This window comes from Xyrauchen texanus, chromosome 43 (assembly GCF_025860055.1).
Source record: "Xyrauchen texanus isolate HMW12.3.18 chromosome 43, RBS_HiC_50CHRs, whole genome shotgun sequence".
NCBI lineage: Eukaryota > Metazoa > Chordata > Actinopteri > Cypriniformes > Catostomidae > Xyrauchen > Xyrauchen texanus.
In genome coordinates this window covers 5,390,866-5,462,954 of record NC_068318.1, presented here as the reverse complement: position 1 = coordinate 5,462,954, position 72,089 = coordinate 5,390,866, and the positions used below count along the sequence as shown (strand labels likewise).

General features: G+C 44.8%; 1 protein-coding gene across 5 annotated transcripts; it reads right to left on the bottom strand.

Moving 5' to 3' along the window:
* Positions 1-17,783: 17,783 nt before the first annotated feature.
* Positions 17,784-57,371, bottom strand: LOC127636141 (NACHT, LRR and PYD domains-containing protein 3-like). 5 transcript variants are annotated; one of them, XM_052116559.1, is made up of 8 exons: positions 57,130-57,371; positions 46,992-47,683; positions 41,585-43,453; positions 32,549-32,722; positions 23,005-23,175; positions 20,771-20,932; positions 20,308-20,330; positions 17,784-19,423 (listed from the first exon to the last, which is right to left on the bottom strand). In XM_052116559.1, exons 2-8 carry the CDS (start codon positions 47,666-47,668, stop codon positions 18,891-18,893), a joined length of 3,609 nt encoding a protein of 1,202 aa, XP_051972519.1. In that variant the 5' UTR covers positions 47,669-47,683; positions 57,130-57,371; the 3' UTR covers positions 17,784-18,890. The 5 variants fall into 5 exon arrangements, with proteins under 5 accessions (XP_051972519.1, XP_051972517.1, XP_051972518.1 ...); XM_052116557.1 differs by having other exon boundaries at positions 57,134-57,371; XM_052116558.1 differs by lacking the exon at positions 57,130-57,371 and adding an exon at positions 56,649-57,111.
* Between the last annotated feature and the right edge of the window lie 14,718 nt (positions 57,372-72,089).

The following is a 72,089-nucleotide window of genomic DNA, read 5'->3' as shown; positions in this document are numbered from 1 at the left end:
TGTACAGGTGAAAATCCTAACACGGGTGGAGAAGTGAAAATTCACGTAAAATTCCTCCAGGTGTTAGATTAAGTTATTTATTGAAGTGTTTGACGGAACCCGGACTGTGCAGAAAACGGGGAATTGTTGAACTATGTGCATGTTTGAGATAATGAATAATGTGCATGACTAACTATGTTGTTGGTGCATGTGTGCTTGCGGTACTAATTGCGCTGTTTTTGTGTTTATTCAAATGCATGATTACAGTGTTGATGATGTATTGTGTGCAGAGGCAGAATAATACAGAGAATCAGGTGCAATAAGGAAATGCTAAATGAGAGCAAAAGTGGAAAATGAATTGAAACAGTGAATTGAATAAAACAATTGTTGAAAAAGTTCCTTGCTCTCGCTCACTGGTCAGCTGAACGGACAGCTCTGTGAGTGAGGGGAAGGGGAGATTCAGAAGAGAAAAAATAGAATAATTGGGAAAAAGATAAAGAAAAGGCAAAATGTTTTCAATTGCAGTGAACAAGACTAGAGAAAAATGCAGAGACAAGCGAGTTTTGTAAAGTCTGGAGATCAAAGCAGATCTGAAGAGTGGGAGAGAGAATTGGAGAATACACTGATAGAGTCAAAAGGGGATCAGTGATCATTTTTGGAAAGAATCAGATTATATAGATTATACAGGGCAGAGGAGGAAGTTAACTAAGAAAAGAAAAAGGAACTGGTGAAGGGTCTGATTAAAGTAGTAAACTTAGCGGAGACCTTACAAGAATGGCCGTTTGTTGACTGGAAAGAAATTGCAGCAGGTAACATTTCTCTCTCATACAGTACGCTAGAGACTGAGTGCTGTGAAGAGCTGTAGGGGAGGGGCTGAGCAGAGACTGTGTGCTGTGAAGAGCTGTAGGGGAGGGGCTGAGCAGAGACTGAGTGCTGTGAAGAGCTGTAGGGGAGGGGCTGAGCAGAGACTGAGTGCTGTGAAGAGCTGTAGGGGAGGGGCTGAGCAGAGACTGAGTGCTGTGAAGAGCTGTAGGGGAGGGGCTGAGCAGAGACTGAGTGCTGTGAAGAGCTGTAGGGGAGGGGCTGAGCAGAGACTGAGTGCTGTGAAGAGCTGTAGGGAGGGGCTGAGCAGAGACTGAGTGCTGTGAAGAGCTGTAGGGGAGGGGCTGAGCAGAGACTGAGTGCTGTGAAGAGCTGTAGGGGAGGGGCTGAGCAGAGACTGAGTGCTGTGAAGAGCTGTAGGGGAGGGGCTGAGCAGAGACTGAGTGCTGTGAAGAGCTGTAGGGGAGGGGCTGAGCAGAGACGGAGTGCTGTGAAGAGCTGTAGGGGAGGGGCTGAGCAGAGACGGAGTGCTGTGAAGAGCTGTAGGGGAGGGGCTGAGCAGAGACTGTGTGCTGTGAAGAGCTGTAGGGGAGGGGCTGAGCAGAGACTGAGTGCTGTGAAGAGCTGTAGGGGAGGGGCTGAGCAGAGACTGTGTGCTGTGAAGAGCTGTAGGGGAGGGGCTGAGCAGAGACTGTGTGCTGTGAAGAGCTGTAGGGGAGGGGCTGAGCAGAGACTGAGTGCTGTGAAGAGCTGTAGGGGAGGGGCTGAGCAGAGACTGAGTGCTGTGAAGAGCTGTAGGGGAGGGGCTGAGCAGAGACTGAGTGCTGTGAAGAGCTGTAGGGGAGGGGCTGAGCAGAGACTGAGTGCTGTGAAGAGCTGTAGGGGAGGGGCTGAGCAGAGACTGAGTGCTGTGAAGAGCTGTAGGGGAGGGGCTGCTAGAGCAAGAATAGGGAGCTGTAAAGGGAGGGCTTTGAGCAGGCACAGAGAAACAGAACAATACTTTTTTTTCCATGTCTCAGTTTTCCTCCTGAAGCAGAAATCATAATGTGGAAATAAACTGTTACTGAATTTGAGAGGAGACTAACTGAGAGGAGAAAAGAAATTGAATTCAAAAGATTAATAATAGAAACACAGGGAATTAGTGATCATTTCTGGAGTTATGAACAAATTAAATACAGTCCAAAATGTTAAGGTGATTTTTAATAGGGAGAGTAAAGGAGAATTAGCACCAATGTAGAAATTGTCTCGAACAGAGACCCAAAATGGAGGTGACAGCTGTGGGTGGAAGTATATGGGTTTTAATATAAGAAGTAGTAACAGATATAGCAATAAACCACTGTAAATAATGAGTGTTTTTTATGGAAATAAAGGAGAGAGAGGGATAAAAAGAGGAGAGCAAAAGGAGGGGCAGAAGTAATAGGTTTGTTTTAGTATAATATTTTTTGAGAGCTCTGTGTTTATAAAGGCCTTGTGTTTGTAAAAAGTGTGAAAGTTTCTGTGTTTGTGAGAGAATCTGTGTTTGAAATTATGGGAAGTATGACTGAAGTGTGATTGCGTATGGAAGTGTTGTATGAGCCCTATAAATATCCATCCAGATAGAGAGGTTGATCCTTTGCTGCATAAGTAATGAGGAGTATGTATGAAATTTACATAAAAGAAAATATATTTAGACCATTTTCATCAATATAAGAGGCAGAAGAGATCTGATGATTAAAAACAAAGAGGGCACTTAATAAATATTCTGCTTGTAGAATTAAAACCAATGATAAAAATATATTTGTATGTCTGTGTAAATGTGTGTGTGTGTGTGTTTGTGTATGTATGTGTATGTGTATGTGTGTGTGTGTGTGTGTATATATATATATATATATATGTGTGTGTTTGTGTGTATATGTGTGTATGGATAAATATAATAAAGTATAAACAAACAAATAGCTGTAAAACAAAAATGTGCATGAAATCAAAAAGTTAACCCTTAGCGGACTGGACAATGTTTATTCTTGGGCTGTTCTTTTCATGCCATGAATGAAGCCTGATGTAAGATTAACTAAACTGAGAGGGAGCAGCTGTTGAATGGACATGTGTCAGATCATAACTCCTTTTATATCAAAGTGATGAGTAAGAATATTAAGATTATAAAAAAGTGATCACTTTAAAGCGATTGAATTACATTTGGGAAATCACATTATCTGGACAAACAATAAAGCTTTGAGTCGAGTGTATTGCCTTAAACTAAAGTTAAATAGTCAAAGTCAAAGTCTGTTGAGGGCATTGAGGATGATTTTGAGGGGAAACAGGCCTCTCTTGATGTCTTCAGACTGACAGAAAGGGGCCCCGACTTTAGAAAAAGATAGATTGCAGATAAATAGATATTTTATTTATTTATTGTTTGGTATACACAGAATAGGTCTTGGTTGATCATGGGTACACTGAGAAGCTGCATTTGAGACTAAAATGAAAGGAAAATAAATTTAAGAATGATTTGGATCATTTAAACATTGGTCTTTGGGGCGGGTGAAGCCCATGGAGAAAGGTTAATATTAAATTGAACATCATAACTTCCTCAAATATGAATGTTAATAACTTCATATTCATGTGTCTATTCTGTGTTTCTTTTGTCATCATTATGTGTGTGTTGTTTCACTAACTCATTCTGGAACTAGTTTCTCACCATTGCAGATGGCTGAGAAAGATGATTTTATAGAAGTTACTAATGCTGCAGGAGGAAATCCGGAGACAAAGAAGACTGAAAATTATGTGACTGATCTGATATATCCTCCTGCGCTCATTACTGCTGGTAATCATTATTGATTTGCCATTTATAATGTGGATTAAAATTTCTCTGGAAAAGTTGATTTCAGTCTTATACGATCACTTTATGACTTTCCAGAATGCCATCAATGGGGTTCAATGCCTGTGTCTAAATTAATGCCATCAATGGGGTTCAATACCCGTGTCTAAATTAATGCCATCAATGGGGTTCAATGCCCATGTCTAAATTAATGCCATCAATGGGGTTCAATGCCCGTGTCTAAATTAATGCCATCAATGGGGTTCAATGCCCGTGTCTAAATTAATGCCATCAATGGGGTTCAATATCCGTGTCTAAATTAATGCCATCAATGGGGTTCAATGCCCGTGTCTAAATTAATGCCATCAATGGGGTTCAATGCCCATGTCTAAATTAATGCCATCAATGGGGTTCAATACCCGTGTCTAAATTAATGCCATCAATGGGGTTCAATGCCCGTGTCTAAATTAATGCCATCAATGGGGTTTAATGCCTGTGTCTAAATTAATGCCATCAATGGGGTTCAATGCCCGTGTCTAAATTAATGCCATCAATGGGGTTCAATGCCCGTGTCTAAATTAATGCCATCAATGGGGTTCAATGCCCATGTCTAAATTAATGCCATCAATGGGGTTCAATGCCCGTGTCTAAATTAATGCCATCAATGGGGTTCAATGCCCGTGTCTAAATTAATGCCATCAATGGGGTTCAATACCCGTGTCTAAATTAATGCCATCAATGGGGTTCAATGCCCGTGTCTAAATTAATGCCATCAATGGGGTTCAATGCCCATGTCTAAATTAATGCCATCAATGGGGTTCAATGCCCGTGTCTAAATTAATGCCATCAATGGGGTTCAATGCCCGTGTCTAAATTAATGCCATCAATGGGGTTCAATGCCCGTGTCTAAATTAATGCCATCAATGGGGTTCAATGCCCGTGTCTAAATTAATGCCATCAATGGGGTTCAATGCCCGTGTCTAAATTAATGCCATCAATGGGGTTCAATGCCCGTGTCTAAATTAATGCCATCAATGGGGTTCAATGCCCGTGTCTAAATTAATGCCATCAATGGGGTTCAATGCCCGTGTCTAAATTAATGCCATCAATGGGGTTCAATGCCCGTGTCTAAATTAATGCCATCAATGGGGTTCAATGCCCGTGTCTAAATTAATGCCATCAATGGGGTTCAATGCCCGTGTCTAAATTAATGCCATCAATGGGGTTCAATGCCCGTGTCTAAATTAATGCCATCAATGGGGTTCAATGCCCGTGTCTAAATTAATGCCATCAATGGGGTTCAATGCCCGTGTCTAAATTAATGCCATCAATGGGGTTCAATGCCCGTGTCTAAATTAATGCCATCAATGGGGTTCAATGCCCGTGTCTAAATTAATGCCATCAATGGGGTTCAATGCCCGTGTCTAAATTAATGCCATCAATGGGGTTCAATGCCCGTGTCTAAATTAATGCCATCAATGGGGTTCAATGCCCGCTGTCTAAATTAATGCCATCAATGGGGTTCAATGCCCGTGTCTAAATTAATGCCATCAATGGGGTTCAATGCCCGTGTCTAAATTAATGCCATCAATGGGGTTCAATGCCCGTGTCTAAATTAATGCCATCAATGGGGTTCAATGCCCGTGTCTAAATTAATGCCATCAATGGGGTTCAATGCCCGTGTCTAAATTAATGCCATCAATGGGGTTCAATGCCCGTGTCTAAATTAATGCCATCAATGGGGTTCAATGCCCGTGTCTAAATTAATGCCATCAATGGGGTTCAATACCCGTGTCTAAATTAATACCATCAATGGGGTTTAATGCCCGTGTCTAAATTGTTCTGAGGGTCTAAATTTAAATCCGGCAGCTAACCACTGATTTATTGATTTGAAGAGTAAATATTACAAACATATGGTAAAGTTATAGAGTTACCTATTGGATTGGTTACTCCCCCAAATTTTCCAGAGAGTACCCTCATAATAAAGAAATAAAAAAGGAGCTTAGTGTGTGCTACAAAGTGCTGATTGAGTGTATATTTCTATTACTACTATTTCCATTTGCCATAGTTAATACATGAAAGTATCATTTTAGAGGTATAATAGTGATAACTGTTAAAAGATGATGAAACATTTGCATAAAAAAAAAAATTAAGAGTCATGAGAAATTAAAAGTACGTAGTGTATCTTACTGAGCAATTATTTCAAAACACAAGAAAAGAGATATGTTTTTAGATAATGTTTGTCTTTAAGACTTTATTCTGTTTAAACTTTTACTTTTCTGTTAGTTTAAAAACTTGATTTATATTATTTTATTAGATAGAATGGAAGTTCCTTCACCTGAGAAAGTGTAAGAAATGGAGAAAGTAGTAATAATAAATGATTACTTAATAATAAAAAAGGGATTATAATATATTAATAATAAGATAGGTGTTGTAAATGTAAAGCTCTGCATGAACAGAAGGCTAAACATAAGTTGTATTGATTATATAGAGAATGTCGAAAAAGACATTGTGTTCTGTTTTATTAAAGATTAGAAGGATCTGTTGTTTGAATGGACAGAAGAAAGTAAGTTGAGAGTAGTTTTTTGTTTTTAAATGGTGTGAGATGAGAAAGTTTGAAAGCAGTTAATATAATCAGTTATTATAAATATCACTATTTTTACTGTTGAAGAATAAATTAAATATATTATTGTGAGATTCTAAAATGAAAGAAGAAATAGCTGTAATGACATTAGAAACAGTGTGAGGGAGAGGAATGACCCCCTCACTCTCAGTCTAAAATTGATAAGTGTCTGCTTGAAACAGAAACACAAGAGCAGATTTTGAAGAAATATCAATAAGCTGTTTTATTTTATCTTATTTTGATTTGATTTGATTTTTATATGTAAATGATGTGCCTTGACAATAATGTTAGAGTGATATGAAGGAGATGTTTGAACAGCTAAGATAAGAGCCTATACTAAAGAAAAGAGATTAAGTTGAAAATTCATCTGAAAGAATAAATGTAGGTTCAAAACTATCTAGAGACCATTTTTGAATTAAGGTAATGTTTTTAAATTAAGCTTCCTAGAAGTTTGACAGGGATTTGATCTGATGCTAGTTCCCACCATGATCGTCTAGGTTACGAATGTAACCTCTGTTCCCCGATGGAGGGAACGAGACGTTGTGTCGGAGAAGCGACACTAGGGGTCTCTCTTGAGCACCGAATATACCTCTGAAAAAAGGCCAATGAGAAGTTGGCAGTTAGTATGGGTACAAAGGCGAGGCAAATACTAGAGTTCATTCAGGATTTTTCTGAGGAGCCGGAAATGGTCCGGCCACTACAGCGGCTCGGCTCAGCGACGTGGCCAGGAAGGACACAACATCTCGTTCCCTCCATCGGGGAACGGAGGTTACATTCGTAACCTAGACGTTCCCCTTCTGTTGCTCTCTCCACGTTGTGTCGGAGAAGCGACACTAGGGGTCCAATTTAAATTACGCCATGCGCTAAGCCGTGTACGTGGTCTGACACAGGAGCGGGCAGGTGTTTTTTATGTGCCAGACGACCAGCTGTATCAGACTACACGTACCCTTCCCCAATGCCCCACAAAAGTCGTCGGAATCCTTTTGGTTACCCTGACAGGGGAACAAGGCGACGCTTGCCAACCTGGGAACGGGCCAAGCCTGGCTGGGCCTCTTTTCTCTCTATGTTTCTCGCATAGAGCAATAGAAAGCCGGGGCCCTTACACGCACTGAGGGAAGGGGGTCTTACCCAATTTCCTATTCTTTCAGGGGGAAAAGACCCTGCAGAGACCACCCCTACACAGCTGGGGAGGTAAGGTGGTGAATACATCACGTGTTTTTAGGCGACACGTGGAAGTGGCGCGGTGGTAGATCCAGCCTCAGCGAGGGGGGAGTTGCTACACACGGCGACCGGTGGGCAGCCGAAACTTACCCAAGGAAAACGCGGGTCCGCTCGTAAGGGGACCGTATTGCGGAAAATACACACAGGGGAAGTCCGCGTATGAGTCCTCACCCTGTGGAGCACCTATTCCAGTACAGGGTAGATCTGAGTACCCGCAGTGGATTGGGTTGGCAAGTTCCTCCGCCGAACTGGGGACTCATGAGGGCTAGGGAGGAATCAACCAGGGATTCGAGTTGAGTGGAATCTCCTGGGAAAAAAGACGCACAGTTTTACCTCAAGCGAGGGAAAGGGCGCTATAAGCAAGCGATTCACCCGGCCAGCCCATCAGCGTGTTACCGAGTTCTACTGGCTCGGACCTGAGAAAACACGGGATGGAACTGACTCAACCCTGAGATTGTAGTATCTCGTAAAGGTGTTGGGTGTCGCCCAACCCGCTGCTCTACAAATGTCTGCCAGGGAGGTACCCCTGACCAGTGCCCACGAGGACACAACACTCCTTGTCGAGTGAGCTCGGACCTGCAGGGGGGGGGGCACGGCCTGAGTGTGATAAGCCAATGAAATGGCATCTACTACCCAGTGGGAAAGCCTCTGTTTGGAGACAGCGTTTCCTTTCCGCTGTCCCCCAAAGCATACAAAGAGCTGCTCAGAGTGTCTAAAACTCTGCGTGCGGTCCAGATAGTTACGCAAAGCACGTACCGGACACAGCAACGACAGGGATGGGTCTGCCTCCTCCCGGGGCAGCGCTTGCAGGTTCACTACCTGGTCTACCTTGGGCACGTAGCCCGGTCGTGGTCTTAGGATCACATGAGTGTCTGCCGGACCGTACTCCAGGCAAGTGTCGCTGACAGAGAACGCTTGCAGGTCCCCGACCCTCTTGATGGAGGCGAGCGCGATCAGCAGGGCAGTCTTAAGAGAGAGGGCCCTGAGTCCAACTGACTTCTAGCGGCTCAAAGGGAGGTCTCTGGAGGCCCGTGAGGACTACCGAGAGGTCCCAGGAGGGGAACAGGCTTGGCCGGGAGGGATTTAACCTCCGGGCGCCTCTTAGGAACCTGATGATGAAGTCGTGCCTACCAAGGGACTTGCCGTCTACTGAGTCGTGGTGGGCCGCGATAGCAGCAACATGCACCTTCAAGGTGGATGGGGACAGCCTCCCCTCCAACCTCTCCTGCAGGAATAGGAGCACTGACCTAACTGCACACCTCTGTGGGTCTTCAGCCCGGGAAGAACTAGGGTTGTGCCAATGGACGATATCATCGTCCATCGTGATGGCTGACCAACATCACGATGTCGAGCCACCATCGTGATGCCACACCCCCTTTTGCGAGTCTTGCTAGTGTGACTCACTAATCCTAGTCTCTTCTATAGTTAACCTAAAAACTTTGCAGGGATTGCTCTGTAAATTAAATTGAGAATATAACTAATGCATATATGCTATTTTAAATACTGTAGTATATGCCAGAGACGTGTCGTGTTAGTCTGTGAAAATAGTGTCAGGCAGGCTACACAAATATTGATCTGGACATTGTTAGCTTCTTGTCTTTTTTTTACATGTCTTACACTGTACATTTAGATTAAAATATTTTATGTTGTAGGCTACAAGAAAATAGCCTTTATTAATTAATTATTAGTAGTTGTAGCGTCTCAGAAAATCTTGCTCATTGTCACATAGCTCTTGTATACACTGAAGCGGCAGTTTAAGATAAACCCAGACCAGCGAACGTCAAATAACTTTTGTCTGGTTAATACTTTTAAAGAAAAATTTCCTTGGCCATAAATCCATAATGTCAAATCAAATGAAAGAAACAAGGTGAATATGAATAACACACATTTATTAAAACAGAAGAACAACAAATAAAGAACAAGAAAACGGAACAACACTCAGACCGAAACTCGGCATTAACATTTCACTTATAATTAGCAGCACAATTAACTTCAGCACAGGCTACAAAATAAATTATGTTATGGAAATATTGTAAAGTGGTCATATGAACTACACAAATGAACGTTTAAAAAATAATATGCAAAATATTATTTATAGCTCCACAACGGATGGCAAAAAATGCGTAAAGAAGTCTAATATCTTTCACCATAGACCATGTTTAAATTTCGATGTTTCTGGCCAGAAATACCAACGTATTCACTTTATCTGGTTTTAATAAGCGGATTGGAGTAACTACACTACCCGCTGTGCTGAAGACCTGCTCTGATGGAGTACTGGCAGCACATATGCACAGATATTTCCGTGCTAATCTTGCCATGAACGGAAACCTTTTGTCGTTCGTTTTCCACCAAGTCAGCGGGTCCTCTTCCCCATCAATGGCCATTTCCTGCAGGTACATGGTCATTTCTGCCTCGACCTTTTGCTCATCAGTGAGCGTGGCTGTGGCTGCTCTCTTCGCAAGAAGGCTGCCCAAAGACGACTTTTTTCCTTAGAGCTAATATATTAAAAAGCCCGGATGAGTACTAATTAGTTGGGCTAGTAAAATAACGAAATTATAGTTTTTCAGTAAAAAAAAAATATCTATGTAAAGAGATATATTAAAATAAAAAGTTCTTCTTAAGTGGAAGAAATTATAAAAAAATAAAATAAAAAAAAACTCTTCTTAAGTGGAAGAAATATTTTTCCCCCTTACGTGCAACCTATTGGAAAGTGCGGATGAGTCAGTTGGGATAGTAAAATAACAAAATTATAGTTTTTAAGTGGAAAATAGTATTTATGTAAAGAGATATATTAAAATAAATAGTGCACAACTCTTCTTAAATGAAAGCTAAAAAAAAAAAATGCTTCACGTGTCGTGCAACCTACTGATAAAGCGCCGACGATGGGTTGGGTTAGTAAAATAATGAAATTATAATTTTTCATATAATTTTTGAAAATTATATGAAATTATATACTCCCCAACGACGATATCATCGTCCATCGCGATGTTTTACTGTCAACATCGTCAACTGCCAATTTAGGGGACATCGCCCAACCCTAGGAACAACTCCAATTTGCAAACAAGCGCCACTTCAGGGCGTAGAGCTGCCTGGTGGAAGGGGCTCTGGCTTGGTTGATCGTGTCTACGACAGTAGGTGGTAGGCCAGCTAGATCTTCCGCATCCCGTCCAGGGACAAGACGTGGAGTTTCCAGAGGTCTGGATGCGGATGCCAGAGTGTGCCCTACCCCTGAGTAAGAAGGTCCTTCTTCCTAGTAAGGGCTGTAGAGACCCTTCTCCATTTCGGTTGGGGGGACAGGCCCTATCACGTCTTTGCGCAGGGATTTGGCATGTTTGCCATCTACTGCGGAAACAGATGCCCGGGAAGGGGAGGGGGGGCGGGCCCTGGCAAACTGAATTGCGTAACCGAGTCAAATGGTCCGGTACAGCCAGCATGACGGTTTGGGCAGTGAAAGCCATGCCTCCAAACTCCGTGCTGGGGGTACCAAGGGGACGAGTATTTTGGACGTACCCGGTGGGGGCTTCGCAGCGGGGCGAAGCAGGTAGTGTGGCGTCGGGAGGCAAGGGTGTGTCCCGAGGCTTTGGTGCTGAGAACAAACTCAAAGCACTTACCTTGCTCCGCGCCTGGCAGGGGGCGGGTACGTGACTGGAGGAGGTCCAGTTGCAGACGTCCTCTAGACTCGTTAGAACCGGCCGGCCGGGGGACAGTCGTGGGGCTGAAGGCGGGCTGTGGCCACATCCAGCATGCCGGGACTGTTGAGGCCTGGTGGCAGAGTGCCGTGAGAACGGCATTTGCGGGCCAGGTGACCCAGAGACAAAAAAGGAAATAGCTCTATTATTGAGAATGTGAGTACCGCAGCCCCCGTTAGTGGGTGCGGCCAAATGAAATGAATTCAACAAAAGATTCTCCTCCTGGCCCCCACCTGGGGACGGAGTGGTCTTACCAGCTCCGGAGCTAATGTCTCGGTCTCTGGGTCGGTCACCTCTGGAGCGCCTGGGAGCCTTCCGGGTCCTCGAGGGGGTCCGTGAGATGAGGGGGCGTCAATCTTCTGCGGGGAGCTCGATGCCGGGGCTGAGAGCTGGGCCCATGCTTGTTGAGGCGGAGCACCGCTTTTCTTTCTTTCTTGAAAGCTGCAGGTGGACGCCCTCGGCGAGCAGACAGGGCATGGCCCCTGGCGGCAGGTTTGCGGCAGGGCAGAATGTGTGAAATAGCCTCCATATGTTTCTTCACCAATGAGGACTGCTGAGTGGAGTCGTCATGTGGTGTCGCCGAATGGATGGAGCTGCGAGACAGGAGCGTTTGAGAAAGCGTGCTTTGTCTACGTCCTCTACTGCGACCAGGTCCAGTCCATGTGTTGCGTTTCCGGACCACGAGGGTGGCCATCGCCTGTTCGAGTGCAGTTCCTGCGGCACGTCAAGAACAGGACTACCCAAGTGCAAATTTTGGAGTGCCTTGGCCCGGTGGACTTGCAGGAGGGGGCCATGGTGTGCAGGGGGGGAGTGGTCTGGGACCGCTCTACCGCCGAGGGTAGTGAGAGCGGAGGAGCGAGAAAGCTTGGCTTGCTCAGCTCGTCATTCACGTCCGGGAAGAAAGGAACCGAGAGGGGGTCCGTGGCTGTGAGCGGCGCACATGCCCATGGAACCAATCAAATAGCCGTGAAGGGGACGGGATTTTCCGGTCCAACCCCCGCTCGCGGTACCCGGGGAAGCATATCGGACCTCTGTGCATCAGGCTCAGACTGGGCGCGCGGACCCGAAGGTGGCGGCGCAGACGAGCCATCAACATCAGAAGCCGCTGTAACGCTCTCCGATGCAGCGGTGATTATCGTCATCCAATTCCAGGAGCTCAAGGGACCAGAACGCCGGCCGCAAAGCAGGCCGCAGTCATCCCGAGCTCAGATGGGAGCAAGCAAGCGTGCCGGGGACACGGGTGGTTCGCAGGGATTTACCCGGCGAACACAGCCCGTCATTTACCCCAAAAAGAGGCGAGGCGCGTGGGGCGGCTGAAGTGGCTTTCTCTCATGACAAAAGAAAGCCTACGACCGCAATGCTGCCTCAGCTATGTTCTCGCACTGAGAACATAACCCATTGGAGAGAATTCGCTCATCCCGAGCTCGGACGGAAGCCAGCAAGCGCTGCCGGGTGGTTCGCAGGGATTTACCCGGCGAACACAGCCCGTCATTGTCCCCAAATCGCCTCCATCGCCCGCGGCGCCTGCCTCAATCCCGTGGGAAGGAGGCGAGGCGCGGGGGGCGGCTGAAGTGGCTTTCTCTCATGACAAAAGAAAGCCTACGACCGCAATGCTGTTATGGCTATGTTCTCGCCCTGAAAACATAGACCATTCATAAAAACGCTGCCTGCAATGTGCAAATGTGCAACCCAGGTACGCCAGGCAGCTTTTATGACCGGCGGAGGTGGGGAGAAATCCAGAAACTACACAGAGGCGGAAACACGTCTTTAAAAAGACGCGTCCTGAAAAGGACGTCCAACGCCGCTGTGTATTGCTCTTTTAGAGAAAATCACTCTTTTAAACAACTCTCTTAGAGTTTGGGTTTCTGCACTGTCGAAGTGCCCAGGGGCAATTGCACTGCCGTGCAAGAAAGAGAAATCGCCGCTGTATTGCGCCATCAATCCAACAGCACGCAGAGCATCTGAGGAATACTGGAACTGGTGTGATCTCACGCGAACAGCATGCACAACCATCGGCTCCGAAGAAAATTTCTGAATGAACTCTAGTATTTGCCTCGCCTTTGTACCCGTATGTCCGGGTACAGTTTTGAGAACTGTTGCAGACAAAGGAGTGCTTGACTTTTTATAGAAGTATTAAACAAACATGGGAATGTTTGTATGATAATGAATTTAGACTGGAAGATGATATATTACTTTTACTTATGATTTAATTGAACTCATGTACATTTTAAAAGTAATGAAGAATGGAAAAGATACATGGTGGTGACTAAAGATTAAGATTGCTTGTCTTGTTTGTTTGTAACAATATAAATTGAAGTAATTAAGAAATATGGTGCAGGGTTGGCTACAATTGGTATAATAATTGAAACAACAATTCTTGAGAGGAGAATAATATTATATTGTGTGTTACCATTGATTAAATAAAAAAACCAGATGAAGTACTGATCAATGTAAATGGCCCAATGCAACAGAAAGACCAAACTGGGAGGAAACTGATTCCTCCAATGATATGTTATATATTTGATAATTCTTTTATTGATTTAATACTCTGAATTACTCTTATGTAGTCTGAAACTATGAAAAACAGCTTAGCTTGCAGGGAAAATTAATTAATGTGATACAGACATTGAGAGATTTTGGGAAACAGGAGGAAATGAAATGTATGTGATAAGTGAATGAGTAGGGAGTTTTAAGATAAGGAACACCTGGAGGAGGCAGAGGACCCATGTGTTATTTAGTGCTAGAAATGAGATGCAACAAATGTGTGTGAGTGTGCACACATTTACTAGCTTACAAGAAAGTGTGTAGCAAATGACTGTAATAAGGGAAATCATTTAATATATTAATCAAATGAATGCAGAAAGTAGTGATTGTTAGTTAATATAAAACATGTAACCATATGAGGTGATTACAGTGTTCTTTATGCATATAAAATGAAATAGTCATGCTGTTGCCATCATTGAAGCAAGTTAGGACAGGATGACCCGCTGAAGGAGAGAAGGTGAAAAACAATTGTGGCCTACAATACCAATGAATAAGAAAGACATATTAATATGTCAATAATTACTGACATACTTGGGACAAGTGTTGCCCCCAATACAGGGCCTACCAGAGAAACGTCCCAAGAAGAACCAGGATCCCCAGATGAACAATTCTAAGAAAGCATACTGCAGAGTGGGTTCCCTACAATCAGCCTTGGGGATCTTGTTTGGCCTTTCCAATGAAGCTGAACTAAAATGAAATACTCCAGAAAGTGTATTCAGAAAGTACAGAGCACTTGATGGACTGTATTGAAGTAACTATGAATATGGACTTCCCAACGATGAATACGAGGCAAGATTCAGACAAAGAAGAGCAGTAAGCACAAAACCAAGAACCCGAGGAAGAAGACGATCAGCAGGAACCGGCTACAGAATCTGAAGAAAGAGAAGAGGAAGTAGAAGAAGGACAAACGCACGTAGGGGAAGAGCACACTGTGGCAGAAAGAGGGATTGAAGTAAGTGCCACAGTAGAGCAGGAATGTATAGAAAGTGAGACGGAAGTACATGTCACAGAGGAACAGGACCAGGAAGGTGAAGAAGGAGAAAGACAAGAAGAAAGTGATCATCCTGCTGAAACAGATACAGAAGCAACTGAAGGAAATGAAACAAGCCAACAAGCGCAGTTATTCGAGGAAGAGTTGTGGCACATGGAGGAAAGATGGAAGCTCAAGGAGGTATTAGTGTGGATGATGCTGTTACTAACATATTTGGGACAGGTATTGCCTCCCATACAGGGCCTACTGGAGAGGAGATCCAGGAAGGCCCAGACTCCCCAGGCGAAGGACCGTCGCAACGACCATGGTATGACAATTGACATCTCAGACCTTCAATATTATTTCCCCGAATGAGCAGAGACTAGATAATATAGCACGAGAAATCAGAAAGAAGCGAACGCCTGGATCACTAAACAAAGGTGAACACGAAAAGAAAAGAATCTGGATAAGCAATTTGGCCAAGCAGAATAAACCGAATAATCCGCTTAAAAGATACCTGACAAAATAATCACCCAAAGACTGAAAAAGCCAATAAATTTAGAAAATGATATGGAACCCATAGAGTCAGCAGGAACAGAGGAATTATTAGAACACGCAAATCAAAATGACTGGTATAAATGGGCCAGATATACAGCTAAACAAGCAAAAATGACTAACTGTGTAATGTGCTCACCCACTCCATTGAAAAAATTGGTAGTAGTCCCGAATCAGTATGATTATAAGCATTGTGATGAGTATTATGCCAAAAATTGTGGTAAAACAGGGAGAACATTGTTCTGCCCAGCAGAATGTTTGGCATTCTTGGGTCATCCGGAATATGATAAATATTATAAGATGATAGGGTGGAGAGATGAATGCAGAAAATTAGACGTCCGTGTGGATAATGAGAAAAAAGAAAGCCCATTATCATATAAAATAAATCGACAACTGGAGTATGAATGCTTTAACAACACTAGAGGAAAAATGAATGTAGGACAATTTAAGGGCAATTGCGCAGTAATATGGCATTTAGATGATGAAATGTTTTTTAATAATAATGTGATTAGGTTTAGTGGACCGCAATATGTAACAGCGACATTAGTACAAAATTTTCCTGCGAACATAACTCCAGGATGTCTAGGTGTAGTTGTCGGTCATTGCCTTACAGGATGTGAAAATCAGACTCTAGTATCGCCTGCGATAAAAATCCATGAGGAACAAACGGAAACTATAGCGGACTATTTTTGGTTATGTGGGAAAGGTCAATTGAAACCTGCACTACCTAAAGGCTGGAAAGGACTGTGCGCTAGAGTAAGGCTAATACAAGAAGTAACTATGGTAGAATGGGACCCTTCTGAAATCCAAACTGCACCAAAACATTTAGTACACTACAAAGCAAGGGTGAAAAGAGCGTACACCCCAGATCCTGATGTCTACCTGGATGCAATTGGCCAACCAAGAGGAATACCTCAAAGGTTTAAAGCTAGAGATGAGATTAAATCAGGCTTTGAGTCAGTGTTCATATGGGTAACAGCCAACAAAAATTTAGAATGGATTAATTACATTTACTATAACCAACAGAGATGTATAAACTATACTGACGAGGCACTGGAGGCATTAGGAGACCAATTAGCAGCCACTAGTAAAATGGCATGGCAAAATCGTCAAGCACTGAATTGGTTATTAGCAGATAAAGGAGGAGTATGTGTTATATTAGGAGCAGATTGCTGTACATACATACCAAATAATACATCCCCAGAAGGAGCTTTTACCCAGGCAATGAAGAAACTGCATGACCTCAGAAAGGAAGTTAAATCTAATGCAGGTAGAGATCAGCTTGTTGGGACATGGTTTGATGATCTTTTTGGTTCATGGAAGATGGGGCTATAGGTATAACAATAGTTATAGGACTGACCCTATTTGCATTATTGTTTTGTTGTATTATACCCATTCTGAGATCAATAATGACTAGAACAGTGGCCAAATAAATGGTAACTGTTTCAATGCTACCACCGGGAACAGGGCTAGAAACTAGGTACTGTACCATTGGGCCAGGATTGGATGAACTTGATGAGATTTACTGAGAAGCAATCCAGAAATAACACTGAGGGGAATTTTATTTTTGAACACTTTTCTCATGTTTTTGATAGTAAGGGAGATAGCATGAGTATTGTACTTTCATTTTACCTAACAGAATAGATAGCATCTAAAGAAAGGAGTTAGAGGGTGTTTTGTTTGTTATTTTTGACATATTCCCCTATTACTCTCAATGTAACCAATTACTTATAATGATTAATGAAGTATATCTTTATTACAATGTACCTAATCAAGTAAAAGTAGTATTGCTGATGATTATGTTTAAGCATAATATAACTATGAAGTAATTGCCAAGAGAAGACATGTGAGGAAGATATTTGAAGTAAGGAGCGATGAGCACCTCAGTGCTTGGCTGCAAGAGCAAATAGACTCAACTGGTTGTTTAAAAACCCGCTGTCTGCTCCAACACATCACCAGATAGCGCTCCAGACTACCGGAATTGTCTGTGAGTTCCTCTGGCAACAAAGGATGAATATTACTATGTTACTTTTTCTAGTGTTTTGTTAAACATATATATGTATACCTTCTACTTAATGGATAATCAATTGTACTCTACATCACGCAAGGCTTCACATTTGCATGCACATGCTTATTACAAATTAGTTGATTTTTGATGCGCTGAAAATGTAGGATAAAGATAAAAGTATTTGATGGAGACATGGCTGTTTACGCAGATGTTTCTAGGAGTTGATGTACACTGTCCATGAACTGTAACATGAGGTCAAGATATGAGAGGCTACCAAAGATGTATGTTTCTTTTCAATAGAGAGGCGAGGACATATGTTTCTTTTTAATAGATGGGCGAAGGCAGTGACCTTGTTAGTCAGAGATATTGGGTAACAAGATAACAAAAAAAAAAGGGATATAACTGAGAACTTAGGATAATTAGTCAGAACGGACAGCTGACCGGTCTCGTGTTTGTTGGTGTTCAATAAACTACAACTTTGGCATCTGGAACTCAAGAATCCGAGAGTTTTCTTACAACTTAGAGAGATTCATCGTGATTTTCCACGACAAATATTCCTAAAACGTTTATAGAATTTCCACATAAATAGTGTAAGCAGGTATCTGCTACTGTGTGTAAGAATTAACCTGCAATGACCAGGAACATTTGCTATTTCACCATTGTTAAATTCAATCAGAGTGCTTTGCATTCATTGTCTAAGTTTGTATTTGATAAGTTCATAGGCACAGGAAGAGGGGTGCTTCCTAGTGAGCAAACCTGGAAAACAATATCAACAAGATTAACAGTTTGATTTCGAAATAAATAAATGCAATAACTGCATTTATGTGGGGGTGACTGAACACCTTTAAATGAATCAAATTAACATTAATTGATAAATATCCATGCACAAGATCACTGACAACTTGTATTTTGAGAATCTCATTAAGACATTTATTAGCAATACCTATGAGCACAAGGCCACACTTGGGGGTTTCAAGTAACAGGTAGGACATTTCTTAACAGCTTAACATTTTAGCACATGGGTTCGCTTTAATAGCTATTTTGTATGAACAATTATATTGTATTTTATGTTTTTTCCTCATTCACACTGACAAAACAACAGTTTTGAACCAGGTAAAATGTAACTACATTGACTGGCTTATTGAATTACTTAATTGCTGGTGAAAATGTTCCATTGTGTTTGTATGTGTGTGTGTGTGTGTGTGTGTGTGTGTGTGTGTGTGTCCATTGACAGAAATGCTGGGAGTTGTGCTTATATGATGAGTATGTTGTCCATATAAAAATTAAAGCACCCCTTGCTAAAAATTTGTTCCCGCCCCATGGATAAGTTTATACCTGGTTTAAATTTTAGCGGGAGTCTGGCACAAGTCTCTAGAGACGGTGCTCGCATAAGAGCACTTGAGAAGCGGTTATGGATCTTCACATGCTGTCACGCTATGGGTAACATCCACAAAGTGCACTTTCTTAAATTTTTTCAAAGTGCGTTCATATGATACAAGATGGTCACATTCGGTATTAATATAGTAATGCTAATCCATTCTAAATTCTGTAATTGATGCATCAAAATGTATTTAGCAGATTGTTGCTATGCGGTGCATCCATGCATATTTGCACCCCTACTGTGTATGTTGTGTGTGATAAATAAGGGAGTGTGTTTCTTTTTGTCAGTTCTGTGTCTATTATTTACTCTAACACAGAGACACTGAGGAGTTATAATCAACTGCAAATCCAGCATAGAGGGGTTGAGTGAATGTGGTGATGAATGTGTGTAAGTGTGTGAGTGTGTGTGTGTCAGAGACGCTGTAGAAGGACAGAGTGCCGGCCGGACAGTCCACATACACTCCTACTCTGTTAGAGAGAGGTGAAGGAGGACGGATGTCAGTGATGTTATCATTGTGCCAGACAGTGAATTTGCCATCAGAGCAGTTCAGACTCCAGGAGTTTTCATTCAGTCCAAACAAACAGTCACGACTCTCTCCTTTCCTGCTGATGTCTTTATACGACACTGATATATCAGCACCATCTCCACTCCATTGAGTCTCCCAGTAACAGCGTCCAGTCAGACTCTCTCTACACAGAACCTGAGAATAACACACATCAAATCTCTCTGGATGATCCGGATATGATTGATGCTCTTCCACATGTGTCACCTTCCTGTTCCCCTCAGACAGAATGAGTTTAGTGTTTACTGTGTTTGGATCAAGTGTGAGATCACAGACATCTGAACACAAGAAGAGAAAAAACACTAATAACACAACAATCACTAAACCAGTGTGTGTGTGTATGTGTGTGTGTGTGTGTGTGTATGTGTGTGTGTGTGTGTGTGTGTGTGTGTGTGTGTGTGTGTGTGAATGTATGAGTTTGTGAGTGAGTGTGTGTGTGTGTGTGTGTGTGTGTGTGTGTGTGTGTGTGTGTGTTTGAATCCAGTGTGAGATCACAGACATCTGAACACAAGAAGAGAAAAAACACTTATAACACAACAATCACTAAACCAGTGTGTGTGTGTGTGTGTGTGTGTGTGTGTGTGTGTGTGTGTGTGTGTGTGTGTGTGAGCGTGTATTTATCACTTTGTGGGGACCAAATGTCCCCATAAGGATAGTAAAACCTGAAATTTTTGACCTTGTGGGGACATTTTGTCGGTCCCCATGAGGAAAACAGCTTATAAATCATACTAAATTATGTTTTTTGAAAATGTAAAAATGCAGAAGGTTTTCTGTGAGGGTTAGGTTTAGGGGTAGGGTTAGGTTTAGGGGATAGAATATAAAGTTTGTACAGTATAAAAACCATTATGTCTATGGAAAGTCCCCATAAAACATGGAAACACAACATGTGTGTGTGTGTGTGTGTGTGTGTGTGTGTGTGTGTGTGTGTGTGTGTGTGTGTGTGTTTGAATCCAGTGTGAGATCACAGACATCTGAACACAAGAAGAGAAAAAACACTTATAACACAACAATCACTAAACCTGTGTGTGTGTGTGTGTGTGTGTGTGTGTGTGTGTGTGTTTGAATCCAGTGTGAGATCACAGACATCTGAACACAAGAAGAGAAAAAACACTTATAACACAACAATCACTAAACCAGTGTGTGTGTGTGTGTGTAGACTTACAGTTTTGTAGTCCACCTGTAATCCTGTAAACAGAAACACATACACATTTATGTAGACACACACACACACACACACACACACACACACACACACACACACACACACGTCAGTATTATTGCTCAACATATTTGCCCATAGGCAAGAAAAATGACAAATGCAACTTCTTTCATATCTCAGTTGTTTCTTGTAAACAGAAATGAGTAGAATGAGACCAAACTGTGTCTTCTGCTCAAGTATCCTGCTTCTCAGAAATTGTTCCTCAGATAAAGACTAGTAATCTCACATGTCTCTTGTAGAGTTTCAGAAGAGATCTCATGTCATACACTCTGCTCAGATTTTACATATAGTAGCATTTTAGATGTAGTGTTTATTCAAAACTGATATGAGGGGATAATATTTGTGTAGTAAAACAATGAAATACATTTTCATTATTCTTATGGAAATCTTTTATGTTGTTCAATACCTCAGGTTACAGTTTGTAGTCTTCAATGCATCAGAGAGCATCTTCACTCCTGAATCCTGCAGGTCATTGTTACTCAGGTCCAGCTCTCTCAAGGTGTTTGATGATTGTAGAACTGAAGACAAACTTTCACAGCACCGACCAGTGAGATTACAGATGGACAATCTAAAAAGAACAATAAACAATCAGTACATTTACATGCACTTTAAAAGTTTGATTTCAGTCAGACTATAACAATAATTCATATTTTTTAAATGTCAAGTATACAATTCAGTCTGCCTGAAATCGTACCAGTGTGATTTCAGCAAAGTCCAACTAACAGATATAATGTGACTATAGTTTGACTGTGTTCACCATGTATTCAGACAGTACTCTACCACCATATTCTTAGTACTGCTGCAGTCTCCACAGGGATTAATCATTAGCAGCTCATAACATAGAATTTCACTAGAGATCTGAAAGCATTAAAACTCGCATCGTCACAATTCAGTTGTTAATGCATGTTAAGCTTAAAAATAGAAAAATAAAAAGAACCAGAAGAACAAAAACAAAAACACCACCACATGCTATCTTTCTGCAACATGACGGGGATGCCTGCATATCAGTGGCATGTTTGCTTACATTTATTCATTCACATTTCTTCAGAGAGCATTATCATTAATGTTTATTTTCATACATAAAAAACAGATGTTATCAGCGAGCATCATCAGCATATTCAAACAATTGTAACTTCCAAAAATCGTGATGACATTTAATCTGATGAATGTCTACCCCATATTTTCTTGTTTGTATTTTTAAACAAGATTATCCCAAAAAGGGAATACATATGGATGCATTTAAATGTGGGGAGAGAGGAAGCGATATGAAGATTCACCTGATATGAATTGCTGGTAATTACTGTTTCTGTGTTTGGAGTGAGAGACGGGGAGATAAAAAAAAGCCCAGTGCACAGAAACCATGCCCTCGCCTTAAGGGGATCTGCCAATAACCCTTTGTTAAATCCAGTGTCGAATAAAAGTGAGCCGTGCCCAGCCGCAACAGCAGTTAGTCAAAACGAGGCATTAGATATGCATAAACTTTTGAAGTCAACCATGTTGACTTTCCTGTAATCCACACAGAACCGGACCGAGCCATCGCTTGTCCTAAGTGACCTGCCATCGACTATAATGAGCCACCTGGAACAACATTTCCTGAAGGCTCTTTAGTACAGTACTAACAACTGGGTTGAATCTTCCTTTGTCTGAGCATCCTGTGTTACTCGATACAACCGATCATTTAAAATGTAAGAATACGGATATGTGAGTGCACTTAGATTAGATTAAACTTTATTGTCATTGTACAGAGAACAAGTACAAAGACAACGAAATGCAGTTGCAATGCATGGCTGAAGGCGTTGACCATCTACTACTATCACTTGATCATAAGCGCGTTTAAGGGTTTAGTCTTGCGTCTGCTCCAGAGGGAAATCGCCAGCGTGAATTCCCCTAAGAGCCTCTTCTGGACTGCCGCTGACCAGCTGCAGGGTGGCTTTTTTCAAAAGGGGGTATTCCAGGAGGTTGGTGACTGGATGTTGTTGGGCCATTAGCTGGGCCTCCCCGTTCAGCATCGGTAGGAAGAGGACTGCCTATTTCGCCCACGGCCATTTCAGAGCTTAGGCCGTTTGTTCGAAGAGCTCCAGAAATTGTTGAGGGCCTAGTGGATGCTGGAAAGGGATCGGAAGACTTCCTCCAGCGGCGATGACGACTCCATAGCAGTGTATCCTTCCTCCTTATCCTGGGTTTTGGCACCAGTGTGATAAAGTTCTTAAGATGGGGTGCACAATTAAATTAAACTCAAACAGGTAATTTATTTTAACACAAGTTTTGCTTTTCAGCACACAAAGTTTTTGCTTTTCAGCACTGCACTCTTCACTAGTCTCTGGGTAGGTGTTTCTCTCTGTGCACCGGGCAATTGTTATCTCCCTCGTCTCTCACTGCAAACACAGATACAGTAATTACCAGCAATTCTTCTCAGGTGAACCTCCTTACCTCTCACCAGACACTGATTTTCACTTCTGTTTTAAACAATTATCTTATTATGTTGGTTGGGTCTCTCTTATTCTCTCTCTCTCTCTTATTTTCTCTCTCTCTCTCTCTCTTAATCTCTCTCTCTCTCTCTAAAGACTCATTCTCATACTTTTACAGAATTCACAGACTTTTTGTAGGGTCATCAAGTTCAATTCCTTAATTAACTCAAACCTCAGTATCTCCAGTGTACCATGAGGACTCTTCAATGCATCAGAGAGCAGCTTCACTCCTGAATCCTGCAGGTCATTGTTACTCAGGTCCAGCTCTCTCAAGGTGTTTGATGATTGAAGAACTGAAGCCAAACCTTCACAGCACTGACCAGTGAGTCGACAGCAGGCCAATCTGAACAGAACATATAAAAATGATCAGAAAGTATGACACAACATTGACATTCTCAAGAAAAGGACGTCCCTCCAAAATTGATGAGAAGACAAAGAGAAAACTGGTCATGGAGACTTTCAGGAGGCCTACAGCAACATTAAAGGAGCTTCAGCTCTTTCTGGCAAGTACTGGTTGCTCCCTACATGTGACAACTATCTGCCATATTCTCATCTGTCTGGGCTATGGGGCAGGGTGGCAAGACCAAGCCTTTTCTGACAAAAAAAAAAAACTAAACAAAAAACACCAAAGCCCAGCAGAAACCTTTATCCAGTCTCCCAAAACCATGTGGACAATTTTTACGTTATGCCCAACATTGTAAAAGGTATGTTGGGCACAAAAACAACACAGCACATCAGCAAAAGAACACCATACCCATGGTGAAGCACGGTGGAGGCAGCATCATGCTTTGGGGCTTCTTTTCTTAAGCTGGAAATGGTGCTTTAGTGAATGTGGAGGGAATCATGAATAGCTCCAAGTACTAGTCAATTTTGGCACAGAACCTTCTGGCATCTGCTAGAAAGCTGAAAATGAAGAGATCTTTCACCTTTCAGCATGACAATGATCCAAAGCACATATCCAAATCAACAAAAAAATGGCTTCAGCTAAAAAAGAGTAATGTTTTGGAATGACCCTGCCCTGAATCTTATTGAAAATCTGTGGGGGACCTGTAGAGGGCTGTACACAGGAGATGCCCTCACAATTTGACAGATCTGGAATGTTTTTGCAAAGAAGATTGGGAAAATATTCCCAAGTCAAGATGTGCCAGGCTTATAGACTGTTATCCAAACAGACTGAGTGCTGTAATAAAATCAAAGCGTGCTTCAACTAAGTATTAGTTTAGGGATGTAAACTTGTGCAGTTAGGTTATTCTAAGTTTTTTCTTTTTTTTCTCTATCACAATCTCACTATGATTTTCAGTGGCATTGCATGGGTTGTAATTTTTACATTATAGGTGCAAAAAGTCTGTTATGATTTATCTTTGTTTAATCACAAAAACCTGCTGTTTTAACAGCGGTGTGTATACTTTTTATATCCACTGCAGTTGGTGCTTTAATGCATCCCTTTTGCAAAATCCTGGATCCCAACAAATACCAAAGGCTGATGTCTATGTCTATATGGAGACCAACTGGTCCTCAGAATCCTCTGTGGGTGTGGCTTGGGAGGTACTTAAGGCAGTTCTTAGAGGCTGGATTATACAGTATGCATCATTCATCAAAAAATCCAAAGCATGAGAACTTGAGAAGTTGGAAGGGAACATTAAAAGTGCCGAGGCAGTGCTGAAGTGCCGAATGTCATCTGATGAGAATTGACCTGATTGAAATACAGATATAAAACTATTTTGTATCAGAAGTTGGAGTTGGAGCTATTTAGGGCAAGACAGTAATTTTTTGAGTCGGGCAACAAACCAGGGAAGATTTTGGCTAGATATATAAAGCAGAGAGAGTCTTGTTCTATCATTCTCTCAGTGAAATCTGCTGGTGGTGAAATACTTACCTCAGCTATTAATATTAATAATTATTTCAAAGAATTCTATCTTGATCTCTATAGTTCCACATCTTTGTCTACTGATGAAGACATTAGAAACTTTGTGGAACCATTAAAACTTCCTAAACTGACGATTGAGGAAAACAGTTCTCTTCATTCTGAGATAACCTTAAAAAAGCTTGGCAGATCTTAGGTCTTATGATACAGAACTGGCTCCAATTTAATTAGAAGTTTATACAGAATCATTAAAGAATGGAAAGCTTCCGCCAACCATGACATGAGACCGGATAAGCCTGATTTTTAAAAAGGACAAAGATCCAAGTGTAAGAATTACTGTCCAATTTCCCTGATCCAGCTAGAAGTCAAAATATTGTCAAAAATTCTGGATAACCGACCAAATAAAGTTATGACATCTGTTATACATATAGAACAGGTGGTGTTTATTTGGGGCCGCAGCTCTCATGATAACATTAGGTGTTTCAACAATATTATGTGGTCAGTGGCGAAAGATCATGTCACTTGACACAGAAAAGGCGTTTGATATAGTAGTATGGTCTTATCTTTTTAAGGTTTTGGAAATATATGGGTTCAGTAATACTTTTATTGGATGGATTAAGTTACTATATAGACACCCGGTAGCGGCAGTACAGACAAATGGATTAATTTCAGACAATTTTAATCTGGGTAGGCTCCCAGCAGGGCTGCCCTCTTTCCCCATTATTGTTCTGTCTTGCCCTGGAACTATTAGCAGCCACGATAAGAAAGGAGGATGATTTTCCAGAGGTGGTGGAGGGAGGTGTGGCACATAAGCTTTTGCTTTACACAGATTATATTTGTGTTACTTCTCTGACCCCATTAGATCTATGCCTTGCCTCCATATAATTATTCATTCCTTTTCTAAGTTTTCAGGATACAGTCAATTGGTCAAACAAATCAGAAGTTTTGGGTCTGACAGCGTACTGCCCAGTAACAGCTTTCCAGCTGGGTGCCTTCCAGTGGCCCATACAGGGCATTAAATATTTGGGCATTTTATTCCCATCAATTTTTTCTGATCTAGTTTAATTAATTTTTATCCCTTGGGCTTCATTCCATTTATCTATGATTGGGAAGATTAATGTTATTAAAATTTATTGTAATTCCAAAATGTTACAATCTCTCCCTGTAGATGTCCCCCTCTCTTATTTCAAGCAATTTGAAAGCTTAGCGAAGTCCTTCATTTGGAATGGTAAGCATCCTAGTTTACATTTTAACAAGTTACATAGGGCCAATTGACAAATGTGGGCTTGGCCTACTCAAGATTTTGTTTTATTATTATGCATTCGGTCTCAGACATTTGGCTCATTGGTCGCTTCCACCTGAGAGAGCCCCTCAATGTTTTTGTAATGAACAGGAAGTAAATCCTTTCTATGAAACTAATCAGAGAAGTAAAGTTATCTTTTGCACTCGGCATGGACAAAAGTGTCTGGAGTGTTTAATGCAGACATTTATTTAAATGTTGCCACAAGCATATGGCTGAACCCTAAATTATGTATTAATAAGTCCCTTTTCTGCTGGTCAGAGTGGATTGTGAGGGGGGTTACTGCACTTATGACCTATATAAGAGTGGAGTAATGAGATCTTTTGAAAATTTGGTTAAACATTTTGGGATTCCCAGATCTCAGTTCTATAGGTATAACTGCACCACCTGCTCTGTATTGTTTTTGTGAGTGGCAGATACTCAGGGAGAGGTGATTACTGCTTTTGGAAAAGGTCATGAGGCATCAGTGTATTACTCCCTACGAATTCAGGGGCTGGGGGACGGAGCTTCAACTTCTCTCAAGAGATTATGGGAGAAAGATTTAAACTTGGTATTGGAGGATGGCGTGTGGGCTAGGATTCTTAAAAATGTCAAGTCTGCATCTAGAGATGGAAGGCTGTGCCTCATGCAATTCAAGATTGTACATAGATTTTATTGGACCCCCTCTAGATTGTGTAGGCTTGGTCTTAAAGACACACCCACCTGCTGGTGATGTCAATTACAAGATGGAGACGCAACCCATGTTTTTTGGGGGTTTGTTAAGATTCAAGAAATTTTATGTGTGACAGTTTGGGCACTCAAAGTTTACTTTGACCCAGACTCCATATTTTGGGTGATGGGGTGATCAAAAATTTGGGGGATACACACATAAAATCTGTGTTCTGACCAGTATCATGATTGGCAGGTTGAGTGGAGATAGGGACGGTAGCAACTTTCGAGGAGTTGGCAAGTAGAAGACTGGGGTTTTGGGACTTGTCTGATAGGAAATGGGACAATTATTTAGCATTTTGGGGGGACTCTCCAGGATGTGTATTATTATATGTGACTACTGGGGTGTTCGTTAGGAGTGGTGATTGGGGAGGGGTATTATTGTGGGTTAAATGTTAAATGTTGATTCGATGAATATGTGTTGCCTCGCACCCCCCCGGTCCCGTTTTTCCCGGAGGTGCATGTCCTAGAGCTGACGTCTACGTGGAGAGCCCCGCTCTCCGCTCGTCTAGGTGCCACCCGCTTCACTCTCACCATCCTCGACGCCGGAGAGCGCCACGGATGCGGGGCGATTCCCCAGGTCGATAGGGCGGTTGCGTACCATCTATGCCCCGGTAGCCCTACCTCCTGGCGTGGCCGCCCCGTACTCCCATCCAAGCCCTGTAGGACAACATCCTCGCTACAGTGCGGGGACAGAGACAGGCCGAAGGGGAGGACTTTGTACTGAAACGCCTGGCCGTCGAACGCGAACCGTAAGAAGGGTCGGTGTCGTGGCAGAATTGAGACGTGGAAGTACGCGTCCTTCAGGTCTACCGCTGTGAACCAATCTAGATGCTGAACACCAGCCAGAATATTTCTCTGCGTGAGCATTTTGAACGGGAGTTTTAACAAGGCCCGATTGAAAACTCGCAAGTCCAGGATTGGTCTTAAGCCGCCGCCTTTCTTGGGTACAATGAAGTAAGGGCTGTAGAAACCCTTCCTCATTTCGGTTGGAGGGACGGGCTCTACCGCGCCCTTGGCTAAGAGGGTCGCGATTTCCATGCACAGGGAACTGGCATGCTCGCCGTGTACTGCGGAAAAGCGGGCGCACGCCCCCTGTCTCACGAACCCCCTCTAGGACCCGGAAGGCTCCCAAGCGTTCCTGAGACAGTCGACCCAGAGCCGAAGACGTTAGCTCCGGAGGTGGTAAGACCGCTCCGTCCCCCGGTGGAGGGCCGGGAGGAGAATCCTTTGTTTTTTCATTTGCCACACCCCCCTGACGGGGGCTGTGGTACACACATTCTCAATAAAAGAGCTATTTCCTTTGCCTCTGGGTCACCTGGCCCGCAAATGCCGTTCTCACGGCAATCTGCTTTCAGATTACGACAGTCCCGGTACACTAGACGCGGTGATCTCGCCTTCCACCTGCCCACGACTGTCCCCCGGCCGGCCGGTTCAGACGAGTCCAGAAGACGCCAGCGTCAGACCTCCTCCTCAGTCACGAACCTGCCCCCTGCCGGGTGCGCGGAGCAAGGTAAGTGCTTTGAGTTTATTCTCAGCACCTCAGCCTCAGGCCGCAACGAAGCCGCCCGACGCTGCACTACCTGTTATGCCCCGCTGCGAACGTCCAAAATACTCGTCCCTTTGGTGCCCCTAGCGCAGAGCTGGGAAGCCTGGCTTTCGCTTCCCAAAGCGTCACGCTGGCTGCACCGGACCATTCGACTCGGTTACGCAATTCAGTTTGCCCGGCTCCCGCCCCCCTTCAGGGGCGTCCGCTTTTCCGCAGTACACGGCGAGCATGCCAGTTCCCTGAGCACGGAAATCGCGACCCTCTTAGCCAAGGGCGCGGTAGAGCCCGTCCCTCCAACCGAAATGAGGAAGGGTTTCTACAGCCCTTACTTCATTGTACCCAAGAAAGGCGGCGGCTTAAGACCAATCCTGGACTTGCGAGTTTTCAATCGGGCCTTGTTAAAACTCCCGTTCAAAATGCTCACGCAGAGAAATATTCTGGCTGGTGTTCAGCATCTAGATTGGTTCGCAGCGGTAGACCTGAAGGACGCGTACTTCCACGTCTCAATTCTGCCACGACACCAACCCTTCTTACGGTTCGCGTTCGACGGCCAGGCGTTTCAGTACAAAGTCCTCCCCTTCGGCCTGTCTCTGTCCCCTCGCGTCTTCACGAAGGTCGCAGAGGCGGCCCTTGCCCCGCTACTGAGTAGCCGGCATCCGCATTCTCAACTACCTCGACGACTGGCTCATCCTAGCACACTCTCGAGATTTACTATGCACACACAGAGACCAGGTGCTCCGGCACCTCAGCCGCTTGGGGCTTCAGGTCAACTGGGAAAAGAGCAAGCTCACTCTGGTTCAGAGCATCTCTTTCTCGGGTTGGAGTTAGACTCAGTCTCAATGACAGCACGTCTCACGAGCGAGCGTGCTCAGTCGGTGCTGGACTGCCTCGCTTTCTTCAAGCCAGGCACAGTGGTCCCTCTAAAACTTTTCCAGAGGCTCCTGGGGCATATGGCGTCCTCCGCAGCGGTCGCGCCGCTGGGGTTGATGCATATGAGACCACTCCAGCACTGGCTCCAGACTCGAGTCCCGAGACAAGCATGGCACCACGGCACGCATCGGGTAAGGATCACCCCCGCCTGCCTCAAAACACTCCGACCCTGGACAGACCTCTTCTTCTTACGGGCAGGAGTGCCCCTGCAGCAGGTGTCCCGACACGTTCTGGTCACAACCGATGCCTCCCGGTCCGGGTGGGGTGCCGTGTGCAGCGGGCACGCAGCGGCGGGCCGTTGGAAAGGGGCCCCGCTGCATTGGCACATCAATTGCCTGGAGTTGCTGACCGTCCTTCTCGCTCTCAGGAAGTTCCTCCCGTTAGTTCGGGACAAACACATCCTCGTGAGATCGGATAGCACCACGGTGGTGGCGTACATAAATCACCAAGGCGGCGTACGCTCCCACCACATGTCACAACTCGCCCGCCGTCTACTCCTATGGAGCCAGCAGCGACTCAAGTCGCTGCGCGCCACTCACATCCCCGGCAAGCTCAACGTCACAGCGGACGCGCTATCACGACAACGCCTGCCCGGCGGGGAGTGGAGGCTTCACCCCCAGTCGGTCCAGCTGATTTGGGAACGGTTTGGCAAGGCCCAGGTAGACCTGTTTGCCTCCCAGGAAACCTCCCACTGCCCGCTCTGGTACGCCCTAACAGAGGCTCCCCTCGGGACAGACGCGCTGGCACACAGCTGGCCCTCGGGCCGCGCAAGCACGCATTTCCCCAGTGAGCCTTCTTGCACCGGTGCTGTGCAAGGTCAGGGAGGACGAGGAGCAAGTCACGCTAGTGGCCCCCTACTGGCCCACTCGGACTTGGTTCTCGGAACTCAGGCTTCTCGCGACAGCTCCTCCCTGGCGAATTCCCCTGAGAAAGGACCTCCTCTCTCAGGGACGGGGCACGCTCTGGCACCCGCGCCCAGACCTCTGGAACCTCCACGCCTGGTCCCTGGACGGGACGCGGAAGAGCTAGCCGGCTTACCGGCGACCGTTGTGAATACAATCAACCAAGCCAGAGCCCCTTCTACCAGGCACCTTTACGCCCTAAAGTGGCGCTTTGTTCGCAGATTGGTGTTCTTCCGAACTGAAGACCACGCAAAGATGCGCTATCAAGTCAGTGCTCCTGTTCCTACAGGAGAGGCTGGACAGGAGGCTGTCCCCATCCACCCTCAAGGTGTATGTTGCCGCCATTGCCGCCCACCACGATCCTGTAGACGGCAAGTCTTTGGGTAAGCACGACCTGAGCCTCAGGTTCCTGAGAGGCACCCGGAGGTTGAATCCCTCCCGGCCAGGCCTAGTTCCCTCCTGGGATCTCTCGGTAGTCTTGGCAGGACTCCAGAGACCTCCCTTCGAGCCGCTTGAATCAATTGGACTCAGGGCCCTCTCTCTTAAGACAGCCCTGCTGATCGCGCTCGCCTCTATCAAGAGGGTCGGGGACCTGCAAGCGTTCTCTGTCAGTGACACTTGCCTGGAGTTCGGTCCGGCGGATACGTCTGTGATCCTAAGACCGCGACCGGGCTATGTGCCCAAGGTTCCTACCACACCATTCCGAGATCAGGTAGTGAACCTGCAAGCGCTGCCCCGGGAGGAGGCAGACCCAGCCCTTTCGTTGCTATGTCCAGTGCGCGCCCTGCGCATTTACCTGGACCGCACACAGAGCACCAGACGCTCTGAGCAGCTCTTTGTCTGCTTTGGGGGACGGCAGAAAGGGAATGCCGTCTCCAAACAGAGGCTCGCCCACTGGGTTTTCGACGCCATCACACTGGCTTATCACACCCAGGCCGTGCCCCTACCCTTGCGGGTCTGAGCTCACTCAACAAGAGGTGTTGCGTCCTCGTGGGCACTGGCCAAGGGCACCTTCCTAGCAGACATCTGTAGAGCCGCGGGTTGGGCAACACCCAACACCTTCGCAAGGTTTTACAACCTCCGCGTTGAGTTGGTTCCGTCTCGTGTTTTCTCAGGTCCGAGCCCGTAGAACTCGGTAACACGTAGACCGACCAGCCGGGTGGATCGCTTGCGCCCAGCGCCCTTTTCCTGACGTCAAGGTAAAGTAGTGCGCCTTCTTCCCAGGGCGCCCCACTCTGAGTCGGGCCCCTGGTCGATTCCTCCCTAGCCCTCCGGGTCCGCGGTTCAGCAGAGGAACTTGTCGACCCAAGCCACTGCGGGTACCCTGATGGCTACCCTGTACTGGTATAGGTGCTTCACAGGTAAAAGAAGGCCTGTGTGTAATTCCACGGTTCTGTCCCCTTACGAGCGGACCCCCGTGTCTCCCTTAGGCAGTTACAGCTGCCCCGGTCGCCATGCTGTAGCAACTCCCCCCTCTCAAGGCTGGATCTACCACCGCACCATACTTTCCACACGAGCCCTAAGACGGCCGTGTGACGTGTCTACCACTTTTCCTCCCCAAGAAAAAGGGCAGGTGTGGTCTCCGCAGGGTCTGGGTAAGACACCCTTCCCTATATGCGTGTAAGGGCCCCGGCCGTGATTGCTCTATGCGAGAAACATAGAGAGAAAAGAGGCCCAGCCAGGCTGGCCCGTTCCCATGTTGGCAAACATCGCCTTTTTCCCCTCCCAGGGTAACTAGAAGGATTCCGATGTTCTTATGGGGCATTGGGGAAGGGTACGTGCAGCCAGGTACAGACGATGCGCGGCACTGGATGAAATCCCTGCCCGCCTCTGTATCGGCGGTTCACGTACACGGTTCAGCACATGGCAAGATTGGAATGGGTCCCCTAGTGTCGCTTCTCTGACACAACGTGGAGAGAGCGACAGAAGGGGAACGTTTGTTTACGTATGTAACCTCCATTCCCCGAGGGAGGGAACGACACGTTGTGTCTTTCCTCCGCCATTTCGCTGAACCGAGCCACTGTTGTGGCCGGACCATTTCCGGCTCCTCAGAAAAATCTTGAATGAACTCCCGTATTTGCGCCACTTAAATACCCGTATGTCCGGGGGCGGGACATGCAAATACTGGCTGCCGACTCTCATTGGCCTTTTTTCATAGATCAGAGGTGGATATCGGCGCTCAAGAGAGACCCCTAGTGTCGCTTCTCCGACACAACGTGTCGTTCCCTCCCTCGGGGAACAGAGGTTACATACGTAACCAAACGTTATTGTTGTTGTTTTTGTGTATCTATGAATCAATTTAAAATGTTAATTAGAAAAAACAACTGTGTTCTGAATTGGTGAAATCCTGTTCTGAGTTATAACACAAAATCTACCACCTGTGCTCACACATGCATTACATTTTTTACACACAGTGCACATTGTTTCAACAGCTGATTAATTTATGTACTTAAAACCACTGACCTCAGTATCTCCAGTGTACAGTGAGGACTCCTCAGTGCATCAGAGAGCAGCTTCGCTCCTGAATCCTGCAGGTCATTGTTACTCAGATCCAGCTCTCTCAGGAGGGATTTTGGTGATTGTAGAGTTGAAGCCACAATTTCACAACTCATATAAGTGACTCCACAGTCAGCAAGCCTTTAATAGAAAATGAAATAATGGAAAATATAGGATATAATAAAGAATGTAGTAAAAGACTGGATATTGAGCACATTTCATCAGTTAAATAAAAGCGAATAAATCAGATGCACCAGTGAAACATGGGTTTAGACCAAATAATTGAACAAAATATGAAAAATGACATTTGCATGCTCCCAGTCTCTCCTTCACAACTGAGAATAGACAGAAACACACACTATAAATCACTAGGATATGAGGGACATTAGTGTTTCCTACAGGAGTTTGTTAGACTATGGTGGGTGGACCTTGGACCCTCTAGGGGGGTCCGTGCGCACAGTCCCCCGTATGAAAATGTTGTACATTTTTAAGTTAAATGTATCAATCTGGTGTGCATTGAGAGCAACATTAAGAGGCTAGATCTCTGAAGAACTCTGTGCTCTTGTAAACAATTTTGTGCTGTAGTAGTAATTTAATCATAAACACATTGGTTTTATAGATATGAATGACATGGCAAAATGTCACACCCACAAAGCACAGAGGTGGGTAGAGTAGCCAAAATCTGTACTCAAGTAAAAGTACAATTACTTCAAAAAAATAATTACTCAAGTTGAAGTAAAAGTACTAACATAAATAATTACTTGAGTAAGAGTAAGAAAGTATCCAATTAAGAGTTCTCAAGTAGTAACTCGTTACTTTCACAAATTACAAAATAGACATTTACTCCCCTATATTCCACTACATAATACATATTTAACATGTACTACAGAATTATGATTATTATTAATGTCAATTCTGTCATCATTCACTATCATGTTGTTCCAAACCCGTATGACATTGTTTCTTCAATACAACACAATAAGGAGATATTAGACAGAATGTTTGCCTGAGTCACTATTTACTTTCATTTTCATTTTGGACAAAATGAGGGTATGGAAATGATGACAGAATATTCAATTATGGCTGAGCTATCACTTTAAAGAGATAGTTCACTCAAATTTACTCACCCTTATGCCATCCCAGATGTGTATGACTTCCATTCTTCAGCAGTACACAAATTCAGATTTGTTATAATTAACATTGCTAACACTGTTCCACATTACAGAGAAATACTAAACCGTAATAATGAGCCTTTAAAATATTAATTTTACAAGTGTATGCATGAAAGCGAGCCACAAGGACACTGGCTAAAGCTGTAATGATCCTGAATGTGTCGGAAAAACCAGCAAGAGACTGTCTGAACATTTTGTTAATTTATAGAGAATAATGCACATTAGGATTGTGCCGACAGATGATGATCTCGGAGATTGACGCTGGTCAAAGTGATCGTCAATAGCAGATACCTTTGATGATGTCAAGACGATATTTGGTTTGTTTTCCTATAACTCTTATTAATTTCTTCTTATTATTAGAATAGTATTTTTATCAAATTAACATTACAAATACTTTGCCCTTAGACACACAGACACATGCTTGAAGAAACACACTTTATTATATTATTAAGAACAGATGACAGAAAAGCGTCTATGTGTATGATACGTTGATACGGAGGCATGCAGTCTCGTGGAACACGCATATGTAAAAGCTTCTCTCTCTTTCTTTCTGTCTTCCAAATTGTATTTTTTATTTATTTAAAAAATGTTTTTGCAAGAACAGAATCGTCTCAGACATCTCAGCTCAGGAGGTGTTTTGAGTACATTCGCTTTATTTCCACAGAGCAGTTCATTGTGAATGCAACTCTGCAGCCTGTAAAATAATACAAAATATCTAAAATAATACAAAAACACGTTCACCTCGAACCATGATTTCTATTTCAGTGATTATTATCATCATTATAATTATTATTTTTACATTTATAATTGTTTTTATGTCTTCATTTGTGTAAGTAATTTTCCGAATGCATGTTTAGACGGATACTTACCAAGGTAAATGGTGATTATATATATATATAAAACGTGAATGAGGGAACAAAACAAATTTATTCACACACCGGTCAAATAACCAAATACCAAAACCAAATAGAGAATGCACAGATGAAGTAGGTTCTTTGCTAGAGAGATGTTGTCACCTGTTGTAAAACCATCTTTCAAATAGTTGAACAATGCACATTTTAATTGCACTTTTAGTTAAAATAAATAAAATATAAAGTTCAAAGTTTGAAATCAATGTGTTTTGCTTTATTGTGTAGGCTTAACCCTAACCCTGCTTAACGAAAATTACCCCATATTGTAGGACTTGTCATCCATTTATCTCTAAGAAATACATCCACTATCATGTTCAATTGTGATATGATGACTTTTTAGCTTCAGTAATGTTGCATAATAAGAAAATGTGAAAATAATTGTAAAACCGGTTAACCAAGTTTTTCATCAGACGGTTTTCTAACTATCAAATTCTCACACCGTGGCATCCCTATGCATGGCACAATGTTTTCTCTTGTTTTATTTGTCAATGCAGTTCAGAATGCTGGGGGTGTTAAATATGTTTTTAAAATCAATTAATCACTAAAACATCTGCGGTTATCAGCTTGTTCTCTCTTCTGACTAACAAAGAGGTCTCAAACTACTCTCCAACAGTCCCACCACCGGTTCCCTTGACCCCATTCCCTCTCACCTTCTACAGGACATCTCTCCGTCCATCCTACCTGCACTCACACACATAATTAACAAATCTCTACTTAAAAGGCACTTTTCCCACTACATTTAAGCACACTCGAATAACCCCACTGATGAAAAACATGCACTTAACCCCACACAAGTAGAACATTACAGACCAGTCTCTCTCATCCCATTTATGGCAAAAACACTTCACTACAGTTTATAATCAGATCTCTGCCTATCTCTCACAGAACAAGCTGCTGGATGACAATCAATCAGGCTTCAAAAGTGGACACTCCACAGAGTCTACCCTGCTGTCTGTCACTGAGTCGCTGAGACAGGCAAAAGCTGAATCCAGATCATCTGTCCTGATTCTGCTGGACCTTTCTGCAGCCTTTGAGACAGTCAAACATCAGATCCTACACTCCACCCTCTCTTTGCTGTATATCACAGGAACTGTGTTTGACTGGTTTAATTCCTAGCTTTCAGGTAGCTCCTTCAAGGTAGCCTGGAGAGGTGAGTTATCCAAGCCACATCAACTACTTACTGGGGTACCTCAGGGTTCAGTGCTTGGGCCACTTCTCTTTTCTATATATATACAACATCAATGGGACCCATCATTCAGGCACATGGTTCCCCTTACCACTGCTGCACCGATGACAAGCAGCTCTACTTGACTTTCCAACCCAATGACACCACAGTGACTGCTCGAATCACTGCCTGCCTGCCTGGCAGAAACACCACCTGCAACTCAACCCAGCCAAGACCGAACTCCTTGTCTTTCCAGCCAACCCTGCTGTTGAACACAACATCATCGTGCAGCTGGGTGCAACTACAGCCCAAATTCCACAAGATCCACAAGATCATGTAGATTTACACTCTACAATATCAGGAAGATAAGACCCTTTTCTGAACATGCCACACAAGTTCTTGTTCAGTCACTTGTCATAACTAGACTGGACTACAGTAACACTCTCATTGCAGGCCTCCCTGCATGTGCAATTAGTCCCCTGCAAATGATCTAGAATGCAGCAGCATGTCTGGTATTTAATGAACCAAAAGAGTGCATGTTACACCATTTTATGTCTCTTTTCACTGGCTGCCGGTTGATGCATGTATCAAATTCAATGATCTGATGCTGGCATACAGAACAGTCACTGGGTCTGCTCCAGCATACCTAAAATAATTTCTGCAGAGCTATGCGCCCACTAGAAGCCTGTGGTCGGCTAAGGAACATCACCTTGTTGTACCAACACAAAGAGGCACCAAAACACTTTCCTGGACTTTCGTCTTCATTTTACCACATTGGTGGAAAGACCTTCCCAACTTCATCTGCGAAGCCGACTCAATTTCTGTCTTCAAAAAATGGCTAAAACACATCTTTTCCATGAGCACCAGACATTAAAAAAAATCTTGTTGCACTTTAATCTGTTTTGAATACTACTTTCCCCGTCTATCGCTCACTGCGACGTTGTGTCGAAGAAGCGACACTAGGGGTCTCTCTTGTGTGCCTTTTGCATCTCTGATCTATGAGAAAAGGCCGATGAGAAATTGGCAGACAGAATTTGCATGTCCCGCCCCCGGACATACGGGTATAAAGGAGGGGAAATGCATCTGTTACATTCAGAAATTTTCTTCGGAGCCGACTGGTTGTGTATGCAGCGAGCTGAGAGTCACACACTGTTCCTCCCATCTCTGAGCAATTGCTGTTGGATCTACAGTGCATATCAGTGGCTTTCTCCCTTCTCTACATGGCAGTGCAGCTTTGCCCCTGGGCACTTCGACAGTGAAGTAAATGAGTTTAATTTCTCGAAAAGATTTATTTTCTCTAAAACAGCATATACATAGCTGGTGTTGAACTTCCTTTTCAGGACGCGTCTTTATAAAGATGCCATTCCGCCCCTGTGTAGTTCCTGGATGCGGTAGAGTGCTCTCCGCTTCTGACGGCCACAGGCGCTGTCTTGTGTGTCTGGGCTGCGATCACAATGAGGCGCCGTTTGTGGATGGTTCATGTTCTCATTGCGAGAACATGACCATGGCAACGTTGCGGTCGCGGCTTTCCTTCAACAGAAGGAACGCCACTTCAGCTGTCCCCCGCATCGCTCCTTCTTTCCACGGGATTGAGGACGATGTGGCTGGCGATAGAGGAGATCTGGGGATGGCAGCGGGCTCGGTTCCGCCGGGTACGCCCCAGCGAACCATCCGCCCCCCGGCACGCTCGTTGACTTCCATCCAGGCTTGAGGCAACAGCAGCTCACCTCACAGCCATCCTGCCTATCCTCTTGAGTCCCCTGAGGTGGATGAGCTCACCGCTGCATTGGAGAGCGGTCCGGTATCTGACGCGTATGACTCGACTGGAACCCTCCATCCTCCCCACAGCCTTCGCGGCTGGATGATTGCTTCCTCGGGTCTGCGCGCTGCTCACAGCTGCCACTCGTCACAAAGCCTCTTGCTCATCCGCTCTCACTGCTCTGAAAACACCGCCACCTGGCGGGACCACCCTGTACTCCCCTCCAAGGCCTGTAAGATGATGACTTCACTGACCTCCAAAGCCTACAGCGCCACCGGACAGGCCGCTTCCAACCTGCATGCCATGGCCCTCCTGCAAGTCCACCAGAACAAGGCACTTAAAGATCTGCACTTGGGTATACCTGATTCTGACGTGCAGTAGGAACTGCGCTCAGCGACTGACCTCGCCCTCAGGGCCATGAAAGTCACAGCACAGTCACTCGGGTAGGCGATGGCCACTCTCTAGGTTCAGGAATGACATCTATGGCTGAACCTGGTCGAGATGCGTGAAATGGACAAGACACGCTTCCTCGACGCACCTGTCTCCCAGTTCTGTCTTTTCAGGGACACCGTAGAGGACTTCGCCCAGCAGTTCTCTGCGGTGAAGAAGCAGACGGAGGTCATATCACACATTCTGCCCCACCGCACACCTGCCGCCATGGGCCACGCCCCGTCTGCTCACTTAGGGCGTCCTCCTGCGGCCAAGAAACATGAAGCTCTGTCTCAACCCGTGCCTAGCTCTCAGCCCCTTTGTCAAGCGTCCCGCAGTAAGCACATGCCCCCCGTCTCGCGGACCCCTTCGAGGACCCGAAAGGCTCCCAAGCAGTCCAGAGATGCCCGACCCGGGGACCAAGACGTTAGCTCCGAAGCTGGTAAGAAGACCACTCCATCTCCCGGTGGAGGGCTGGGAGGAGAATCCTTTGTTGAATTTATTTCATTTGCTGCACCCCCTTTAGGCTGCGGTACCCACATTCTCAATAAAAGAGCTATTTCCATTGTCTCTGGGTCACCTGGCCCGCAAATGCGGTTCTCACGGCACTTTGCCGCCACACCTCAACAGTCCCGGCACGCTGGACGCAGACCTCTCGCCTTCAGCCCCACGACTGTTCCCCAGTCGGCCGGTTCTGAGGAGTCCAGAGAACGCCTCCACGGGACCTCCTCCTCAGTCACTAACACCTGCCGGGTGTGCGGAGCAAGGTAAGTGCTTTGAGTCTTCTTTTTTGACGGGTAAGTCAAAAATAACCGTCCCCTTAGTGCCCCTAGCTCGGAGTTTGGACATGTGGCTCTCACTTCCCAATCCATCACAGGACCATTCGACTCAGTTACGCAATTAAATTACATACTCTACTGGAATAGGTGCTCCACAGGACGGGCTCCTACGTGGACTTCCCCGCTGTGTGTATTTTCCGCGGTACGGTCCCCTTGCGAGTTGACCCGCGTCTCCCTTGGGCAGTCCTCACGGACCCCCGGTCGCCGTGTTTGTAGCAACTCCTCCCTCCCAATGAGGCAGGATCTACCACCGCGCCACTTTCAACATGTGACCTAAAAGCCCATGTTATGTATTTCACCACTCTTACCTCCCCAGCTTGGGCAGGTGTGGTCTCCGCAGAGTCTTTTCCCCCTGAAATAATACGAAACTGGGAAAGATCGCCTTCCCCAATGCGTATGAGGGCCCCAGCCGCTTTAGCTCTATGCGAGAAACATAGAGAGAGAAAAGGCGCGGCTGACATGGCCTGCTCCCATGCCTGGCAGCGTTGCCTTGTTCCCCCCTGTCAGGGGTAAAAAACCAGAAGGCTCTGACGATTTTATGGGGCGTTGGGGAATGGTACGTGCAGTCTGACACAGCTGGTTGCTTTGTAATGTAAAATACCTACCCGCTCCATTGTCATCGGTACACGTACACAGCTCAGCGCATGGCGGGATTTAAATTGGACCCCTAGTGTTGCTTCTTCGACACAACATCGAAGTGAGCGACAGACGGGGAACGTCTAGGTTCCCTGATGGAGGGAACAAGACGTTGTGTCCTCCCGGTCACGTCGCTGAACCGAGCCACTCTTGCAGCCGAACCATTTTCTCATTGGCCTTTTCTCATAGATCAGAGATGCAAAAGGCGCTCAAGAGAGACCCATAGTGTCGCTTCTTCGACACAACGTCTCATTCCCTCCATCAGGGAATCGAGGTTACATCCGTAACCTAGACAATTCTGATGCTAGTGAAACTTTGTATTATGGCACTTTTTGTACCACTGTCTCCTTATTCGCATATGTTTTCCTCTTTTGTAAGTTGCTTTGGCTATAAGTGTCTGCAAAATAAGTAAATGTAAAAATGTAAATGTAAAACATCTGCGGTTATCACAGGGATTTGTAATGGAGAATTACACTCACTGGCCACTTTATTATGAACACCTGTACACCTACTTATTCCATGCGATTTTCTAATCAGCCTGTCTTGTGATAGCAGTGCATTGCATAAAATCATGCAGATACAAGTCAGGAGCTTTAGTTAATGTTCACATCAATCATGAGAATGGAGAAACAATGTGATTTCAGTGATTTGGATCGTGGCATGATTGTTGGTGACAGATGGGCCGGTGTGAGTATTTCTGTAACTGCTGATCCCCTGGGATTTTCACACACAACAGTCTCTAGAATTTACTCCGAATGGTGCCAAAAACAAAAAAGTGAGCGGCAGTTCTTTGGACGGAAATGCCTTGTTGATGAGAGAGTTCAACGGAGAATGGCCAGAGTGCGGTAACTCAGATAATCACTCTGTTTCAAATGTGGTGAGCAGAATAGCATCCAAGAATGCACAACACAATGAACCAGCTACAACACAGAAGCACTTTATTAGGAACACTATATTATTATAGCGTCCTTAATAAAGTGGCCAGTAAATGTATGTGCTGAATTCAGATGAATCTACAATATACCTGGCTATCATTGTATTAGCATTTGGAGTTATTTTATTAAATTAGAGTGGAGTGGTGGTGGCGTAGTGGGATAAAGAACTAAACTGTTAAGCAGAAGGTTGTTGGATTGATCCCAACATCCACCACCATTGTGTCCTTGAGCAAGACATGTAATAAGTGCTCTGTAAGTTGCTTTGGATAAAAGTGTCTGCCAAATGCATACAAATTAAAAGTTTTTTTTTCATCAGGGAATCATTTAAAAAATGGTTTGTCCCAAGAATCATGATTTGTAACAGAAACGTTTTTCCCCCAATCCTATTATTGGAAATTGCATTATTTTGTGCTACGGAATAATAATATCATCACCCCATCTGGGAACTTGGTGGCACTAGCACCTCAAATATTAAAGGATTAGTTAGTTCACCCAAAAATGAACATTTGCTCATAATTTACTGTATATGACTTTAGTTCTTCATCAGAACAGAAATTAAAATTTGTAGGAGAGTATCCCAACTCTGTATCTCAGAATGCAACTTAATGGCCATCCATTTTTGACAGTTCAAAAGGCACATTTAGGCAGCATCGATGTAATCCACATGTCTCCAGTCGATCAAGTAATGTTTCTGAAGTGAATTGATACATTAACTTTGAATTGACCTAACTCTCATGTGAAGTACATTCCTCTGTGGTAAACAGAGCGGAACTTTGGAATACTCAAGTGAACACACCAATATGAGGCATGAAGTGTTGGCAGGAAGCAATTTTTTTTAAAAGTTGAATTACCTATTTGTTTTTCACACAAATGTATCGATTACATTCAGAAGCCATTAATAGATCAGCTGAAGTCGTGTGGATTACTTTGATGCTGCCTAAATGTGCTTTTTGGACTGTCAAAAATGTATGGCTTTTCAGTTGCATTGGATGGAGCTACAGAGCAGGGATACTCTCCTAAAACATTTTTATTCTGTTTTGATGAAGAAAGTTAGTTATACACATCTTGGATGGCCTGAGTATCAGTAAATTATGAGCAAATGTTCATTTTTAGGTGAACTATACTTTTAATCTGGATCTTTGATGTGAATCACTCACAGAGCTTTTCTGCACGTCATTACAGCTGGTATCAGTCTCCTTCTGCCCTCATATGTTGTGTTGTATTTATTAGGATGGAGCTCATCCAGCACCTCCTCTGACATCTGAAGCATGTAGGCGATCGCTGAACATTGAGCAGGAGAGAGTTTCTCCTCTGAGTGTTTGTCTGATTTCACAAACTCCTGAATCTCTCTGTAAAGAGTCTGATCGTTCATCTCCAGCAGACAGAGGAACAGATTGATGGACCTGTCAGTCGAGAGATCTTCAGTTTTCTTGATTTTGTCTTTAATGTACTGTGTGATTTCTCTGATGCTCTCTGAGCTGAGCTCTGTGTGAGTCAGTAGATCCTGTAAGAGTCTCTGATTGGACTCCAGTGATCCGCCCAGAAGGAATCGTAGGAAAAGATCCAGGTGTCCATTTTCACTGTCAACAGCTTTATCAACTGCTGATTTTAGAAGCTTACACAGAGACATTTTATCAGTCTTGAACCTCCAAGACCTGGGCCCCATATAATATCTACATTGAAACATCTTCAGTGCTTCCATGTTCTTTTCTATATAGCAGTAAAACACAAAGAAAGCAGCCAGAAACTCCTGAAAGCTCAGATGAATGAAGCTGTAGACTTTCCTCTGATGAATCACAGAATCCTCCTTAAAGATCTCAGTGCAGATCCCAGAATACATTGAGGCGTCAGTGACATCAATGCAGCTCTCTCTTAGGTCCTCCTCATAGAACATGACATTGCCCTTCATCAGCTGTTTGAAAGCCAGTTCAGCAAGTTTCACAATCACTTCTCTGTTGGACTGCAGGAGTTTCTCTTCATACTTCTGATTCCTCATATTGATCTGAATGAGCAGGAAGTGGATGTACATTTCAGTCAGAGTTTGAGGGATTTCTGCACTGTCATCTTGTTTCAGGATGTTTTGAAGCACAGTGGATGAGATCCAACAGAAGACTGGAATGTGACACATGATGTGGAGGCTTCTTGCTCTTCTAATGTGTGAGATGATTCTGCTGGCTTGATCCTCATCACTGATTCTCTTCCTGAAATATTCCTCCTTCTGAGAGTCATTGAATCCCTGAATCTCTGTCACACGGTTGATGTATTTGGAGGGGATCTGATTGGCTGCTGCTGGTCTGGAGGTGATCCAGATGAGAGCAGAGGGAAGCAGATCTCCTTTGATGAGGTTTGACATCAACACACCCACTGATGAAGTCTCAGTCACATCAGGAACTTTCTCACTGTCTGAAAACATCAGTTTAATTCTGCTTTCATCCAGACCATCAAAGATGAACACAACTTTACACTCATCATAAATCTTTGAGTTCAGATCATGAAGTTCAGGATGAAAGTCCAGCAGAAGTTTGTGAAGACTGTACGGCTCATCTTTAATCAAGTTCAGCTCTCGAAATGGAAGCACAAACATGAAATCTACATCCTGATTGGCTTTTCCCTCGGCCCAGTCCACAATGAACTTCTGCACAGAGACTGTTTTTCCAATTCCAGCGATGCCTTTAGTAAGAACAGTCTTTATTTTGTCTGTTCTCTTCTCCTCACATCCTGCTTCAGGTTTAAAGATGTCATTGCAGTAGATTGGAGTGTCTTGTAAGTGTTGAGTTCTGGCTGTTTTCTCCATGTGTAAAACCTCATGTTCTTCATTCACCCCTTCACTCTCTCCCTCTATGATGTAGAGCTGTGTGTAAATCCTGTTCAGGAGCGTTTGATTCTCGTGTAGTTTGATTCCCTCAAATAAGCTCTCGTACTTGTTCTTCATGCTGGTTTTGTGTTTGTCTTTGACTCCCTGAAGAACATCATCTACTGGTGGATGAGAATCCTGCTGCAGGTCTCCAGTCAGATTGTGTATATGCCTAATGATTGAAAGACAAATGATCAGAAGACAAGAAAAAGGAAGAAACTGCAAAACATTTGAAATAAAGGATTTAAAATCAAATTCAAATCGTTCAAGTATTTGTTAATGTCTTTATGTTAATGTTTATTAATGTCTCAACTCAATGTCAAATGTCACTTCCAATATTGAAAAAACGAATAGTTCACCCAAAATGAATATTCTGTCATCATTTACTGTCCATAAATGGTCAACACAAAATGTTGTTCCATAAAATTGTGGAACACAAAAGGAGATGTTTGGCAGAATGTCAATCTAAGTCACCATTCACTAGTACAACTATATTGAATGAAAAAAGAGCAGTGTTAACATTCTTCAAAAATATTCCTCATGTGACACAAAAGCTAGCAAGCAATAAAGCTTAGGAATGACATGAGTGTGAGTAAATGATAACAGAACTGTCATCTTTAGATACATTAATGCTCAAGTAATTTACCCAAGAGGTTAAAGGTGAAAGCAAAAACACAAAAAAAAAGAAAGAAACTTCAAATGCAAGTCTAATCTCTGTGTATATTTTGTGTTTTCAGCTCTGAAATTAGTAAATCTTCTTCTGCTTTCACTGCATCAATTCAATCATCACCTACATGTATATGGATTGTACAGACATAATCAAACTTTCCAAACACACACACACAGTTTAATAATTAGATATGCAGCTGCTGTCAAGATATGAGTATATATTAATCTCTCACTAGATGCTGAGAGTCAATGAATAACTTCCTAACATCTTAACTGGAGTTTCTCAAGATTCTGTTCTAGAAGAGATATTAGAGACTTCGGGTACCGTAAGGGAATTCAGCCACCATGGTCAAGACACACAACAATCATTAAGCAACAAAATATTGTAGAATAAGGCTGAAAAGTGCATAACCCTAACTTTATTAACTTTAAAAATTGCTTAGTACCAGCACTGCACACCTCATGCCGCTGTCACGTGACATCATCAGAGAAACGTCACGTGAGAGTTAGGTAAATTATCAGCAAATTTTCATTTTTTTATATCATTTTCACAAGTTCTTTAATAGAACACCCGGCCTGTTATCTGAGAGCAGCACTAATTTAATTCTATACCCGACCCATTTAACCTAAAGTCCGCAATCTGAGCTGCACATGCATTAGCAGTAGTAGCATTAGCGCGTGCAGTGCAAAATAAAATGTGCCATCTATTTACTGTCGAAGCGACAGGACGCAATGCGCCGCTCGTGTCCTGTGTATTCTTCAGAGACAAAGGCAACTTAATACATTTGAAATGCACGAAATATGTGAATAAAATAATGTAAAAAATGAACACTATTTGATGTTTTAAAATAGCCTTGGCTATTCGACCCGCAGTCAGCCCATGTCTACTGATTCCTGACCCCGCACCACAAATGACATAATGATATAAATATTTTTCAAAACGTTACAGCAAATATTAATGCTTCACCTGCCCACGTGCAGGACTCTGATTCATATGACACTACACGCAATGAAATGAAAGCGCTAAATTTCACTTGCATTGTATGGACCAACAGAGCTGAGATATTCTTCTAGAAATCTTCATTTGTGTTCAGCAGATGAAAGAAAGTCATACACATCTGGTATGGCATGAGAGTAAATGATGAGAGAAATTTCATTTGTAGGTGAACTACTCCTTTAAGCATGCTGACAGCATCCTGTGCTTTTGCGTTACTTTTGAGCTTTTGAATGTGCAGCGTCGTGTCACGCCAATCACTGCAGCTACATTGAAGTGTATCATTCTGCACCTGGATGCGCACAGGCATGTTGTGCCCTATATTGGAGTGTCTCTTATAATATACCTCCTGTTTATTTGTTGTTTCTTTATCAGTTTTCCATATGTCCCTAAGTAACACATCCAAGAATGCATTCAATTGTGATATGACTTCTTTCTTTCTTTTTTGCAAATCATTTTAAATCCAGTTAACTGAGATTTTTTTCTCTGACATTGATCTTCAAAAACTAACACTATTGTATCCTGGCTCGGGAACAACATGAGGGTCAGTAAATAAAGGCAGCATTTTTTTAGATTAACTATTTTTTCTTTCATTTTTATATTTAATCAGGGACAAAAGAAACCAAGCCGGTGGCACCGCCACCCCTGTGCCTTTAGGGTCGCTGTGCACGATGGGCAATAACATAACCTCGCTTTGACTGTCGAGAAGATGTGTGCTGTAGAGCTTGCATCAGTGTGGGCTCTGCAAAAGTGCGCATCGAGGGCACATATCAACCACAAAGTATGCGTGAGCACCCTTCTGATACCTAAAATGAAAAATGAGACACCCTACGGTCTCATGGAGTTAATGGACACATGAAATAAGTACACAAGACTGAAAATTCATATGAAGTGTGCCATTTGGGACAGGGCCTATGACCGTGAACCACAATAGTCACATCTATGAGGTAATTCAAATGTAGAATAATTTTTTATGTCATAGGACGTCATAGGTCAATATCTTTTGCAGCACTTAAATATGTTAATCCAGAAGGCCAGTATTTATCTGGAGGTCTTTGTACAGGTTTATTAATGTAATTATAATTTACGCACTGCTGAAGTTTCATCGAGATCAGTTAATGTATGCAGAAGTTATAACACACTTCCTGTTTCTCTTTTCGCGCCATCATTTCGTTTCCTCACCACGGCAAGATGTTATATTTATATATGCTGTATACATGTTATATTTTGTTCTGTTCTCCCCCTAAAATGATCAGATCACTTAAGACGACATGAATTATACCAATGGATTCGTATGGATTGCTTTTATGCTCCCTTTATGTGCTTTTTGGAGCTTCAAAGTTCATTTGCATTTCTGTTTGTCGGAGCTAATGACTGTAAATTAGAAAGTTGTTCGGCTCGACGAGAACAATATACACGCCGAGTTTTGTAACTGTAGATAGAACTAACTAAGTTATAACACACTTCATGTGTCCTTTTTTAGTCATAAATCAATTTCCTCGCCACGGCCAAACCGTTCGAGATATCAAAAATCCGTCCGGAATGTAGCATCCTCAATGTCTTGACTTCATGCCGACCGAGCTTGGTGGCGATTGGATTCATTCTCCAGAGCATGTGTTTCCAAACAACCCATAATAGCCGACTTCCTGTTGGGCTGGCGTAAAACTTAGAGCACGAAAGTTGTTCGGCCCGATGAGATCTATAAGTGTACCGAGTTTCATATTATTACATGCAAGCATGTTTGATATATGGACAAGTGTTCGAATCCCATTCAAGGGGGCGCTGTCGAGCCCCCTGCCACGCCCGGGTACCAGCTTCAGCCCGGCCCTGATGGCCGCGGGTTCTGAACTGTGTGCAAAGTTTCAAGAGTTTTCGAGCACGTTAAGAGCCCCAAAAGTGCCCGAATAGTCGTAAGAAAAATAATATCCTAAGGAAAACAATAGGGCCTTCGCCTGTTCAAGGCTTGGGCCCTAATAACATCATGATTATGCAAATGTAAAAGATTTAGATTTTCGTCTGCCATCACAGAGTAGGTTGATATACTTACACAGGATCAAAGGTCACTGGTTCATCACTGAGATCAATTGAGCGAGGAATGGATCGGCCACTCTTCATAGACACACTACTGGGTTCTGGAGAAGATGATCTCTGTCGCCCCCTACAGGTCACTGGTTCATCACTGAGATCAATTGAGCGAGGAATGGATCGGTCACTCTTCATAGACACACTACTGGGTTCTGGAGAAGATGATCTCTGTCGCCTTCTACAGGTCACTGGTTCATCACTGAGATCAATTGAGCGAGGAATGGATCGGACACTCTTCATAGACACACTACTGGGTTCTGGAGAAGATGATCTCTGTCGCCCCCTACAGGTCACTGGTTCATCACTGAGATCAATTGAGCGAGGAATGGATCGGTCACTCTTCATAGACACACTACTGGGTTCTGGAGAAGATGATCTCTGTCGCCCCCTACAGGTCACTGGTTCATCACTGAGATCAATTGAGCGAGGAATGGATCGGTCACTCTTCATAGACACACTACTGGGTTCTGGAGAAGATGATCTCTGTCGCCTTCTACAGGTCACTGGTTCATCACTGAGATCAATTGAGCGAGGAATGGATCGGTCACTCTTCATAGACACACTACTGGGTTCTGGAGAAGATGATCTCTTTCTCTTCTGCCTCATTTCACAAGCAGTGCTCTCTCTGTTCTCCATCATAAAAATGATTCAGGCCTGTAATAGATAAACATAGATAAACAACTTGATTTACACCTTTAATCATTCTTAAAGCACCGGTCTGGTAGCAATGTGTGACAATTTACTTATACCGGTTAATTGTAAAAAGAGAGTTCAAATATGTTGTTTAAACCCGAGTTACTTTATATCTTTTTTAAAAACAAAAGATGTTAGAAAAGTATAACCACCAGACTTTCAAAATGAAAATGAATGCTGTTTTGAAATCCCTCTGGGGATAGTGTCTAATTTAATGTGAAACAACAGTCTTTCTTTGCTAGTTCATTATTACACTGTTGTTTATTATTTCCCCATATGCAAGCAGTGATTTAAAGAAAGAAGAGAAAACCATTGTTGTGGTGTGTTTTCAAAAGATCACTTAAAAAACATGAACAAATATAAAATATAAATAGTCAATTTAGAGGTATATTTTTTGAAGTGAGATGAGTAATGCTATGGACAACAGAAAATCTGTCTCCTGCTAATTCATATATGAGATTGCTTTGTTCTACTGTGTGAGCACCCTGTTCTATATCAGTGTAGTCTCTCATGTGTCTTCAGATGAACACATTTCCTATAACGTTATAGTAATACAGCCAGTGATGACATCAATAATTAATCATCATCTCATAACAAACTCATAAACCTAAGCCTCAAAAGGTTTTCAGTTTCAGACAAAATCGAAAGTTCACCTACACAACAGAATGTTAGACACATAAAAGTGGGCATTTTATTTTTATTTTATATAGAAACCAGATTATAATGGATGTGGAAATTAATCAACTACAAGCAGAATCGCTCGAGCTCAAATTCATTATAATCCTGAAAACGACTGAGGAATGTCATCATCCATTTTAAACACTTCACAGTTTCTCTCATAAACAGTTCAAAAATGTAAATACCGAGTATGACAGGAACACGAAACACATGCAAAAACAAATACAATAAAATATCATGACATCAGCGAGCAATAACTGAACTTACAGTGAAGTGTGATTTTATGGCCGTATGCAGACTGAGAAATGGCGTCTCTTCATCTGTGCAAATTTACTTTTGGTTTCAACATTTATTATAAACCAGGTTAACTGAGACAAACGCAGTTCTTGCTCTTCCTGCAGGGGGCGCTTCAGAGCTCACAATACTTCAGAATTAGAATAAGCTTTATTGCCAAGTTACACAAGGAATTTGTCTTGGTGACAGCAGCTTCCGGGGCACTACAATACAACAACAGAGATAATAAAAAAAAATAGAATAAAAATAAAAAGTGAATAGAAAATATAGAAATACAAAATAAGACGTCTAGCCCATCTCTATAATTAAAATTTGCATAACTACAAATCTTCTGACTTCAGTATAAGAATTATAAACACAAAACAGATCTACTGTTTCATTTTCAAACAGCATTTAAACAGCTGTGCATGACTTTCATAAGACAACAATAATTGCCTAATAATAATCATTTTGAGTTTCAAAAATTTTATTTCATCATTGTAAAGTGCATTTCACATGAGTTGAGTAAGGCGTCAATGCTCTGTTCAATGCCAGGGAGTGGTGGTGGCGTAGTGGGCTAAAGCACATAACTGGTAATCAGAAGGTTGCTGGTTCGAGCCCCACAGTCACCACCATTGTGTCCTTGAGTAAGACACTTAACTCCAGGTTGCTCCGGGGGGATTGTCCCTGTAATAAGTGTACTGTAAGTCGCTTTGGATAAAGGAATCTGCCAAATGCATAAATGTAAATGCCAGTGTCAAGCTTTGCATTGCCCTCCACATGACAAGAGTTGGAGAAAGTGTCATGGAGGGGCCATTTTATGAGTTTGCCACATAAGAAAGCAGGAGAAGTGCACAATAAACATTGAAAGCATGTATTTTTAAGGAGTTTGGATCCCTAAAATTATAATACATTTTTTATGCATTTATTTATTTTGTAGAATTTTATCATTTTCCACAGCATATCTGACAATCTTTAATGGCACAGTGGTAGGGAAACACTGCTTTAAATAATTCAATCAATATCTTGGTCACAATCCAATATTGTGGTTCTTAATTTTTGGTGCATTGCAATTCAACACTGTGATATATTGTGATTATTATACTCACTGTTTTTCATTTATCTTCATAGGACTTCAGAGAAATGTTACCAAATCACCAAATGCATTGTTTAATGAATATAAAAGTACCAGTTCACAAACAAGGCCAGTTAACAACCTAATATCTCTAAGGGTGTGTTCACACTTGTAGTTCAGTTCTCTTGGTCCTCTTGGTCTGGACCAAAAAAGAAAATTATACATTTAGTCCTGGTTCACTTATCGTTCACACTGACATTTTTAACACCAAACCTAACAATACAAAACTAAGGCATCAGGAACATGTCACAACCAGATTGGACAGCTTTTATGACGTATCCCAGCAAACATGCCCCTTTGGGGCCCCTTTGTGTGCCCAGGCGTACTGGCGTGAAATGTTGGGCACGTGTGGGCCCCACAATATGGGGCCCAGGTAGGGCCCCAGTGGGCCAGTCCAAAAGTGTGGGATGAGTGTGGGCTGTCCACACTAAACAGATTGGGCCCCCAGTGGGGCCCATTGTGGGCCTGCAACATGCCCACAGGAGGCCCACACTTTGGGCTAGGTCTGGGCTGTCCCACTGTGGGTTCAAAGTGTGGGCATACTGTGGGCATGTTGCGGGCTCACAATGGGCCCCACTGGGGGCCTGCTATGCTTAACCCTAACCCCAAAGCACAGCAGGATGTGCCCACAGGTTGTGTTTGCATCCTGTGGGCATGGTATCTGGGCCACAGTACGCAGTGTGGGTGTGCTCAGTGGGTCCTTTAAAAATAATAAAATTAGTTTGGTCTTACTTTGTACCTACAGAATACCACAGAATATGCAGAATAATTGCACTTGTTGAAAGTAGCAGTTACAAACTAACAGTCATATGTTTCAAATACTTGCATTTATTTACAGCCAGCACAAATTTAAGAAAATGTATTTAAAATTGAATACAAAACTGATCATGGATTACATACTAAGTAAAATGCATTTTATAAAACAGAACAATAACCATTTAGAACCACATTAGAAAACATTAAGTATAAATTAAGCACAACTGTGTTTGTCCAGAGAAAGCCCACATAGGGCCCCCAAAAGGCAAAACTGCTGTGGGCCCCACATGGGCTAACCTACATGGTGTAACGATGCTGGCCATGATGATGATGAAGACGATGATGTAGGAACCCAAGTGCAGCTTATTAAGAAAAGTGAAATCCTTGACTTGATTTAACTTGACTTAACATGAGAGCTTAAATACATGATATGGGGAACATAAACTAATGATCAAACAGAGCACTAAACAAGATAACAAGGCAATTAAACTAAACCAATGACAAACTAGTGGTGAGGGGGTCTTGAGGCATGGTCTGGCGTTATAGGGCATGGAGTATGGGATCAAGGTGGAGCCCGTGGGGGGTGGGGGGGGGCATATGAGGGTCTCGAGGGGCAGAGCCTATGGGGCTTAGTACTAAGGTGGAGTAGGGGCGGTTCTGGACCGTGGAGCAAAGGCTTGCTTATGACATGGCATGAAACAGTTTGGGGCGTGGCTATGACATGACATGGAGCAGACTGAAGTTCGGCTGTGACATGGCATGGAGTATTCCAGGGCTTGGCTGTGACATGGCATGGAGCAGACCGAAGTTCGGCTGTGACATGGCATGGAGCAATCCGGGGCTTGGCCGTGACATGTCATGGAGCAATCCGGGGCTTGGCTGTGACATGGCATGGAGCAATCTGGGGCTTGGCCGTGACATGGCATGGAGCAATCCGGGGCTTGGCCGTGACATGGCATGGAGCAATCCGGGGCTTGGCCGTTACATGGCATGGAGCAGGCTGAGGCGTGGCCGTGACATAGCATGGTGCAGGCTGATGCCTGCCCGTGACATGGCATGAAGCAGGCTGATGCGTGGCCGTGACACGGCATGGAGCAGGCTGAGGCGTGGCCGTGACATGGCATGGAGCAGGCTGAGGCATGGCCGTGACATGGCAGGGAGCAGGCTGAGGCATGGCCGTGACATGACAGGGAGCAGGCTGAGGCGTTGTTGTGATACGGCATGGAGCAGGATGATGCGTGGCTGTGACACGGCCTGGAGCCGACTCTGGAATGGCTGTGACATGGCCTGGAGCCTGGGCGTGAACATGGGCAGAGACTTGGAAACAACCTCCGTGGTCATGAAAATGGGCAGATACTTGGAAACGACCTCCGTGGTCGTGTACATGGGCAGAGACTTGGAAACGACCTCTGTGGTCATGTACATGGGCTGAGACTGAGACTCAGGAAAGACTTCTGTGGTCGTGAACATGAATAGAGTCACGGGAATGACCTCTGAGGTCGTGGGCATGAACAGAGTCTCGGGAACGACCTCTGTGGTTGTAGGGAAGGACAGAGTCTTGGGAATGACCTCTTTGGACAGGGGCAAGGACTGAGACTCGGGAACGACTTCTGTGGTCGTGGGTGTGAACAGAGTCTCGGGAACGACCACTGTTGTCGTGGGCATGGACAGAGTCTCAGGAGCGACCTCTGTGGTCATGGGCATGGCTTGTTGGCCGTGGCAGGCATGGGCATTGGTTCGTTGGCTGTGGCATGGGACGCTGGCTCGTCGACCATGACGTGGGATGCTGGCTCGTCGATCGTGACGTGGGATACTGGCTCGGCATCCACCTCCCCCACAGTGACTGAACCAGACTGAGGCAACTGCGACCGCCAGGCACCAATGAGGAGATTTGCTCACTCAGTCTGATGCGGAAACAGTTTTTGAGGGCTACCTCATTAAAGTCAACTTCACTGGCCAGAGAGCAGAAGTCCCCCACATATTCATCCAGGGATCTATTCCCCTGACATAGGTGCAGGAGCCGAATTGCTGGGTCCATTATGGGTGGTCTAGTATTCTGTAACGATGCTGGCAATGATGATTATGAAGATGATGATGTAGGAACCCAAGTGCAGTTTATTAAGAAAAGTGAAATCTACAAACCAAAAACAAAACATTTAGCTGACGATTTAATGCGTTAATAACGTGCGATTAATTTGACAAAATTTAACACGTTAAATAAATTAACGCACTTTAATCACAATGCTTAACTGAGAAATTCAAGCTTGTAGTACCACCTGTTTACTCCAGAGGGCAGTAATTGAAATTCCAGCTGTGTGAGCAACACACAGATTATACAGTGAAGAAAACAATTTATTGTCTCCAAAACACTTGATGGAGCGCAAATGCGATCTTTAAGGGATCTTAAGATGTGTTTAAAGATTGAGTATTAAACTATATTTAACTTGACACAATGACCTAAACATTTTATTTTTATGATGCAACACACCCGAGACGCTAGACAAGCATGTCTGATGCAGGTCGTACGGTGTTTACCTCATGCATATTTAATTACCAACAAGGTTATGGAGGTGTCCTTTAAACTGTTACACCGTTTTTACCCCGTCAATCTTTATTTAAGAAACATGCTCCCTGAAATAGATCCACTTTGCTCCTTCTGTAATGCTGTAGATGAAAAGTTTGTTTGTTTGTACGTACCTCTATTTTAATTAGTTTTTCTTTGCTTTATAAAGACGTTTTATTTGGTTTTCACAGATTTGATAACTAAAGTTAATATTTTCTGATTAATCTGTTTATTTTTCTTGCCAAGTTTTTAATACATAAGTGTAAATTTATGTCTATAAAGCCCCTATTTGCACTTTTTTGTAAAGACTTGAAATATTATTTAAATACTCTTTGTACCTTCAACAACTCTAAAGCATTGAAAAACATTGCACTATGTAATAAATATAATGTCTTGGCATTATTGTCATATATATCTGTAGTATTGTGTACTATGTGTACCCCTGACTTGTTTCTAAAAAAAATGTCTGACGCAGGAGTAAATTGATGGTCCCTAAACAAACCCTCATAATAAATCTCCAACTGATTGACAAATTCACTTGTGTAATGGATTGCTGTGAACTGTGTGTCAATGATTGACTTATGATCAATAATATGGTAGTAAACAATACATTGTATTGTAAAGCTGCTTTTTATATTGTCTTTTCAATGATTAACTCTTCTGCCACAAGAATGTAATGCATTTTACTTATCTGAATATGTTTACTTATATATATATATATATATATATATAGTTTTTTAATATTTAAAGATACCAAGTATAATTATTTCATCATTATATATTGAATTATTGTTATATGAGGGCCTTTCTCAGCAAATATTTGTATATGCGATTAATTGCAATTAATTAATCGGGACACCATGTAATTAATTCGATAAATTTTTTTAGCGATTGACAGCCCTAATACACATACACATTCAATACTAGACAAAGGACAATGGTAAACATAAGGCCTTAAATACAGGACATGGGGGAACATAAATCAATGATCAAACAGAGCACTAAAGAAGATAACAAGACAATTCAACAAAAACAATGACAAACTAAAACTGATAACAACCTAATGAAACAATAAACCAATGAAAACAAGACATGTGAACATGGAGGGAAAACAGGACGTCACATGACTAGGGAATCAGGAACTACAATTTTCAAAATAGAAGACATGGAATCATATATGAACAAAAACACATCTAAACATGACACATGGGGCCCACGTGGCATTAGTGTGGGTTTGCCCTGCCCACTCTGTCCCACAGTAAACCCACACTTGCCCATGGTGTGCCTGCACAGGCATGTTTGCTGTGATATTTTTTGACAGAACTTGCCAATCATCCAAAACAATGCTGGCTGCTGGGCTAAACATGCTTGTTGGATTTATATATATATATACAGTACATATGGTGGTATTTTTACCAGCTGAGAACAAACGAAGAGCAAATAAAATGTGTAAAGGAGTCAAAACGGCGCCAGGAATTCCTCTGTTGCACACACAAACAAAGATATGCTGCAAGGACGGCTGACGGCGGTCCTGACGCCTGTACTAAACTGTAATGGGCAACATAACTCCTATGATGAGAAGAACCAGGTATGCTTGAGGTCAGTATTAGGCAAATTACTTCCTGTTTTTGGTCCGTTGAGACGTCTTTGGTCCATGTTGCGTTTACATATCAGTCGAACTGCACCGGAGTTGTTCAAGTGAACCGCACACAAAGCAATCGCACCACAGTTTGTTTTAATCGAACCAAACCTGCCAAGTTTGAACACACCCTAACACCATTCTAACAAAACTTGCATGACACAGGAAACTTTGTCTATAAGGTGTCCATTAAGCCCTTTATGTTTTAATAAGGATAAGGCTCATGTTTTCTGTAGTTAGATCAATGTAGCTAGTCTTTCTGAAATAAAATGAAAGGTTTTATGAATAAAATAGTAGCCTAAAACATTGTTAAGGCATGGTTTAATTACAAAACGTCTAAAAGATTCCACCTATTATATTAAAATTTGTGCAACGCAATAAGGATAATCAATCAATCAATTTTATTTCTATAGCACATTTAAAACAACACATGCTGACCAAAGTGCTTCACATTATAGCATAAACAGATCATATAAATACAGAATGTAGAAAATACAATGACACATAACAAAATAAGCAACCCACATTAAGCACAGTTAAAAAGTGAAAAAAGGTGAGAGTTCAAATAAGATTTAAAAACATCAACTGATGCACAAGACCTGATATGTAGTGATATTCCACAGCCGTGGTGCCACCACTGAAAAGGCCCGATCTCCCTTTGACTTAAGACAGGACTTGGGGATCGTTAAAAATAAACATTGCGAAGACCTTAGAAGGCGTGTGATGCTGAAGGAGATCCGTAATATAAGGAGGAGACATGCCATGTAAACCCTTAAAAGTAAATAATAAAATCTTAAATTAAATCCTAAATTTGACTAGAAGCCAACGAAGAGATGCTAACACTGGGGATATATTGTTGTGTTTTTTGTCCCGGTCAACAATCTTGCAGCAGCATTCTGGACTAACTGCAGACGTGACAGTGAAGTATAAGAAATGCCACAGAGCAATGAGACTGTGATTTGCTCCTCTTTTCTGTAGTTAGATCAATGTAGCTAGTCTTTCTGAAATAAAAGGATTTTATGAATACAATAGTAGCCTAAAACTTTGTTATGGCATAGTTTAATTACAAAAGTCTAATAGATTCCACCTATTATATTAACCTTTAATAAAAACAAAATACCACAGTTACTGTTACTGCTGTATAATCGATTTTAGTATTGGTGTGTGATGTCTTTTTTAAATACTATTGACCCTTAAAAAAATGATCAATCACACTGGATTCATCACATGAGTGAAGCATATTTAGTCCTTGTAAAATGCCAAATGTGAGATAAAAATCATAAAATTTCCTTTAGGCCACCTGAAATTTCATTGTAATTTTATGCAAAATCCAGAAAACAAAATATTGACAGACTCTGGATTTGAAAGAGGAAGCAGATTTTGAATCGTTTCTGAAGCATTTTGTGTTGTTTTCTGGTCTGATTTGGTCACAATATCACAAAACATCTGTGATGATCACATCTGTACGAACACAAGAGCTGCTTTAACTCAAATACACAGAAATACTTATTTAAGTACTTTTTCAAATACACAGAATGTAACCTTGACAGTTTAGTGAATATGACTAAAATGTTTTCAATATGTTTGTAAGGAAATAGGTCACTGGGACAGGAAGGTTCAGGTCTCAGGAGAGCTTTTAATCACAAACTTAGGGGTAACACAGTTACAACTGGCACAGTAACTTACTCTTTAGCGTCACAGTCTCTTAATCATCACAAAGTCTTTATCACAACTCTTTAGCATCATGAACTCAGCAGCTCGTGCCAGACTCTCTCTCCCTGTTCTGGTGGTGGTGTGGCTGTTTATATGCCACTCTCCCCAAGCTCACTGGAATTGGAGACAGGTGTTAGACATAATTTAGATCAGGTGCAAGCGCCCTTACCGCTTTCTCGGTCAGTTCAACAGGAAGATGGCGGCGGGTGTGCCCGGGATAGCTGTGGCGCTCCTTGTTTATGTGCTGAAGTAATTTCGGCTCCATTGTTACCGGACACATTTTTAATAATAGTTTTTTGCCTTATGAGGATTTAAAACTATCCTGTGCAACTCATTTGAGGGCGAGTCATATAAATAATCATTTTGGTTTTGGGAGACATGCTTTAGCTATCACCTTTATTCATCCACATCTCTTCAGTAAAACAAGAGGACGAATGTACAAAACTGTACTTCACCAACAACAAAGCCTCGCTTTCATTATTTCAATTTGTCTATTATTATCTGGCGACATTCATTAATGCCCTGGTCCAGTCAGCGCACCGGCACGGACGGGCCCGCGTGTATCATCCATTTATAGTAGGAGCAACACTGGAAACCTACAGGTATGTTCATCATGTACACATAGCTATGCTTTGGTACAACCGACTGACCTACCGGGTTCTGTTTCTTCTGCTGACGCTGTGGATTTGCCGGTGGTTGGCGTGGTGGCGGCGGCTGGTGCTTTGGAGGGGGAATGTGGATTGTTCCGGAGGAGTGGCGTGTTCTGCGGGGGTTCGCGGAGTGTGCTGGCAGGGAGCCTGGGAGATGTTGTTTGTCCCGCTGGCGTCCCCGCTGTTCAGCGGAGATCGGCGTGTGGGTGTGATGACGCAGGCGGTGACTTCGCAATGCAAAAATTGTTGCAGTCACAATTTCATTTTACTGAAGGTAATGTTGATATGGGTAGCTTAGCTACGATCGGAAGTACTACAAATCAAAACAGGAAGTTGACGACAAACCGAGCAGTAGTGAAAAATAGAAAATGGAACGTCTTCAGAACTGTTAACAATTCTAAAATATTATGGGACCCCAGCATAAAACCAAAGGGCTTATTTGGTGGTCATCTGAATGTATGTAGTCTCATGTCTAAAAATGAACAAATCCGACATTTGTTAATGGACTCTAATTTGGATTTCTTATGTCTGTCCTAAACCTGGCTTCATGCCTTATGCAGCTATCACCATACCAGGTTATCAAATTTATAGAAATGATAGAGTGAGATCTAAAGGTGGTGGTGTTTTGGTGTATATAAATAATAGCATTCAATGTGAGGAAATTCATTTGTCAAATAGGGACTTGGAATGTATTGGATTGAAAATTATATTATCACCACAAATGTTTTTTAGTTTGATTGTAATCTATCGCCCTCCCTCCGCCAAAGTTGATTTTTATGAAAATTTTCGTAGTATGCTTCTAAGTTGCAACTTTGAAAAAGAGGTATTATTAATGGGGGATTTTAATGTTAATTGGGAAGACAGAGTAGCCAGAAAAAATCTTAAACAAATATGTGATCATTTTGATTTAACACAGGTAGTCAAGGGTCCAATAAGAAAAACTCATAATACTGAAACGCAGATTGACTTAATCTTTTGCAATAAACCAGAAAGAATTACAAAATCCTTTAATATGATCACAGGACTATCGGACCATAATTTAGTTCTGGTGACAAGAAAGTTAACTAGCAGAACGTTTTGTGTTTCAACTGTTAAGGAGAAAGAAGTATCTAGAATACAATACACATACAATGCACGGGATCTTTTTATAGATACAATAAACAGGTTTAACTGGAGTAATTTGCTAGATGGGAAAGATGTACATGATGGAAGTACAGTGCTTACAAGTAGATTACAGTATTTTGTTAAGGAGTTTACCCAAAAATTTAGAAACAGAAATTATAAGAATAGTCTCCCATGGATTAATGCTGAAATTTTTTATATGTTGAAAGAACGTGATCTTGCAAAAAAAAAGGGCAAATAATTCAAAATTATGTACTGATAAACACCGTTTTGCAATGTTGAGGAATAAAGTTACATCTCAGTTAAGAAAGTCAAGGGCTGACTTTTTTCTGACCATTATAAACAATGCAGGGGGCAATTCAAAATTGATTTGGGATCAATTAAACAAATGGCTGGGGCAGGAACAAAAAGAAAGAAAACCTGTTGAACTTTTGTTGGATGGGAAATGTATTTCTGATCCAACTGTGGTTGCTACAGCTTTTAACAACTATTTTGTAGACTCTGTTGCATCTATTACACAGGGTTTCTCACACATAGATATTAGTAAGTGCCCTATCATGTCGTCACAGCACAGCCTTGTGTTTTCCAGCGCTTCTGAAAGAAATATAGAATCCTTTATCAATTAACTTAATACTTCTAAAGCGAAAGATGTTTTTGCTATGGATAATATACAATGTTGAAAGAATTAGGTTCGTCATTGATTATCCCCATCACAAAAATTATAAATCAATCGATCTCTGTGGGGGAATTCCCAAACGCTTGGAAATTAGCTATTGTTTCCCCTTTATTTAAATCAGGAGACAGACAAATTATTTCCAATTATAGACCTATTAGCATTTTGCCAGTAATATCGAAGGTTTTAGAAAAATGGGTGTCTCAACAGATTAGGGATCACTTGAATAACTCAGTATTTTCCCTTCATCCATTACAATTTGGATTTAGGTCAAATCACTCCACTGAGACAGCAAACTGTTTTTTTATCGAAAATATTAAATCCTTGCTTGATAGGAACAAGGTTGTTGGAGTTATTTTTTTTTTAGATCTTAGGAAAGCCTTTGACACTGTTAATCACAATATTTTACTGTCTAAATTATCTCAATTTAATTTTTCAGATAATGCTCTAAAGTGGGTAGCATCTTATCTTTGTCAACGATCACAAACTGTACGTATTAGCAGCTATCAATCTGAACCTCTTCAGTTGTCCACTGGAGTGCCTCAAGGGTCTATATTGGGCCCTCTTTTGTTTTGCATGTATATTAATGATTTTCCGCGTGCGTGCCCAGAAGTGAGAGTTCAAATGTATGCAGACGACACTGTTTTATATATACATGGAACATCAAAAGCAGCAGTGGCAGCCAAACTTACAAATGCTATGGTTAAAATTAGTGAATGGTTAAACCACTGCAGCCTTCAGTTAAATCATTCCAAAACAGTTGCTATGTTTTTTAATAAAACCACCAACTCTGCAGTTGATCCGGACTTTTTTATTACCGGTGAAAAAATCCAAATTGTTTCAGAATTTAAATATCTTGGTGTTATCATTGACTCCAAACTTAAGTTTAATTGTCAGATTTCAAAAACTGTTAAGAAAATAAAATTTAATTGATCTAATTTTCGACATATCAGGAATTCAATGTCTACCCAAGCTGCACTTTATACACTCTATGATTTTTTCACGTATGAATTATTGTCTAACTACTTGGTCTCAGGCCAACTACTCCACCTTGCTACCAATACAGACTATATATAAACAAACACTAAACATTTTTGATAAGAAACCATGTCATTTTCATCATTGTAAGATTTTATCAAAATATAAATTGTTGAGTTGGGAAAACTTTGTTATGTTCCCTTCCGAGGGAACTCGCACTGCGTCGTTGAAAACGACTCTTTGGGGAACGCTCCTTAGCGTGCGCCTCTGAATTATGAATGAAACTATTCCAATCTTGATTGGTGTTGCGTCATGACGTAACATGTGACGGCATAACCGGATGCATAAAAGTGACGCCGGTACACATACACATTAGCTTTCGCTCTTCAGCAAGCGCTCTATGTTGAAATTGTTTGTCTTATTTGGTGTTGTTTGTCTGATTTAAAAATATTATGGCCACTGAACAGTTCAAGAAGTGCGTGCACCCCTGCCCTCGTTTCATTACGGGTAGGGACACGCACGCTTTATGTGTGAACTGTTTGGGAGCACAGCACGCACAGGCAGCTCTCGAGGGATCTGCCTGTGAAACTTGTGAAGCACTACCCATGAGAGTGCTGCGCTCCCGGTTGGCGTGCTTCGATGAGCACGGTCAGGCTCGCGTTCCCCACGGTTTTGGTCCCGCGTCTGTTGAGGCAGCGCGGCGATTGAAATCGCGGGGTTCGCAGCGGATTTTGCAGATGAGAATGAGACTGCTGCGGCACGTTCTCATTCTTCGCTTGAGGATCCCGAGCCTACTGTGAGTGGTGCAGAAGCCCGCGTCGCGGCTTCTTCTGCCCATGATCAGGTCCCCTTGCTTGAGCTCACTGCTTCCGAGGAAGTGGATATGCTCAGCATCGATGCGGACGACCGGAGCCAAGCACGCCAGTTTTTGGCCAAGCTTATGAGGAGCTGATTGAGGTTGTGACGCGTGCCGTGGCCAGACTGAATATCAGCTGGCCACAAAATGAGCAGGGAACGCAAGTTGAAAGCAATTAGACGTGCGTTTCCTGCGGCACAGATCACAAACTCAGCGCCGGGGTTTGCCGTTTTTCCCCGATCTCCACAAAGATATCTAAAACGAGATCGTGGGGTAAACCGCATTCGTCCCGTATCTCCAGCCCCAGTGTTTGATTACAGACGATGTTTTGGGGGCACGGTATATGGGCTAAAACCCCGGCGCTGCCTAGTAAGCCCTGCAGAGATACATCTGCTTTAATAAGTAGGGCTTACATGGCCGCACAACAATCGGTGTTGGTTTCCCGCCGTCTCTGACGCTTCGGGCCACATCAATTTCCAGCGAACGCACAGCGAACGTTCGTGTCAAAAAAAATAAAAAATAAAATATATATAAAAAAAAATATATATATAAAAAAACAACAAGCATCAATTGTGGTCACAAGAACCGTATCGACTAAATCCTGCCGGTTTCCCGCTTCAGGAAGTCGGGAACAGTGTTCGAAAAACACCCGAGACCAGCCTCGAGAGGCTGGTTCCCTTAGTTGAAGCTTCAGGAAAGAGGTCCTACCGAGGTAGTAGATTTTGTAGAGGCATGGAATCATCTTCCCAACATATCTGCATGGGTCCTGCATATAATAAAATCAGGGTACAAACTGCAGTTCGGGCACCGCCCCCCCGCCCCCCCCCCCAAATTCTCTGGGGTGGTGCAGACTACAGTGGTTCCGGAGCAGGCTCAGGTGATGGAACAAGAAGTGCAATCTCTGCTGCTGAAGGAGGCCATAGAATGTGTTCCTCATTCAGACAGGGAGTCCAGTCTTTACAGCCGGTACTTTATAGTTCCAAAAAAAAAAAAAAAAAAAAAAGGATGGGGGTTGAGGCCGATTTTAGATCTCAGAGTTTTGAACCGGCCTTTGAGGAGGTTCAGGTTCAAAATGCTTACCATTCCTGTCATCGTGAGTCAGATCAGATCCGAGGACTGGTTTGTCACGATAGATCTAAAAGACGCCTATTTTCATGTACCCATCCTTCCATGTCACAGGAGGTTCCTGAGGTTCGCTCGGGGCGAAGCTTACCAATATCGGGTTCTTCCGTTCGCCTAGCACTCTCTCCCTGCACATTCACCAAATGTATGGATGCAGCTCCTGCTCCTCTGAGACTTCAGGGCATCCGCGATACTGAATTTTATCGATGACTGGCTCGTTCTGGCCCAGTCTCGAGAAATGGCGGTTCGGCATCGAGATGTCGTCCTTGGCCATATTCGAAGTTTGGGGTTGAGACTCAACACAAAAGAGTGTGTTACAACCATCCCAGTGCACAACGTTTCTGGGTGTTGTGTGGGACTCGGTTACGATGCAGGCACGCATGTCTCCTGCACGTATCGAGTCCGTTCTGGCGATGGTGTCCGGGTTAAAACTAGGCCAGGCCATCACTGTAAAGCAGTTTCAAAGACTGCTGGGCCTCATGGCAGCGGCATCCAACTTGATACCTTTGGGCCTTCTACACATGAGGCCCCTCCAGTGGTGGCTGAAAGCCAAGGTGTTTTCCCCAAGGGGAATCCATTTCAGTATAATCAGAGTAACGCGCAGATGCCTTCGTTCTCTGCTAATATGGAAGAAAACTTGGTTCCTGTCCCTAGGGCCAGTGTTGGGAGCGTCATGTCGCCGAAAACCGTTTCGACAGACGCCTCCCTCACTGGCTGGGGCGCGGTCATGGACGGCCGCTTTGCCAGGGGTCTGTGGCAGGACCATCATCATTCTTGGCACATAAACTGTCTAGAGATGTTGGCTGTGTTCAGGGCTCTGAGGAGCTTCCTTCCAGACATCAAAGGTTACCATGTCCTAGTACGTTAGGACAATACATCAGTGGTAGCTTATCTGAACCGACAAGGAGGACTCAGATCGCGCTCTCTGTGCAGACTGGCGCATCAGATAATTCTTTGGTCCCAAGGGAAAATACTGTCTATCAGAGCATGTATATTCCGGGGTTCAGAATCAGGAGCAGACATCCTGTCGAGGCAGGGGCTGAGGCCCGGGGAATGGAGACTTCATCCAGAGGTGGTGAAGTTGATATGGGACAAATTTGGACCATCAGAAGTGGATCTATTCGCGTCTCGAGAGACGTCCCACTGTCCACTTTGGTTCTCCCTCTCACATCCAGCCCCACTGGAGTTGGACGCCATGGTACAGGCTTGGCCGAGGCTTCGCCTGTACGCATTTCCCCGATCGCTCTGCTCCCGGGAGTCCTGGAAAGGGTCCGCCAAGAGGGCATCAGTCTACTTCTGGTTGCCCCCATGTGGCCGGCCCGAGTATGGTTCTCAGACATAATTTCACTCCTGATAGCTCCGCCATGGCAGATTCCTCTGAGGAGGGATCTGTTGTCTCAGGCGGGGGCACAGTCTTCCACCCTCGTCCAGAGCTGTGGAAACTGTGGGTCTGGCCCCTGAGGGGTCCAGTACCTAAATGCTGGTCTATCAGCTGGGGTGGTTGAAACCATACTTAACTCTAGGGCTCCGTCTACTAGGAGATTATATGGCCTCAAGTGGAATGTGTTCTCCACTTGGTGTAGAGAACATGAATTAGATCCAGTTAACTGCCCGGTGGCTTCAGTTCTGGAGTTTCTTCAAGATCGTTTCTCTCGTGGTCTCTCCCTTCCACACTTAAGGTGTACGTGGCTGCCATTTCGGCGTTCCATGCACCACTGAGTGATGGGCCTCTGGGGAGGCACCAGCTGGTCATTCGTTTTCTCCGTGGTACATGGAGGATGAGACCGACAACTAGGTCCAGGGTTCCTGCCTGGGACCTGGCGGTGGTTCTCGAAGGGTTATCCCTGGCCCCCTTCGAACCCCTTCAGTCGGCTTCGCCCAAGGACCTGACGTTCAAGATGGCTTTTCTCTTAGCTATTACCTCTCTAAAGAGGGTGGGTGATCTTCAAGCCCTGGCAGTGACGCCAGCTTGCTTGGAGTTTGCCCCTGGCAGAGTTAAAGCCATTTTACACCCGAGACCTGGCTATGTGCCTAAGGTGCCGTCTAACACAGCACGGTCTACGGTCCTGCAGGCTTTTTATCCTCCACCTCATGTGTCGGCAGAAGAAGAGAGGCTCCATTTGCTCTGCCCTGTCAGATCTTTGAGTGTTTACCTCGAGAGGTCCTCTTCTTGGAGGAGGTCGGACCAACTGTTAGTGTGTTTTGGGTCACCTAAGGAGGGGCTCCCTGCCTCGAAACAAACCATTAGTAATTGGATTGTTCAGGCTATTATCTCGGCCTACAAGGTGCGCAATTTGCCTTCACCTTTGGCCGTGAGGGCTCATTCAACTAGAGGCATGGCGTCCTCTAGGGCTCTCTTATCGGGAGTACCCCTCCAGGAGATCTGTGAGGCAGCCGGTTGGGCTACCCCGCACACTTTCATCAGGTTTTACAGTCTGCACCTCCCTAGTACGCCTGGCGCACGTGTGCTCTCGTCCTAGCTGAGTGCCTGAGTTCAGTTTCACCCTAGGGCAGGCCTTTTTTCGGTGCGTGGCCTAGTGGGCATTCGTTCCCCAAAGAGTCGTTTTCAACGACGCAGTGCGAAGTTCCCTCGGAAGGGAACGTCTCGGGTTATGACTATAACCCTTGTTCCCTGAGAAGGGAACGAGACACTGCGTCGTCCTGCCACGCCCCTCAAGGCCTGAGAGCGGCTTGCTTCATCGCTAGGCTAATGTGTATGTGTACCGGCGTCACTTTTATGCATCCGGTTATGCCGTCACATGTTACGTCATGACGCAACACCAATCAAGATTGGAATAGTTTCATTCATAATTCAGAGGCGCACGCTAAGGAGCGTTCCCCAAAGAGTCGTTTTCAACGACGCAGTGTCTCGTTCCCTTCTCAGGGAACAAGGGTTATAGTCATAACCCGAGACGTTTTCAAATGGCTGTTTAGCTTATAAAATGTTTAATGGCCTGGCCCCACCACCTCTTAGTGAGTTTCTGAGTTTAAGATCGGATAACAGTCGTCTCACTAGAGGTACACTTAGAAGGGACTGTGTTATTAATTTCAGGAAAACTGCTTTTAGTCAGTCTGCCTTCTCTATTAAAGCCTCAAAAGAATGGAATGACATCCCAACGTCAGTTAGAGAATTAAATAGTTATAATGGATTTCGTACTCCTTTTAAAACTTGGCTTTTTAGCATGCAAATATGTCAACATTTTTTTTTTTTTTTGATTTTCTGTGGTTTTGGAAATTGTAGGGTTTGTTGATTTTTGTTATGTTTTGATTAAATTGTTGTATTTACATTGTATTTTTAGGTTGCCTATTGTACATCTGGCCTAGGACTGCAGATGAAAACTAGCCTTTTGGTTAACTCTGGCATATTTTGACTTGTCATGTTAATATGCATTGTCCTTATAATAAATTATACACAACATTTCTCTCTCTCCAGACAGGCACTTGACCCCCCCACCACCACAACGTTATAAATATAATTGATACATGTACAGATAACTGAGATGTCTGAGTAAATTAGGAAAATATCACCGGGAGAAACTGTCACAGTACGTAAATTCTAGAGACTCTTGTGTTTGAAAATCCCAGGAGATCAGCAGTTACAGAAATACTCAAACTGGCCCATCTGGCATCAACAATCTTGCCATGCTCGAAATCACTGAGATCACATTTTTCAAATCACATTTTTCCCCATTCAGATGGTTCATGTGAACATTAACTGAAGCTCCTGACCTGTGTCTGCATGATTTTATGCACAGCATTTCACAGAGGCTTCGTGTCAGGTGGTTCTTCTCCTCCATGTCATACAAAATCATTTAATGCCCACCTAGCCGTGGATTATGCTTATGTATGTAAGTAAGGCATAATCCACTGCTATGTGTCTTACATACTGTGGAGCGGGACGTGGTCGTGTGTCTATCACTGAGGAGAGATGAAGTGGTAAGGGCCATCACCTGGTGATTAATGATGTGTAACACCTGTTCCCCTTCTGTTGCTCTGTCCACGTTGTATCAGAGAAGCGACACTAGGGGTCTCTCTTGAGCGCCGATATTCACCTCTGAACTATGAAAAAAGGCCAATGAGAGTTGGCAACCAGTATTTGCATGTCCCGCCCCCGGACATACGGGTATTTAAGCGGCGCAAATACGGGAGTTCATTCAGAAAATTTCTTCGGAGCCGATGGTCGTGTCTGCAATTGCTGCGTGTTACACACCGAGTTCCTGTCATTCCTCTGCTGCATGCTGTTGGATTCCACGGCGCACAACAGCTGCTTTCTCCTGTTTGCATGGCTGTGCATTCCTGCCCCTGGGCGCTTCGACAGTGCAGATCATAAAAGAACTCTCACGAGTCCTTTTTTCATAAAAGAGTGATCTTATTTAAAAGAGTAATTTCCTCTAAAAGAGCAAAACACAGCGGCGTTGAACGTCCTTTTATAAAGATGCCTTTCCGCCCCTGTGTTGTTTCTGGATGCGGTAGATTGCTCTCCGCTTCAGACGGCCACAGGCGTTGTCTCGTGTGTCTGGGTAGTGATCACACCGAGGCTGCGTTTATGGATGGTTCATGTTCTCACTGCGAGAACATGACCATGACAACGTTGCGGTCGCGGCTTGCTTACAACCGTGAGCAAGCCACTCCAGCCGCCCCCCGTGTTGCTCCTTCTTCCCACGGGATTGAGGACGATGCGGCTGGCGATGGAGGCGATTTGGGGATGGCAGCGGGTGCAGCTCCGCCGGGTACGCCCCCTCGGACCACCTGCACCCCAGCACGCTCGTTGATTCCGTCCGTGCTCGAGGCGGCGGCGACTCGCCTCACAGCCAGTCTGCCGACCCTCTTGTGATGGAAGCAGATGAGCTCGCCGCGGCATCGGAGGGCGTGGTATCTGATGCTGAGGACTCCCCTGGGCTGCCGCTTTCGGGCCTGCAGGCCCAGGCTGAGGCCGATGCACAGATGACCGACATGCTTTCCCGGGCAGCCAAAAGCGTGGGTTTGTACTGGCCCCTCCATCCTCCCCACAGCCATCACGGCTGGACGACTGGTTCCTGGGGTCTGGGCGCCGCTCACAGCCTCGTCCCCCCCCGGTTCCGTTTTTCCCGGAGGTGCATGATGAGCTGACATCTTCGTGGAGAGCACCTCTCTCCACTCGTCACACCGCCACCTGCTCATCCGCCCTTGCCACCCTCGACGGCGGAGCGCGCCACGGGTACACGGGTGATTCCCCAGGTGGATAGGGCAGTTGCGCTCCATCTATGCCCCGGAAGCCCTACCACCTGGCGGGGCCGCACTGTACTCCCTTACCGGACCTGTAGAGCAACATCCTCGCTGACAGCGAAGGCCTACAGTGCCACCGGACGCGCCACTTCCGCCCTGCATGCCATGGCTCTCCTGCAGGTCCACCAAGCCAAGGCACTACGCAACATGCACGGGGGTGGCCCTGATCCCGACACGCTGCAGGAACTGCGCTCAGTGACCGACCTCGCCCTGAGAGCGACGAAGGTCACAGCGCAGGCGCTCGGGCAGGCGATGGCCACACTGGTGGTCCAGGAACATCAACTATGGCTGAACATGGTCGAGATGCGTGAAGCTGACAAGACTCGCGTCCTCAACTCCCCTGTCTCCCAGTTTGGCCTCTTCGGCGACACCGTCGAGGACTTCGCCCAGCAGTTCTCCACGGTGAAGAATCAGACGGAGGCAATCTCTCACATCATGCCTCGCCGCAAGCCTGCCGCCACGGCCCATGCCCCGTCTGCTCGCCGAGGGCGTCCTCCCGCGGCCAGAAGACAAGCTCCTGCTCCGCCTCAACCCGGGCGCAGCTCTCAGCCCCAGCGTCGAGCAAACCGCGGGAAGCGCACGCCCCCTGTCTCACGGACCCCCTCAAGGACATGGAAGGCTCCCAGGCGCTCCTGAGACAACGCACCCAGAGTCCAAGACGTTAGCTCCGGAGGTGGTAAGACCGCTCCGTCCCCCGGTGGAGGGCCGGGAGGAGAATCCTGTGTTTTTTAATTTGCCGCACCCCCCAACAGGGGCTGCTGTACCCAAATTCTCAATAAAAGAGCTATTTCCTTTGTCTCTGGGGCACATGGCCTGCAAATGCCGTTCTCACGGCACTCTGCTTTCAGGCCTCAACAGTCCCGGCTTACTGGACGCGGTGTCCCCGCCCTCAGCCCCACGACTGTTCCCCGGCCAGCCGGTTCAGACGAGTCCAGAGGACGCCAGCATCAGACCTCCTCCTCAGTCACGAACCCGCCCCCCGCCGGGTGCGCGGAGCAAGGTAAGTGCTTTGAGTTTATTCTCAGCACCAGAGCCTCGGGACGCTACAGTGCCTCCCGACGCCGCGTTACCTGTTCCGCACCGCTGCGAAGCCCCACCAGGTACGTCCAAAATACTCGTCCCCTTGGTGCCCCTAGCACGGAGCTTAGAGGCGTGGCTTTCACTGCCCAGCCCGTCACGCTGGCTGCACCGGACCATTCGACTCGGTTACGCAATTCAGTTTGCCAGGTCTCCGCCCCCCTTCGTGGGCGTTCATTTTTCCGCAGTACACGGCGAACATGCCCACTCCCTGCGCGAAGAAATCGCCTCCCTTCTAATCAAGGACGTGATAGAGCCTGTCCCTCCAGCCGAAACGAAGAAGGGTTTCTACAGCCCTTATTCGTTGTTCCCAAGAAAGGCAGCGGTAGACCTGAAGGACGCGTACTTCCACGTCTCAATTCGCCCTCGACATCGACCCTTCCTACGGTTCGCGTTCGACGGCCAGGCGTATTAGTACAAAGTCCTCCCCTTCGGCCTGTCTCTGTCCCCTCGCGTCTTCACGAAAGTCGCAGAGGCAGCTCTTGCCCCGCTCCGAGAAGCCGGCATACGCATACTCAATTACCTCGACGAATGGCTCATACTGGCCCACTCCCGAGAGTTACTATGCGCGCACAGAGACCAGGTGCTCAGCCACCTCAGCCGTTTGGGGCTTCAGGTCAACTGGGAAAAGAGCAAGCTCACCCCGGTCCAGAGCATCTCTTTTCTCGGTTTGGAGTTAGACTCAGTCTCAATGACAGCACGTCTCTCCAACGAGCGTGCTCAGTCAGTGCTGAAATGCCTCGCTTCCTTCAAGCCAGGTGCCGTGGTCCCTCTAAAACGATTCCAACAGCTCCTGGGGCATATGGCATCCTCCGCGGTGTCCGCGCCGCTGGGGTTGATGCATATGAGACCACTTCAGCACTGGCTCCAGACTCGAGTCCCGAGACGAGCATGGCGCCGCGGCACACACAACGTGAAAGTTACCACTGCCTGCCGCCAAACCTTCAAACCCTGGACAGACCTCTGCTTTCTACGGGCAGGAGTACCCTTGCAGAAGGTGTCCCGATGCATTCTGGTTACAACCGACGCCTCCAGATTGGGTTGGGCGCCGTGTGCAACGGGTGCGCAGCCACAGGCCGGTGGAACCGAGGCCCGCTGCGTTGGCACATCAACTGCCTAGAGCTGCTGGCTGTTTTCCTTACCCTGAGGAAGTTTCTCCCGTTAATTTGGGGCAAGCACGTCCTAGTCAGGACAGTCAGCACCATGGTCGTAGCCTACATAAATCGCCAAGGCGGAGTACACTCCCTCCACATGTCACAGCTCGCCTGTCGTCTCTTCCTTTGGAGTCAGCAGCAACTCAAGTCACTACGCGCCACTCACATCCCCGGCAACCTCAATGTGATAGCGGACACGCTGTCAAGACAAAGCTTGCCTGGCGGAGAGTGGAGGCTCCACCCCCAGTCGGTCCAGCTGATTTGGGACCGGTTCGGCAAGGCCCAGGTAGACCTGTTTGCCTCCCAAGAAACCTTCCACTGCCCGCTCTGGTATGCCCGGACAGAGGCTCCCCTCGGGGCAGATGCGTTGGCACACAGCTGGCCCGCGGGGCTGCGCAAGTACGCATTTCCCCCAGTGAGCCTTCTTGCACAGGTGCTATGCAAGGTCATGGAGGACGAAGAGCAAGTCATTCTGGTGGCCCCCTACTGGCCCACCCGGACTTGGTTCTCGGACCTCACGCTCCTCACGACAGCCCCTCCGTGGTGAATTCCCCTGAGGAAGGACCTTCTTTCTCAGGGACGGGGCACGCTCTGGCACCCGCACCCAGACCTCTGGAACCTCCACGTCTGGCCCCTGTACGGGATGCGGAAGATCTAGCCGGCCTACCATCGACCGTCATAGATACGATCAACCAAGCCAGAGCCCCCTCTACCAGGCATCTTTACGCCCTAAATTGGCGTCTGTTCGCAGACTGGTGTTCTTCCCGAGCCGAAGACCCACAGAAGTGCGCAGTTAGGTCAGTGCTCATGTTTCTACAGGAGAGGCTGGAGAGGAGGCTGTCCCCCTCCACCCTCAAGGTGTATGTCGCCGCCATCGCCATAGACGGCAAGTCTCTTGCTAAGCACGACTTAATTGTCAGGTTCCTAAAAGGTGCCCGGAGGCTGACTCCCTCCCGGCATAACCTGTTTCCCTCCTGGGATCTCTTGGTCGTCCTCTCGGGCCTCCAGAGACCCCCCTTCGAGCTGCTAGACTCAGCTGGACTCAGGCTCTCTCTCTCAAGACCGCCCTGCTGATCGCGCTCGCCTCCATCAAGAGGGTTGGGGACCTGCAAGCATTCTCTGTTAGCGACACTTGCCTGGAGTTCGGTCCGGCAGACACATACGTGATCCTAAGACCGCGACCGGGCTATGTGCCCAAGGTTCCTACCACACCCTTCAGAGATCAGGTAGTGAACCTGCAAGCGCTGCCCCGGGAGGAGGCAGATCCAACCCTTGCTTTGCTGTGTCCAGTACGTGCTTTGCGTATCTATCTGGACCGCACGCAGAGCACTAGACGCTCTGAGCAGCTCTTTGTCTGCTTCGGGGGACAGGTGAAAGGGAACGCTGTCTCCAAACAGAGGCTTGCCCACTGGGTTGTCGACACCATTTCATTGGCTTATCACACCCAGGCCGTGCCCCCCCCTCCAAGCTCACTCCACTAGGGGTGTTGCGTCCTCATGGGCACTGGCCAGGGGCACCTCCCTAGCAGACATCTGCAGAGCAGCAGGGTGGGCAACACCTAACACTTTCTCGAGGTTTTACAATCTCCGTGTTGAGTCAGTATCGTCCCGTGTTTTCTCAGGTCCGAGCCCGTAGAACTCGGTAACACGCTGACGTTCTGACCGGGTGAATCGCTTGCGCCTAGCGCCCTTTCTCTCAGCGGAGGTAAAATAGTGCGCCTCCGTTCCCTGGAGACCCCATCTTCGGGTCGCTGGTTGACGCCTCCCTAGCCCTGTTGGGTCCGCAGTTCAGCGGAGGAACTCGCCAACCCAAGCCACTACGGGTACCCGAAGGCTACCCTGTACTGGAATAGGTGCTCTGCAGGTAAGGCCTCCTGCTTGGACTCCCCCTGTGTGTAATTCCACGGTACTGTCCCCTCACGAGTGGACCCCCGTGTCTCCCTTGGGCAGTTACAGCTGCCTCGGTCGCCGTGCTGTATGCTTCCCTCCTCTACGAGGCTGGATCTACCACCGCACCAACTTTTTCCACATAGGTCCTAATAGGCCATGTGTTGCATTCGCCACTCTTTGCCTCCCCTGACGGGTAGGTGTGGCCTCCGCAGGGTCTTCTCCCCCTGAAAGAAGGGCTAAGACCCCCTTCCCTCAATGCGTGTAAGGGCCCCAGCCGTAGTTGCGAGAAACATAGAGAGAAAAGAGGCCCAGCCAGGCTTGGCCTGTTACCAGGTTGGCGGCCATCACCTTGTTCCCCCCTCCAGGGTAACGAAAAGGATTCTGATGGCTTGAATGGGGCATTGGGGAAGGGTACGTGCAGTCTGATACAGTTGGTCGTCCTGCACGTAAGAATACCTGCTCGCTCCTGTATCAGCAGTTCACGTACACGGCTCAGCATATGGCACTTTTATAAGTGGACCCCTAGTGTCGCTTCTCTGACGCAACGTGGAGAGAGCGACAGAAGGGGAACGTCTAGGTTACATATGTAACCTCCGTTCCCCGATGGAGGGAACGAGACGTTGTGTCTCCCCTGCCACGTCGCTGAGCCGAGCCACTGTTGTGGCCGGACCATTTCCGGCTCCTCCGAAAAATCCTGAATGAACTCCCGTATTTGCGCCGCTTAAATACCTGTATGTCCGGGGGCGGGACATGCAAATACTGGTTGCCAACTCTCATTGGCCTTTTTTCATAGTTCAGAGGTGAATATCGGCGCTCAAGAGAGA

Bases quoted from the DNA above. Each gene is read 5' to 3' on its own strand.
- LOC127636141 (XM_052116559.1), bottom strand. From the start codon at position 47,668: ATGATGGAGAACAGAGAGAGCACTGCTTGTGAAATGAGGCAGAAGAGA. The intron at 20,933-23,004 runs GTTTGAGTTAAT...TGTTCTTTTTAG, and splicing joins GGTACACTGGAGATACTGAG to ATTGTCCATCTGTAATCTCA. The intron at 20,331-20,770 runs GTATTGAACAAC...TTCTGTTTACAG, and splicing joins ACTACAAACTGTAACCTGAG to GATTACAGGTGGACTACAAA.